The 50,754-nt window shown below is 52.3% G+C and overlaps 2 protein-coding genes across 3 annotated transcripts; both read right to left on the bottom strand.

Annotated features, from left to right (window-relative positions):
• Window positions 1-487: 487 nt before the first annotated feature.
• LOC104049081 (transmembrane protein 17B-like) lies at window positions 488-2,359 on the bottom strand. The gene is made up of 4 exons (XM_064466685.1): window positions 2,242-2,359; window positions 1,808-1,911; window positions 1,137-1,250; window positions 488-739 (listed from the first exon to the last, which is right to left on the bottom strand). The coding sequence occupies exons 1-4, from the start codon at window positions 2,357-2,359 to the stop codon at window positions 488-490; spliced, it is 588 nt and encodes a 195-aa protein (XP_064322755.1).
• Window positions 2,360-5,846: 3,487 nt separating this feature from the next.
• On the bottom strand, window positions 5,847-49,914 carry AIFM3 (apoptosis inducing factor mitochondria associated 3). 2 transcript variants are annotated; one of them, XM_064465953.1, is made up of 21 exons: window positions 49,820-49,914; window positions 46,351-46,503; window positions 38,602-38,815; window positions 33,367-33,476; window positions 31,297-31,406; window positions 29,864-29,908; window positions 28,219-28,315; window positions 25,982-26,094; window positions 22,306-22,392; window positions 21,658-21,749; window positions 19,222-19,352; window positions 18,001-18,116; window positions 17,596-17,667; window positions 17,226-17,289; window positions 16,217-16,293; window positions 15,362-15,479; window positions 14,258-14,356; window positions 13,785-13,860; window positions 11,863-11,922; window positions 9,088-9,192; window positions 5,847-7,393 (listed from the first exon to the last, which is right to left on the bottom strand). In XM_064465953.1, the coding sequence occupies exons 2-21, from the start codon at window positions 46,379-46,381 to the stop codon at window positions 7,354-7,356; spliced, it is 1,857 nt and encodes a 618-aa protein (XP_064322023.1). In that variant the 5' UTR covers window positions 46,382-46,503; window positions 49,820-49,914; the 3' UTR covers window positions 5,847-7,353. The 2 variants fall into 2 exon arrangements, with proteins under 2 accessions (XP_064322023.1, XP_064322024.1); XM_064465954.1 differs by lacking the exon at window positions 11,863-11,922 and having other exon boundaries at window positions 49,820-49,913.
• Between the last annotated feature and the right edge of the window lie 840 nt (window positions 49,915-50,754).

Here is a 50,754-nt window from a genome sequence, read left to right on the forward strand (position 1 = left end):
AGGTTTTGTGGTGCTACTCTTGTACCTCACAAGCACCCCAAGTGCTTCCCCATGAGCCACCCAGATGCCTGGAAGCACCCCAGGGCGTAACAAGACTGTCCGTCCCCCCCCGCCCCCACTACAGGTGTGGTCAGGGATGTTTTAAGAGCTGAGCTTAAGGGGCAGCCCTGGGCTGGTACTTGCACCTTGCAGGGGGTGCAGTGGCTCCTGGTTCCTGCCTGGGCTGGTGCTTAGCGAGGACAAGCACAGCCCTGGGCTGAGCGTGGAGGTGCTTGGCCCTGCGCTCCCACCTGCCCTGGGCTGTGCTGACCCAGTGCAGGCATGGGACGTGCCAGGTGGGTGCCTGTGGGGTGCTCCAGGAACCCTGTGAGCTGCCAAGCTGCCTGGCTCAAAAAGAGTGTGGAGGCACAGCAGGGGTCTGAGTGCTGTTTAATGCTTCCTGCTGGGACTGGGGGGGATGGAGGGGTCCTGGAGTGTCACCCCCTCCTCAGCTGCCTCGCTGATGTCCCCTGCCACCCTCCTTGAACTGCCACAGGTAGAACTGTGCCATGAGCTGCTTCGTCATCGTCTTCAGTGCAAGGAAGGCAGCTGCAATCTCGGCAACGAGGAAGGCCAAGAGAAGGCTGTGCACGGCCACCTCCAGCGGCAGGCGGATGATGTGGCTGTCCGTCAGCAGGAAAAGCAGGAGGGGGAGCTGGATCAGGAAGGAGAGGAGGAGGAAGCCGGCCAGCTCAGGCACCTGTGGGAGCAGAGGCCGTTGGGGTGGAGGACCCTCTGCCCTAGTTGCTCCCTGTGTTGGCTGCTGCTGGCCTTGGCACCTGGGTACCAGTGGTTCCCCTGCCATGCGGAGTTGGGCCTGGATGGGGTGGGATGCTGTCGAGCCCGGTGCTGGCGCGTCACACCCACAGCATAGGGAGGGATACAGCAGGAGACTTGAGTGGGTCCCCTTTGTCCCCTGCCTCCAGGTCCTGCCTGCACCCCCGATTCCCTGTCAAGGCAGCTCCAGGAGGAACAGGCAGTGGCCGGCACTCCGGTCCTGAGCGAGGGGACAGCCAGCATAGCCACAGCTCCCTCAGCAGGGCTCTCCCTCGCCAAGCACAGGGGACTTGGGGCCAGGGCAGAGGGACGGTGCCTACCTTCTCCTGCAGGTTCCCCATGTAGCCCAGGTAGAGACGGGAGCCCTCAGCCAGCGAGAGGATGAGGAAGGCAGTGACCAGCAGGAACTGGTAGTGCTGAGGCAGCAGGTGGTACTGTAGCGGGGGCACAGCCTTGTCCCAGCCAGTCCCATCCCTGACACCCTGTGTCCACCTCTCTATGCCCAGTTTCCCATCCTCTGCACTCCGTGCCCACAACCCCATCCCCTTTACCCTGTTCCCTGTGCCCCATGCCCACATCCCCATGCCCATCTCCCCATCCTCTACACCCCATGCCCATTTCCCTATGTCCGCCTCCCGTGCCCCATGCCCAGCTCCTGGTGCCCTCCTGCCCGTGTCCTCTTCCACATGCCCAGCTCCCCATGCTCTGCCAGCTCTCACCCGTGCTGGTGCCCAACCCTGCCCACTCTGCCCTCAGTTTAACCTTCCCTTCCTGGAAAGTTCAGTGGTTGTTCTCGTGATTTCCATTTCTGGGAGCAAGAGGCGAGCCATCTTGTCTTGTGTGGGACAGGGCATTTTGCTCATGTGTGTAGGGGCCCATTAATTTTGAAGATGCTTCCCTCTCCCCTGCTCAGTGTGGCCCCTGCATGCCCAGGGAGGTTGGGCACAAGCAGGCTCACACTCCCCCCACCATGTGCCCCATGGGACAGTACCTTCAGCTGCAGCATCATCCCCTCAGCCAGGCACCAGACTGGGAAGTAGTAGACGTTGAAGTAGAGCATCATCTGGAGGGGCAGGCTGGCCAGGACCTCGTGGGCTAGGCAGGGCAGGCAGGGGTGGGCAGGGCTGCCCAGCACTCCCAGGGTCTCGCTGCCCAGAGGGAGCCCTGCTCGCAGCTGGCAGAGGGCAGAGCGATGGCCCCTGCCACGCCTGGGGGAACGGCTGCATCGCAAGAACTGCTGTTTGCAGCAAATCCGCTTATTTTTGCTCCCTCTCATCAGTGGGTGGGTGCAGGGACCCTTTGAGTGCTCCTGGCTCAGAGGCACCCAGGTGCTTTAGTGACGTGCTGAGCGGGCTCACAGTGATGAAGCAACCCCCCCACCCCACCCCCGCCAACCCCCTCTGCAGCTGAGCCCTGCTGCCGTACCTGGGTGGTAGGTGTGGGCAGCGCCGCTGTCCTGTGTCTTGTTGTTGATGAAGAGGGAGCTGCTGAATGCCACCAAGCCCCAGCGAAGGTTGGGGCGCAGAGGGTTGTGCGCAGCCATGGCTGGCAGCCGAACCCCGCTTGCCCCAGCGCAGCTCAGCCGGGATTAGCCAGAAGACAATTAGCAGGATGACAGGTCGGGCTAATGCACGGGGCCACTCAGCCATTGGCTCACCGGGGACAGGGCTGCGGAGCTGGGAGGAGGATGTGGGGAAGGAAAACTCACCAAGCCCGCACTGGAGCCACAAGGATACAGAGTGTCTCCTCTGCACAGCAGCTTGAGGGGGTGAGCAGCAGGTTGGACCCATCACCGTGATGGGGATGCAGCAGCGTCCCCAGCCTGCGCACCCCGCGGGCATCGCTCTGCTCCGCTGCACGCTCTCCCACGGGGTTGTACCAATATAATTATTGCTCAAAACTCCCTGACAGATGAGAATGCTGAGGGAGGGGATGATGCTCTTGGTCAGAAAGGCTTCTTCAAAGCCTCCAGACTCATGAAGCATTTTACGCACCGCTGTGAGCTTCCCTGCTAATGGCCCACCCCCCGTGGGTCTCCACACTGGTCAGCATCCCAAGACCCATCCAGGCTTGGGGGTCCTGGGGAGGGCAGTTGGGGATGGTGTGTGAGAGACAGTGATTGAGCCGGGGGTGAAGGGCAGGGAAAGAGGCTGTGTGCTTTGAGGCCTTCGCGGTTAATCAGTCCTACCCAATAGGCATGGTCTCACCTCATGATCTTCAGCCTCCAACCCATCCCAGAAGGTACATCAGAGCAGCTGCTGCAAATATTGGAAGAGAGTATTGTAAATGTGGTCTTAAGGGCCAGGCACTGGCAAAGGACATAAGAAACCAAAGGAAAAAGAGGATTCTTCCTCTTGATAAAGCCAAAATGAAGATGCAGAGCGTATTGCCATGTGCTGCCAGAAAAAAAAACCAACCCACCAACAAAAAAACAACCCCCACCTGGGGCTGAAAGCGTGGAGAGACCAACACATGACTAGCTGAAGTCCATCAAAGGCTTCCACACACAAGGACACAGTCTCTCAAGGCAGGTCGATGCTGTGAGAACAGCCCAGGGTGAATGCCCTTTCCCCAGCTCTTCTGAGCAGCTGTGACACCGCAGTGTGGCCCCACAGCCCAGCCCAGGGCAGCCGCTCCCCTGTCCTTCCATTACTGGTTAAAAAAACAAATAAAAAACTATGCAAAGTGGATTTCACAGAAAATCTAACCAAATGTGGAAAAAAAATACACCCTGCTATAAACATTAGCCTGTTATTAGACAAGGACACTGATCTAAGGGAGGACAATGGATGAGCAGAAAGGCCCATGAGGTCCTTCTCGTCTATTTGGCCATGCCTGGACAGGACATCTGAAGGTGCCACTGGTGAGAAGAGAGTCTCCACTGCATCGAGGATGGTGTTTAGCCACAGCCTGCAACACCAAACTCCTCCCAGCCTCGGAAGTGACACTGGGAAGACTTGCCTGAAGATGGTTGGCCACCACTATTCAGTTTGGATCGGCTTTAGCCAAGACAAGGGCAGCCAGCCTGTGGGACAGGGGGACAAGCGTGCCACTGCAGGAAAGGAAGAAGACGAAGCTATTTGTGTTGCCATGACCTTCTTGGGGTCTGTAAGAAGGAGCAAAGTGAGGAGTAAATGCCAGTACACAAAGAGGCAGTGGTCACCCAAGGAGCGTGCAAGGTGCAAAAGCAAGGGCAGAGACAGCCGGACAAAGGGTGAGGCCATAGTGCCTGGGAAACCACCTTGTGAGGAACAGTGATGTTTAAATGAAGGCTTAGGGCATGAGGGACTTAAAAGTAAACCTGTCACTTGGTGCAATGCCGCGAGGAGTACAGATGGGTTCTTAGATGTGCAGGAAGGGAAGGTGTGCTGTGTCTACTGCATGGCTCCCTGGGTTCTGCCAGCACACGGGGCAAGATGTGGGCAGGGTGACAGGCAAAGCCCAGCATCTGAGAAGCAGAAGCTGGCAGAGAGCTTCGGGCCTGGGGGCATCATGTCTGCATTGGCAACACAGGTGAGAAATGTAGACGGTACCTGGGCCATCTGGTGAAGCTAAATGTGATAGGGCAACGCAGCTGGGGATCACTAACAAGCTGCATGTGCCCAAGCTGGGTTTAGCTAATGGTTCACGTTCCCATTGGGAACAGGTGGTTTCTTAAGAAGAGTTGGAAATTATCTGTTCTGGCATGGGAGGTTGCAAGATGTGCCTGGAGAGGTGGCAGAGGAGACAACCCAGCCTTGCCTAGCTCCAGGACATGCTTGCCACTGGTAAGCATTTGCTGAAGTGCTAGACAAGGGGTCCCAGGTCCAATACCATCCTGCACCAGTGCGGAGGAGCAATGCCCCCAGGTCAGTGTCAGGATGCCCAGCTATTCCGGCAGCTCTGTCCATGATGCAGCACATGTCCCATGAAAAGCTGAGGTGGTGACTGGGGCTTATTGTGTCAGGGGGTGATGTTCCCAGCCCCCGCTGAAACAGCCCTTCATAAAAAGGGGGAATGGAACTTGTTCCCCACACTGCACCCATAAGCTGGGGCAGTAGGTCCTTCTTCCGCGCCTGCATGGTCTTCAGCCCCGTGAATGTGGGGGTGATGCCCGCTGTGCACAGCTCATGCTCGACAGTGGATGAGGCCTCAGCAGAAGAGAAGGAGGCAAAGGCCATCTTCCTGAAAAACAAAGCGCCCTGCCGATCTGCCCAGGAGGACTCCAGAGGATGCCAAGCCTTCAGGTGAACGGGAAGACAGAGGCCTTGGAAAAGCTCAGCCAAGCTGTGCTGGGGGAGCACGTGGGGTGCAGGAGCTGCCAGTCTCATCCAGTGTGGAAGATGTGCTAGAGAGCCCGGGGGGAAACCACAGAGCTCGGGGTGGGGGAGGGGGTGCCACCATGCGGTGCCCCAGCATCCCCAGGCACCTCCAACCAGGTCCCCTGGGGAGCTGCCAAAGCAGAGTCAGGTCGCCCCACCAGTCAGCCATGGGATGCAAAGCCACATCTCCCGGGGAAGTGTGCGGAGCCGGGGCGGCAGGCTGGGCAGCTGCCTCCACCTGGGGCAGCGCACAGCCCCAGCCCCCCTGCAAAAGCCCTACCCGGGGCAGCAGGCGCGGAGCAGCCCTTGCCACCTCAGCCCTCAGAGAAAGCCCTTACACGTGCTGCCCTGGGGACGGGGACACTGACATGTGCCTTTTGGGACATAAGATGAAACTTGCAAATTCACATCCCTTTGTGGATCCAGCAGATACGGAACAGTTCAAGAAGAAGACCCGGTTCATTGCCGTGTGCTAGAGCATGCACGTCCCTGCCTACCATCCCCTCTGGTCACACCACCTGGCAAAAACCTTGCAGTGAAACCAGAAGAGACCAACCAGAGATGTGACAGACAACTGGTGATGTTTCTAACCGGCAAAGATCAGGAAGTCTGGAAATAAATATAGGTGAGCTGGACACAAGTGGGAAGCCTCCACAGAAGAGGTGTTTGCACCACCTGGCTGACCTGCAGAGGTGACCCAAGCCTTGTAAGGAATCAGAGATCATCCAGTTCCCAAGAATAGTACTGTTTTAATTAATAGGGGGTGAATCAAATTAAAAATACAAATCTTGTTGCTTTGGGCTCAGGGTAAAACACTGGCTGCTGGGGAAGACACCTCCCTCAGGACAGAGCACTGGAGGCTCTCCAAAGTGTGTTCTTTCCCTCAGGCTCTGCTGGGCTGATGGATGCAGGGCTGTGTGCTGGCCAGGTCCACTCCTGAACTGGAGATAAGGCTCTTCTTCCAGCAAGGAGCAGAAAACATGACAGCAGGGCACTGACATGGAAAGCTAAGAGGAGAAATGCAGCCTTGTCCCTAGGTGACAGGAGGAATGAGTGATGAAGGCCGGAGGACAGCCAGAAATATTCCTCCTGCTACTTTCCCTTGAGTAACATTGCAGCAGCAGCACTAATCCTAATCATTGAGGGGAGAGACACAGAATCACAGAATAACAGGGGCTGGAAGGGATCTCTGGAGCTCACCCCGTCCCACCCCCTACTTGAGCAGGCACCCCCAGAGCAGGGGCACAGGGCCGCGTCCAGGCGGGGGGTGAATGTCTCCAGGGAAGGGACCCCACAGCCTCTCTGGGCAGCCTGTGCCCCTGCTCTGGCACCCGCACAAGACATCACAAGGATGGCTGGAAGGATGGCCACCAAGCCCAGGGGCTGCAGTCTGGCTGTTGTACCTCTCCAGGGTGCTCCCACTCTGCACCCTGGGGGCTGACCGAGAGCTGCCAGTGCCCAAGCCCAAACCGAGCCCAGAGATGAGGAGCAGCACTCCAGCCCCTTGTCTGCTCTGGAACAGGATGATGCTGTGGGTGCTGGGATGGGAACCGAGGAGCTCCAGAGCCCTTGGCTTGGGCAGGGACCCGCTTCTGCTGGGTGGGGCTGGATGGGGCAACCAGCCTGGAGGAGGGAGAATGTGAAACACAAGCTTTACAGAGACCACCCAGTGTGACCCCATCTGCCTGGTCCCCCCAGGTGATCTCTGGGGTGGGTGGGCACAGGGAGAGCCATGGCAAGCACTGCAGCCATGTGGAGAGGGAACAGATGTCAGGATCCACAGGGATGCACATCGGAGCTCTGCCTGGAGCAAAGAGGATTTGGGAAGAGGTAACCTGCTTGAAAGCACAGGGAGCAATGAAAAGCACTCATGTTGTTTACGGGGGCAAGGGCCATGCGTGGGGCAGACCCTCCTGGGGACTCCCCAGCCCATTGGCAGCACCGGCAGCCAAGCAGTGCCTGTGCCTGCTGCCAGTGCCAAACCCTGCTCTTTCTGGGAGCTGCTTTTCCAGTGTCCCATGGGAATTGCAACCACAGACCCCCAGCCTAGTAGGCACCCTGGGCAGAGGAGCCATCGGCGGTCTGCTGGGAAGGTAAGTGTACAGTGACAGGCGCCGAGTTCATCCAAGTCTCACAGCGAAATGACTCAGCTGCTGTGTTCCCACTTGTCTGTGGAGCTGCCATCCCGCCTCCCCACAGCGAGCGCAGCACCTGGAAGGAGCAGCCACAACTGGCGTTAGGAGCCTTTTCCAGTTAGCCAGGACATATCTCCGGTTCTAAAAAAGAGAAAAAAACAGCAGTGCTGTGAGATGTTTCCCAGCGTGCCCAAGCAAATGCGCTCGGTGTGCCTGGGCGCTGCCCTTGGCACTAGTCCCATCATTGGTCCCATCCCAGCACCCATGCTGCTCTGCACAGACACGCAGCCAGCCTGGGCAGGACGGCAGCACCCCTTCATCCACCCTCACTCACACATCACCAAAACTGTCCAAAAACTCACGTGCAGATCCTCAATTCCATGTAAAACTGAGTTCAAACAGAATTTTTTTTAAATTATAACAAGCCATTCTGGCATTCAGCTGAAAATTCATGGAAATCCACTGAACAGCAGGGGCCTCCCCACCTGAGCAGGGTCCCAGCCAAAAGGCAGCTGCTCATTCCCAGCAGATACGTGCACCAGTACCCTGCAAAGGGGCCGTAGCAGCCGCGCCTGCCCGCCCCCAGTGTGGCTTCTGCCACCCCGAGCCCCAGCACCCCAGCAGAGCAACATTGGCCCCCCATGGCAGGGGGCTGCAAAACAAGCACACAGCCATAACCTCACACAGGAATTAGGGACATGGCCCAAGCAGGGCTGTCCCTCCTGCCAGCCCTTCACACCCAGCACACCCGGGACCCCAAACTGAACGTACTTGCCATGACGGACAAACAGCCTAAAAGGTGCGAAAGCAGCAGGAGACAGAGAGAGAAAAGACATTCGGGTTTAGGCGGTCCAGCTTCCTCCAGGCTCGCTGAGCCCCACCGCGGGGGCCAGCAGCTCCCCCCACCACCAGGCTGCCTATGAGATGCCATCTCCCTCCCAGCCACAAACTGGGCGGCCAGCGACCATTTCCCGATGTACTGGAGATGATGGCCACCGCCCTGCCCCAGTCACCGGTGGCTGGGTGGACCCTCAGCATGCTCCCCATCCCAGGGGTTCCTGGGGACTCCGAGCTGGCTCAGGCCTCTGTGGGGGCTCAGAGTGCTTCTTTCTCCTAGCTTTTGAAGAAGTCTGCTTTTATTCCAGATGTGGAAACACCCCAGGGACAGGGACCCACATTCCTCCCTCAGCTCCAATTCCCACTCTAAAGGATCCTTCCCAGCTGTTATCATCTCCCTGGCATTTGCCTTCCAGCACAGCCTGTTCTGCACCCACCCTCTGCATGCAGGGGTACACTCTGTCTTGTGCAGAGTCTTAAAAACAGCGATGGGAGAAAAATGCACTTGGTCTATGAGCTACGTCCCAATGAACCAGCAGCTGAGACACCAAGGGCTGGTGTCCTGGCACCACGAGCTCTCCAGGCTTTGCTCTTGCAGAGGGTTGTGCATGGGCAGCACACCCAGCCCCTCTCTGCAGGTCCCCTCCACTGACCAGGTGCCCAGAGGCACCCCAGCATCAGGTAGTGCTGCCTCAGTGATGTGCCGGTGCCTGGTGGCAGTGAGCACCACTGTCCCATCGAGTCTGGGCAAGGATTTGGATCCTGGTGTTTAAGACAAAACCCATCTGTAGGGAGGCAGCTGGGAGGCAGCATTGTGGGGACGGAGTAAGAGGGGCAGGAAGGGAGATGCAAGAAGGATACAGTGTGGGGAGCAGTGGGAAAGAGCTGCAAAGCACCCATCAGGGTCCTGCCTTGGGGTGCTCAGCCCTGCCCTGCACCCCACAGATGTTCTCAGCCTCTGTCCTGGCCCTGCCAGTTCCCATAGCATGTCTACTTACTCCACATCGCGCTTTCGGATGGTTCTGCCAGCAGCCAGGACCTCAGCCACCTTGGACACAATAGGGTCGTAGTTCATGCTGGCCACAGCCACCACCTCATCACTCCTAGGGCGAGGCAGAGCAGAGCAGTTAGAGCAGCCCTGGGTGGCCACGGCTCCATCACCCAAAAAGCAACATGCTGGAGAGAAGTGGAAAGCAAAGAGAAACACCCACTCCAGGGTCAAGACCCATCTCAAGGCATGAGCACCACGGGAACTGTGCAAGTGGTGTGGGACAAGGGACAGGAGAGGGCTAAGCTGGCATTGCAGGCTGGCCCCACTGTGGTCTCACTGATGCTCAAATGCTGGCAAGGTGAATATCACTAGGGTGCCCAGGGGACAGAGACAGCTCTGGGCACCTTGGCATCTGTGGGAAAACACAAGCAAAGGTGAACCTGATGGTGGATAAAAACTTGGACATCAGCCAGGATGCCCAGGGGTTGCTGACGTCGGGCAGGTGATCCCTGTGCTGCTGCCCTGTACCAAGGGAGTGGAGAAGCAGGGGGTCAGGATTTCCCTGTGGGACACTCAGTTGTGCTACCTCACATCCCCTTCCTGATCCCGACCTCCACGTGGGCAGCGTGTCCACCTCCAAGCCACTCTACAGGCATGCTCCTCCCGAAGCACTGGGACAGCTGGGGTGTACAACGGCAGGGTCCCACCAGCCCCAGTGATGAAACCCCTGTGTATATGGATGTCCAGCAGCACATCCCAGTCCAGCTGATCATCACCCACCAGGATGCCAATGCTGGTGGCACAAAACATCCTCAAGGGCTGAACGGGAAACAAATGAAGCAGAAGGGAAGAGGATGTGGAGCTTTGGCTAAAGGTCACAAGCCAAACAAGCTCTTTTGTTTGAAAAGCTCTTCTGCTTTGAGGTTTGCAGAGGTCAACCTGAGCATAGATCTTCAAAGACTGAATGCAGGAGATGACTCATAAATAGATAACCAAATCAGAGACAGCACATGGGTAAGATATTAAACACTGGTGATATTGTTGAATAAGTTGAAGAGTAGAAGCACCCAACAAATCAAGGCTAGCTCTTCAATCTGCTGCCAAAAAGCTCTGTGACCAACAGAGCAAAGAGCAGCCGGGGGCAGGGTGAACAGGAGGAGGAGAGCAGGAGCCATGTTTCAGAGGACGATTCATCTCTGTGGAGCCATGGGAGTTGAAGTCATCTCTCATAGCTGTCCCACAAAGCCACAGGGTAGCTCCAACACAGAAGACTATCTATTCCAAAAGGTCCTGATTCCTAAATAAGCTTACTACAAATAATGGAGAGCCAGTCGGAAACAGAGCAGCGGTCTGGCTTCCCTGTCCCATGGGTGAGCACAGGTGTGCAGAGCAGACCAGGAGCCCAGAATCTTCTCTGGAGCCACTGCAGCTTGTCCACAGCTTAGTTAGTCCACATCAGCCAGACCCAGAGACAGACTGACACTGGCCAGGCTCCAGCACAGGGTGCTGCTCCATGGGAATGGTTGAGGGAAGGAGAAGCTGCTCCATTGCCAGGAGCTCTGGAAGAAGACTTGGATGACATTGGAAATCCCAGCTCAAGCATCCCCAGCTCACTGCAGAGATGTGTACCTACAGCAGAGGGGGTTTCTGATAGCCTGCGGCTCTTTCATCCAGTGTTTTCCTCTGTGTTTGGTTTCCTCAGCACAGCCAGCTCCTAGCTGGGAAACACGAAGTGGCTGGGAGAGACCTATCCATCAAAACCAGGGGGAGATGTGCAGTTCCAAGGGAATGAATAACCAAGGTGTGCAGGGGGAAAGGAAAGGAAGACTTAATCCCACCAACCACCCACTGACTCGGCCTCGAGCCCAGCCAGTGCCCGACACAACCAGCCAGGAAGGCAGATGCAGCCCAAACATTTCTGTCAGCAAGACATGGAGTAGCTGGTCCTTTTGCGAAATAACTCATGGGCTGCTGATGAGATGCAGCATCCCACATCAGCAGCGGTTTTTAAACATTTTTGTCTGACAGATGGGGAAACCAGGTGGAATCCCCCTTTTTCAAAAGGTCTTTAAAGGCAATAAGAATGCCCCTCCTGAACCTGGGATTTGGAGCAATCAGAACTCTTGGTGTAGAGGCTATGGGAAGATGGAGCACTGTGGATTAGCACCGTGTCTACATGGTCTTCCCTTCCTCTGCAGGGTTCAGTGCAATGGAAGTGGGGAGTCATGAAGACGACAACCACAGCAATTCACTGGATCTCCAAAGATCTCCAAGGTCTTAGGGGGTGGGATGATATTGGTCTGTTCTGGCTGAGGTGCTGCAGTGAACACAGTGTCCCTGTCCTGTACACCTCCTGGCATAGGGCCTCACGCTGACCCCTCCACAGCTCACGCAGCTCCGAACAGGGGTAAGCAAACAGCTTGCTTCTTCAAACTCTGGGAAAAAGAGCCTTACTGTGAAAGTCGATGCTGAAGACAGGCTCCAGGAGTGGGAACCACCCATGTTCATGCAACAGCCAACACAGCATGCACCAGAAGTAGAAGAGTCCAAACCACTGGGTGTGCATGGCATAAGGAAGCAGGCGGGGATGATTGATTTGGGACAGTGTACTCAGTCCAAAACCATTAGCACCAACCAGAAGAACTATCACCGAACGAGAAAAAGAGGAAGAAATGCTCCTGGTGGCCTCTCACAGAAGCAGAGAAGGGGACTTGATTACAGCCAAGCAAAGCAGCAGGAGAGGTACTGGCTGGCCCCCTGCCAGCCAGCGCTCCCCCAGTACCTCCGGCTCTCAGCACGGGATGCTGTCTTGTTACCCAAAAGCCATCTCCGGGAGCCCTTCCTGGGTGGCAGAACAACACAGCGCTTAGCGGCAGACCCCTGCTGCCCACTGAGCCCAGCTTTCCTGCGTGCTGGCAGCCCTTGCCCCCAGCAGCCGCCAGTGGCACGCTGAGCGGCAACACGCCGAGCGCGGGGCGGCTGCACAGAGCAGGGATTACGCACCTTCCTTGGGGCTTTCCTTTTGAACAGGCTTTACAGATGTTTAATTAAAGCAATCTGACATTTCCTTTCTAATTAAGGTTGGGCTAAACAGCTAAATGCTTTGGTATGGAAAGGAGGAATAGAGGTTTCAAAGATTATATGCTGGAAAAAAAACCATGTGCCAGTGTGGCTTGTGGATGCCTGGCCCCATAATGCTGCATTTGCCGCATGCAGGGGGCTGCCAGTGCGGCCAGGGCACCTGAGACAGGGCAACGCGATGGCTGCAGTGTGACTTCACAGGGGATGCAGTGGCAAAAGTACACACACCTCTGCAAACCACTGCAGTAAAACTGCCAAAAAGGGGTTTTTCTATTCCCCTGGCTCACGCTCGCTGAGCAAACCGTGTATTTTGAAACGCTGCTCTGGCAGTTATGTGATGTAAATGCACTTCCAAACGTTGAGAGGATGAGGAGTGACAGCCCTGCGGCTGTAGAAGGGGAATGTCCCCTTGCAGCAGCTCTCCCCAGCACAGGTGGTGCCTTGGCACAAACCCACACTTTTAGGCAATTTTGGCCAAGGTGCCAGCGAGCTCAGAGGTGCATCCATGGGCAAAGGGCCCCACGGTGCCTGCGGAAGCTGGAGCCCCATTGCCTGCAGCAGGTTTGTATCTGAGGTGCACAGGCACCAGGAGGAGAGTGAGCGCCGGGGACCCAGCCGGCTTGTGCCATGGGGTGATAAAGAGAGCCCTGTGCCTCTCCAAGCCTGATGGGCACAGCCACTGCCAGGCTCCATCCTGCAGCGACTGCGGCAAGCGGCCGCTCTCGGAGAGGGCGGGGGACAGAGGGGCAGCGAGCCCTGGTGAGATGTTCTCTGCAGAGCGGGAGCGGACTCCTTCCCAGAGCTCCCTCCTGATCCCTGCCTGAACACTGCTGCCAAGTAATTTGATTGCTGAGCTGGGCAGACCTTAGTTTCCCTGGTTTCACTCACCCCATCCTTAATATTAGAAAGCCCTTGAGGAAATCCCCTCTGACTCCAGGCACGAGGAGGCTCTGCGGCCATTGATTTCAGACAGGGATGTGACAAAGGCAACAAAAGAATAAACAGCAGCAAATATTCATGGTGCACAGTCTTGCCAGTCTAAACAGCCAGCACGGCTCAAGAACAGCAGAGGAAACACATCCCAGCTGTCAACGCATCTCAGGAAATTATTCCCAGATAGGCTCCCAGCCTGGGGGAGAGCTGGATTTCACTACAGGTGTAATGAAATCTCCAAAACTCTTGCTAACCATCACAGGTTGTTAATAGACAGAAGAGGTTTTTGAGCCTAATTTGTCAAACCAGAAGCAGAAATCATGATGCCTGAGCTCCCAGCCCAGCCCTGGACACAAATCATTTAACACAGTGATGAGATGGGAAAGAAGTCTTTCATGGGAATTGCCAGCAACAAATTAATAGAAGCCATTATCTCATCTCGGATATGTGAACAGATAAAGTGTTTACATCTGGCAAAGACATTAGGTCCAAAGACCAGTTTGACTTGCTTTACACTTAGCACATTGTTCCTCTGGAGCCTTTTATTAATGTCCTACAACCTCAGTGTTCAGAGAGGAATAAAACTGACTGAAGAAGCTCTGGCAAAAATATTTTCCAGCCTAGCAGAACAAGCTTAGACGAATGCCTGCGTAGGTATGTGGAGAAGACTTACTTGGTATAAACACTTACTTGGTATAAAATGCTACAAACTTCAGTTCATCTAAATCTCCCTGAATGACAACATCATCGAATCCTTCCCCATGGCCTGGAAGGCAGAGAAGAAGTGGATTCAGCAACAATTCCCCTGGACCAAGCTCTAGCCCCTAAGACAGAGTGTTTCAATCCAGAGCTACAGGAGGAGCATCCTGCAGTCACCAGAAGATGAGGGTACCAAAAAGCACCCCTTCTTGTTCAGGGAGACTGTCTCTGTTCACGCTGGGCCATCCCTCGTGACCACAGCCATCCATCAGCCCCTGCACCCCATGGACGTGAGCAGGCAGGTTTTGGAGGAGATACCAAAACCCTCAAGAGCCAGGAAGGGAAGCAGACCCGAGGCAGAGGTTGGCGTGGAGGGCCCACAGCAAAGGGGGTGGCCGTGGCTTCTCCACCCCAGGGCACTTCTACCGACACAGACACTACAGCAGCCTTGTGGAACCCCTTACCTGCATATCGGATGCTCTTTCCAAACATAGCAGTCCACAAATACGGGACTGTGTTGATCTCCATGCCATGGGCCAGCATGTTCAGTGCGGCGATACGGCCTGGAAGAGAGAAGCAGCAGAATAAGTAAGAAAGCTCCACGCTGGGGCAAGTGTTGTGGTCTGCTCTCAGGTCACAGCACAGCATCGACATCTCTAGTCCCAGAGTACAGGGAAACTAAGACCTGCTTAGGCTAAAAAAAAAACAACCCACCATACAGCAACAAACACCAACAAGGAACCACACTGCATCGTCTGAGGCTGGGCTCAGACTCCTCCCCAGCGGTGCAGCTCCTACCTGCATCACCTTCTACCACCTACCAGCTCACTCACCGCCTGTTTCAACCCAACTTCTGCAACAGTGACTGGGCTGGGAGCTTGCTGATCTCCCACCGCAAACAGGGATGGGATGGATAAACCCCTTGAGGGCATGGAGACTGTTAGGGCACAGTCCCTGTCACAGAGGCACGTCTGGACCAGCATTAAAGGGGGCTGTGTCCAAAGGCTAATTTTGGAGGTGTAGTTCCAAAACCTTTCACACAGGGCACCCACCCAGAGGTGGGCCTCCCCATGGTGTTGTGCCCTTGGAAAGCTCAAGGGCAGCTCATCACGCCAGGGTTTCCAGGCTTGGTGTTATGATGTGGAGAAAGGTCTCAGCTCTGCAGCATGCTCCTGGGCCAGCCTGGCAGCATGGGCAGCCCAGCTGGGGATGTGAGCCTGAGCTTACATTAGGATGTGAGCTCCTAAGTGCCCCGGGCCAAGGAGGACATCAGGCTCCTGCAGTGGCTGCAGATGCCAGGAAGCACACAGTGCGTGGGAAAGCTTGTCCCTGGGCACCCCTGTGCTTGTAACGACATGCATTGCCTAACGATGCCTCAAGAAGGCTGACAAACGAAGACAGGATAAAATATACACGCTTCAAAATGTTTAATACAACTACCCAGTTTCCTTGTTGGCTGTTCTCTCATTTTCTCGCTAGAGGGCGCGGAAATTTTCCTGGGATCTGGAAAAGGCTCTTTTCCATAAGCAATTTGCAGTTGCAAAGCGAAGGGACTGAAAAGCACCTACCATGCATATGTGCCATCTGCCAGTGAGGGACGTTCACCTTCTTGTTATTCCTCAAGGCCAGCGGGAATGTGACAGCGTCACCAGCTGCAAAGACTCCAGGGATGTTGGTTTGCATCATCTGCAGGGGGGAAGCAGAAGCGTGCATCGGTGGGGTCTGCACCCTCCACAAAGAGAAACAGGGAACCGCTCTAGAGCTGCCACGGTCCCCAGGAATACATGGACAACCTCTGCTCAGCTGTGGGACCCCCAGGTGGGATTTGATTTAGTGTTCTTCACTTTCAAAGCAGACCATGCAGGCAGGGATCTACAACGTCCCTCTGCCAGTGGGTTACCCAGTAAAAAGAGACATGGACTGGTGTCCTGGAGCCCCTCGTAGAAGTCCGGGGTCTGTCAGTGTTTGCAGATAGAGCCTGGCGTATAGCACATATGAGCAATAAGCACAGGGGCAGGTGGCAATGAGCCCCAGCCCCACCAACACGCTCTTCGCTCATGGCACACACCACTCATCAGCACTAACACTGCTCCTATTGGAGTCACTGGTGGTGGGAAGGAAAGATGAGATCCTTTGGGATCCTTGAAAAGGTAGATCTTTCTCCATTTCTTTCCCCCCAAAACATCCACACCATTCCAGGACAGCTCAGAGCCGGACCCAAGCCACGGCATCCAGGGCTGGGACTTGCAAACCCCTCACGGGCAGGGGGATCCCAGGTGCTCCAGCGTGATGATCCCAGCATCTCAGCAGATGAAATGCCCCTGTGACAGCAGTTAGAGCCCCAGGGAAGCTCATCTCGGAGGAGGGCAGGCTCAGCTCCTCCTGCTCTCTGTCCTGGCAGGGGCTGCCCCCACCAGGCTCACCTTGTTGACCACGATGAAGCCTTTGGAATCGATGTTGATGCCACTCTGCTTGAGAAAGCCCGTCGCTGGGACCGCACCTACAGGAGAAGGCAAGGGCTGCCGGCATGGTAGCCAGGCATCCCGGGGGGCTGGCCCCAAGGCCAGCAGATCTGCCCCCTGCTCAGACAACCTGTCTGCCCCAAGGGAAAGGCAGCGGGCTGCTCCGGGCATGGGGAGCCGAGCCAGGGACCCTACAGAGCCCCCACTACATCACCCTCCACACCCCCGGGGTCCCTACCACCCTCCAAGCCATCAGTGCACTGCTGTAATCTGCCCATCACCTTTTTCTAATGCCTGAAGATAACTTTCAATCCACTTCTCTTTTATAGATATTTTGAAAAGAAGATGTTTAAAAGGGAGCCATCAGGTTTCCAGACAGGGCTGCTCTGCCTCCCCCCACCATCTGTACCTTTTCTTCAGATTTCACTCTCCTTTTTTAGTCTTTTTTTTCCTCTAGCCTTCAAAAATCAGAGCAATAAAACAGCAAAAGTAGAATTAAATTAATTCTGTGATTCTTCCAGTCTATGACATTTTGAAAGGGATTTTTTTCCCCCCCAAGTGTAAAGAAGAAAAATAGTCTCTTCCACAGCAGCAGCAATAAAAAATAAAAAATAAAAAAGAAATAAATAAAAAAAGGCACAAAAAAATTCAGTTTGGGGAGGCTTTAAAAAAACAACTTGAGAGGATGAAATTGGTTTGAATGGGATATTTTTCTGAAAGAAACCAAACCATTACTATTTTCTGAATAGATTTTCAGTGGCATTTTGGGGTGGGGGCTCTAAAAAGGCCTTTTCAGCTTTGCCACGCAGACTCACACGTGGCAGCCGAGCGGGGCTGGCACATCACCACCAGCACGCCCAGCTACCCAGTCGCGGGGACCCGCCACCGCCACACCCCCTCCAGCTCATCCTCCACGGAGCAAAGCACCGCCAGCCCGCCGGGCTTTGCACCTGCAGCAATGGCCCCTTACCAACACCGACAACACACACGTCGGCACGCAGGACCTTCCCGCTCTTCAGCACAACCTCCTTCAGCTGTGTGAGACAGAGGAACATCACCGTTATTTTAGGGACAAAGCGCCACCCTGTAGCAGCGACAAGCCAAGCTGGCAGCTTGCTTCATTTTTGACCCTAATTCCTTATAACGGCAGCAGGAGGAGGGTGGGAGCAATGAAACCACCCCACACACCGCGCTGGAGCACATCTGCTCCTGGGGACTAAGTCCAGGAATATGAATCTCAGGGGCTAGGAAAGAGTAGAGGGCAAAACCCCTGCGGTGAAGGGAACAACCCTGGGGGTTCCCACAGCAGTGACCCCGGGGACCCCCTGCCTGCGCCCTACCTTGCCCTCCTGCTCCCGCAGCTCCGACACCTCTGTCTGCATGTAGAACTTCACCCTGTTGCTCTCGAACATCTGGAGGGGGGACATGGGACAGAGCAGTAGACATCAGGACCCCTGGTGTCCCTGTGCCCCCTGCACAGCCCTGCCCACCCTCCAGGCTTGCCTCAACCCGTGCTGCAAAGGGGGTCAGCACCATCTGTGTCCCCAGCGTGTGTCCAGAAGAAGGTGCTCTACAGCACGTGAACCACGAGAGGGAAGACAAAGCCCATTCTTTCTTTCTAGTGCTTGCTAACATCACAACTTAATCAATAAACGTCAAATAACAAATTAATCAATGCAATAAGTGAAACAAGCAAAACCTGCTCTGTCACCAAAACCACCCCCTGGATGGGAAAGCAAGGTCACCTTCATGACAGCGCGGCCAACCCTCTCCCCAAAGAACTTCTTGAAGGGGACTTCCTCCAGCTCCACCAGGGACACCGAGTGGGCCCTCTCCGCGAGGTAGGCAGCCACCTCCATCCCTGGGGAAGAGAAGCAGGTCTGAGCAGCCGCAGGAATCCCGCCGGCGCTGCCCCGCGTCCCTGGTGCTGGCTGCAGCGCAGGAGGAGCAGCCTTGCCCGCTCCTGGCTGCGGCGGTTGGAGCTGCTCTACTAGGAGGTCTGGGGTGCCACCAGACCTGCCGGCCACAGGGGGCCACGCCATTTCAGATGAGGTTTATGATTTATGGCAATTTGTTCTTAGATGCAGGTTTTGAAGACTGAAGGGAGGAACTGGCTATGATGATGGACTTTAGATGAGGGAAGCCCTCCTCTTACAGCTGGGACTGTCTCAGCAGAGGTAATGAGCTGCGGGCTGAAAACTGCCCTTGTGACTAACTGTTTTCTCTGATCAGAACAGGACAATTTTGGTGCTGGCAATCGCACGGGAACCTTCACCAAGACATTTTCTATCTATGGGGTGTTTTTTTTTGGAAATGGATCTTTTCGATGGCCTGCAGTTTGCAATTGCCCCCCCCACCACCACATGCTTTTCTGTAGATGGGATTGATTGAACCATTAAACCAGGAATATTTTTTAAAAAGAAGAAAAACAAATACTGACAATTTTATAATAAATTCCCTGACTAATAACCATTTATGCTTAAGGCTTGCAGGACCCACAATAATTTTGTTAGAACCACATCAAGCAGAAAGAAGAACCATCACAGAAACAGTAAGATTTTTCCTGAGTATTTTAAAAAAATCACCACCCTGCTAAAAAGTAAAAGAGAAATAAAACCACAGGCTTTCACCTACCAACAAGACCCTCCCATGTGAAGCCACATCTAGACACACTGGATTTGAAACTACCCGAGCACCAGTACTGGACTTGCTGTATGCTTTTCAGACTGGGACAGGAATATCTGTGTCCATGCAAGCTGAATGGCCCAGCCTCCTCAGTAAAATCAATTTATTCAGCAAGGAGACGTCCTTACCACCCACCTGGACCTGGAGGTTGTACTACCCCGAGGTCCAGTCTGGGGGAGGGTTACCTCTAACTGGGCAGGTACACACTGGGCGAGGCACTGGGACCATCTGCAGGAAGACAGAGGACAGCTGAGATACAGACACCTGCAGTGAGCGCTCACCCAGGAAGGATGCTCCCACGATGACCACGTTCTTGCTTGTGGCCAGTTTCACGACACGGTTGGCATCTTCAGGCGTCCGGATGTTGAAAACATTTTCCACCTCCTTGCCTTTGCAGCTGAGAGCTTTGGGCCTGAAAAACATACATTGAGAGTGATACAGGTGCTTTTCTTGACCCCATGGTGGCAAATGGGACTGCAGACCCCCTTTCCAGGGCTCCAGCAGCATCTCAGCCTTTCCTTTCTTCACCTTTCTCTGGGCTGGAGACATAACATGGAAAAACCTAAATGCTGGTGGACAAGAGCCAGAGCACAAGGGCAAATGCCAGCACAGCAGGGACTGCTCAGCTGCTGCGCCCGTCCCCACCCATGGGCTGCTGTGCCCATGGGGCCAGGGTGAGCTCCCTTCTGGGGCAATGCAGCACAGCACAGGATGGGTACTGCTCTGGGAACTTGTGCTGAACTGCTGGCATGTTGTAAAATTTTCAGAAGCTTAATGGGACACAGAAAACACTCTGTCCTCCAGCAGACACTTCGGAGCCAGATATTGAAAGTTTCATAAGCTTCTGCCGATGCAGGGTCCACTATCTGTTCCCAGGGTCACGCTGCTGATGCTGTAGCAGTTTAATTGTGTCCTCCCCATGCACTTGCTGGAGCCCATATATTTTTAAATATCTGACCCTGCACATCTGACTCTGGAAACGGGACAGATGATTCTAAATAATTTATGTACCTTAAAAACATTTACCCGGTGTACCTGCAGCCTATGCATAAGAATTCTGAAACAATTGCCAATGGCTTAATCCTCTTTTGAACCTAATTAGGTGGCTGGTGCAGATGGCATTTTGGCTGTAGCGCTGCACACCCCAGCACCAGCCATTAGCATTCAGTGGGGCTGTTGCTGTTATTGGCGGCACACAGGGTTGCAACAGGAGTCTCTGCTCCGGCTGTTCTACAGCAACCCTTCCCTGGACAGTAAATTTTGCAGGGGCTGCATTTCCCCTACTTCGTTTTGTGCCTTGATGTTAGGAGCACACAAGGAAAGGGAGCCAGGATGCCTCATCTTCATCTTAAAGAGCCAATTTTGACAATCCCCTATTGAAAACAAACTGACCCGCTACTTCCAGGGTGCTAGGGATGACGCCTGTCTCCGGCGATGCTCTGCACCGCAGCGGCAGCTCTGCGGGGCGGGACAGGCACGCCGCCTTTCCCTACGGCCGGACCAGGCGTCAGCCCTGAAAGCTTCCCTCCGGGGGGGCAAGCCTCACAGAGGGGTCTGTTAGGCTGGGGCAACAGCAACACCTAATTAAGGCTGCAACAGAGAAGCGTTAAGCTTTCATTGTCAAGAAAGATCTTTAAGGTTGGCAGGAAATGAAAAATGGAAATTCAGACGGATGAATTATCTGATTATCAGGGTTGAGCGTTATTGAGGGGTGAAAAGAGGAGCAATGTGGCAAAAATGACCTCCAAAAAAAATTCAGGATACATCCATTTTGGAGGCTTTTGTTAAAGAAAATATGTTCAAGGTCCCAGGCATTAATTTTAATATTCTAAGATGAGGAACTTAGCGGGAATTTCCTGAGTCTCTCCCATACGCTCTCCAGCTGGCCCCCAGGGAACAGCACGGCGTTAGGGTGCTTCTGGCAAATCCTTCCACCTTTTCACATCTCAGTTTTCTACTAGTTTCTTTAACACCAAACACACACACACACACACCCCCAACTGCTTCAGCTGGTACTTTTTGTTAACACCCTTTTGACCTTGATGCAGCCATGAAAGACTCCAGGTAGCAAATCCCACAGCCGTCCTGCCAGCCCCTGTGTCTGGCGGTTACCCGATTTCTGGGTGGCTCCTGGGTGACACAAGGGCTTTTCAGCTTTGGCTGAGCAAACGTACCCAGCATAGCTTTATAGAGATATGGATATATATCATATAGATACATATGAGGCAAGGCCTGTTCACAGGACAAGGGGTGGTGGTTTTAAACTGAAGGAGGGGAGATTTAGACTGGATATAAGGAAAAAATTTTTTACAATGAGGGTGGTGAAGCCCTGGCACAGGTTGCCCAGAGAGGTAGTGGAGACCCCATCCCTGGAAACATCCAAGGTCAGGTTGGACATGGCTCTGAGCAACCTAATCTAGTTAAAGATGTCCCTGCTCACTGCAGGGGGGTTAGACTACGTGACCTCTAAAGGCCCCTTCCAGCCCAAACCGTTCTATAATTCTATATGATATATATCTATACGCAGCTACAGGTACAGATATAGATACAGACGTATCCGATAGGTGTTCCTTGGCTTTTCTGCAAACACTCCTGCAGACAATTTCAGTGTCCGAATCCAACCGCCATATCTGACTCCTTATCCTCAGGCACAAGCTCCTCACATTCTCAGATAAAACAGTTTCTCTTGATCTTTAAAGTGTTTGTTTGTAGCTTACGTGTTTCCAGTCGCTATCAACAGTTTGTTGTATTCCATCTTAAGTCCATCCTTGAAGATGGCTATCTTGCTCTTGATATCCACAGCTGCCACCTGTAATCATTCCTAAATAATGTTAAGGGATGAAATCCCAGACATTCACTGAGCTCCTAGCCCAACCAACTTATCTGTTACGTTTTAGTCCCCTGTGTTCTTGTCCACAGCTTAGCCAACCCACACCTTAAATATTCCTAGCTGCCTTTTCAAAAATCCTTGAAGATATCCCAGTATAAATAAAATAATGAGGATAAATGTTTAAGCCATCACTGTCTGCATTGCTTGCAGGCTGATTATCCTAATCAGAAGCCAACTGGTCACCCCAGATCCTTGTGAGGATGCTTGCAAATGGCAGGTAAGAAATGATGGTCACCATGGAGTTTGCACAGGGTGTCCTTCCTGCCACAGGAGGAACTGCATTAACTGTGGTTTTGAACAACTACAGGCAACCTGTGCTTTGGAACATAAAACAGGGAGGGCTGGGGGAGACCCATCATTTCTGCAACAGCATCCATTGAGCCGAGAACAGAAACAGCTGCTACATTTCCTAAACACAGCCTTTGCATACCAATTGTAGGCGATGACCTGCAGGTACACATAGGACTCTCCTTACCTGCATTTCGGTCAGGACTTCAATGTCATAGGTGCGGAAGAACTCTTTGGGGCGCAGGGCAATCTGTTCCAGGTGGGAATCCATTGACTGCAAAAAAAAGCCATTTCTTCTGTCAACCACTGTGGGTTGAACAGGCAAGTGGAGAAATGCCTGTTACCAACACAAGTCAGCAGTACTCTGAAGTCAGTCCTTACGACATGGGTTAAAAGGGTTGCTCTACAGGGGCTGGAATCAAAGCCTGTCCAGGTACAGTATCACAAGATGCTGGACTGGGCTCTGCTTCCTTCTCTGCCTGCTTGGCATGGGATGGCACTGATCAGCTAAGGCAGGACCACAGCAAGTGCTTCTGAGTGTCTGCAAAGCAGCTCTAACTGCACCTCGTTATAACATATACACGTTCATAGCAGCAAAAGAAAAGCCCCATTATTTGGAAAACAGCCAGTTGCCAGGGGAGAGGGAAGCTAAAAGAGCAATAAGAACAATCAGCGTTAAGACAGGAAGAGCAATGCTTTCAGAAGCGCCCAATTTACACAGCACAAGCTCCCTCAAAAGCTGAAGCAGCGGCACGTGGCCCATATCTGCTCATCTTTAGCTGCAAGAGAAAGGTTCTTGCTCTTCCCAGCATTCCCTCATCACTTGGATGAAACCTACATCATCTTTACACACAGGGTTGAGCTCACATTTGAGCCCAAGTTCATCTGTCCTAACTCTGTGGACACAAGCTCAGACATACGCTGAGGACAAGCTGAGCGCCAAGTGACACAGGCACGGGCTTCTCCGTGCTCCAGTGCCTCCTCCCCTGCCTGAAGCATAGCGGGGACAGGCACGACCGCACACGTGCCGTGGTCAGGGTCTGCAACGTATCACAGAGCATCATCCAGCAGCATCATCTACCCACGCCACACAGGCATGACCTGATATATCAGGCTTTTGTGGCAAGGTTTTCATAGCAGGGGAAGCTACAGGGGTGGCTTCTGTGAGAAGCTGCTAGAATCTTCCCCTATGTCCAACAGAGCCCATGCCAGCCGGCTCTGAGACGGACCCGCTGCTGGCCAAGGCTGAGCCCATCAGCAATGATGGTAGCACCTCTGGGATAATGTATTTAAGAGGGAAAAAAATCTGCAAAACTGCAGCCAAAGAAAGGAGTGAGAAGATGTGAAACAACCCTGCAGACACCAAGGTCCATGGAGAAGGAGGGGGAGGGGGTGCTCCAGGCACTGGAGCACAGATTCCCCTGCAGCCCGTGGGGAAGACCACGGTGAGGCAGGCTGTCCCCTGCAGCCCATGGAGGTTAACGGTGGAGCAGAGATCCATGTGCAGCCCGTGGAAGACCCCACGCTGGAGCAGGTGGATGCCCAAAGGAGGCTGTGACCCTGTGGGAAGCCCACGGTGGAGCAAGTTTGCTGGCAGGACTTGTGACCCCACAGGGGACCCATGTGGAGCAGTCTGTTCCTGAAGGGCTGCACCCCAGGGAAGGGACCCACACTGGAGCAGCTTGTGCAGAACTGCAGCCTGTGGGAAGGAACCACGCTGGAGCAGTTTGTGGAGGACTGTCTCCTGTAGGAGGGACCCCACACTGGAGCTGGGGAGGAGTGTGAGGAGTCCTCCCCCGAGGAGGAAGGAGTGGCAGAGGCACTGTGTAATGAACTGACCACAATCCCCATTCCCTGTCCCCCCGTGCCTCTGCGGGGGAGGAAGCAGGGAAATCGGGAGTGAAGTTGAGCCCAGGAAGAAGGGAGGAGCGGGGGGAAGGTGTTTTAATATTTAGTTTTATTTCTCATTACCCTACTTTGATTTGATTGGTAATAAATTAAATTTCCCCAAGTTGAGTTTGTTTTGCCTGTGATGGTAATTGGTGAATGATCTCTCCCTGTCCTTATCTCAACCCATGTATTTTCATTGTATTTTCTCTCCCCTGTCCAAGCTGAGGAGGGGGAGTGATCGAGCAGCTTTGGTGGGCACCTGGTGCACAGCCAAGATCAACCCACTACACATTTGGGCTTGACCCAAGAGGGACAGGGGATGCAGGAATCGAGGGCTTCACCATCTGCCCCCAGGGATGGATGTGGAAGGTCCTTCTCCCTGGAGGTGGCTCAGTCAGGGGCTGGGATAAGCCCTGCAGGACACTCCCTCACCATGACTTCAGATAACCCTGTGCTTGGAAGAGACCCGTATCTTAGGACTTGAGGCAGGTCCTGGGTCATACAGGTTTTACTGCAAATTCTTTAAACACCCAGTGTTTACAGAGAGGAACATCTGACCCCACGGCTTGGGAGCAGTGGCTCCCACACCGGTGTGCAGAGGAGCGCACAAGCATCATGAGTTTTGCTGCTCCCAGTGCTCCAGAGATGGTAACGGGGATGTTTCGGCATGCAGGGAGCAGGTCACGGTCCAAATGGGACAAATAGGAAGGAACAGTCCGGCAGTGCCTTGGGACAGACTGATAACAGGCATTCAGCAAGGCAGAGGAAGGGTAATGCTGCAGTTTCAGGAAGCAAGTGGTCTGCTGTTTACAGCTTTATGCACTCCTCCTCTAATGACCCTTTCCAGAGTTAGTCCCACTCACAACAGGATTAAAAAAAAAAACCACCCTTTTTTTCTAGTCTGTTTGTGAAACTTCTGCCCTCTCTTCCATGGCTTCCAAAAGCAACTACAGTCAAAGGTGTTTAGTGGAGAGTTTAACAAACCATGCATAACACATCTGGTATGTGAGATGTTCTTACTATTTAACAGAGAGTGGAAAAGGCAGTCTAATCTCACACAGTGGGGATAAGTGTTTCAGAGAGCTGCCTGGCTGGGATAGGGACTGCGAGCTTCTCCAAGCTCCCGAGCACAACCTCTGAGACTCCTGGATGCAGGTTTCAGCCAGCTGCTCCTCACCCCAAGCACAGAAATGGCCTGAATACTCTCAAAAAGACACATGCATATTTGCCCTCTTTGAAAATCATTTTGGCTTAGGGCTGGAAGCAGAGTTAGATGCTGTGATTGTAGAGTACCAGCCCTGATAACCATAGAGAAGCACCCCTGACATAAAGGGGAATACATATACCACCTGTTCTTACATTATCTGGAAGCTTCAAGATCAAATGCTGCTGTCCAATCCAACTTGCTGTCTGATATCAAGTAAGGCTCAGGAATCAGTAATAAAAAATGTGATTAGAAGATTATCCTGTGTCTACAAATTGGAACGCAAAATGAGATTTGTGCCAGAAAAAGTGATCTTTGCACTGCGATCAAGTTACCAACTTGTGGCGATGACTGAGAATCTTCATAATTATGGCATGGGCCATCACTGGGCAGTAAGAACCACACACTATTAAAAAACCTGGTGGACAATACAATTTTTTCACATGCCCTGTTTCATTGCCCTAAAGATTTTGATCTGGAAGCATAATAAGAAGATCCATCCACCTACAAGCTGACCAAGACAGCTATTGCTAGACCTGCGAAGAGACCCCTTGTTTCTGTGCTGGAGTACTCTTAATTCAGAGTTTGAACAACTACTCTTTTGTGTTTCACCTTTCAATCACCAACAGAAAATAAAAATCAAGGGAAAACAGAGACGGGACAAACAAGGAAGAAGGAACATTCTGCTGCAATGAATAACAGTGGGAAAAGGTCCTAGGGCAAATTTTAAAACTGGGGAGGAATGTGACACACCCAAAGTGATACAAACCTTACTGAGCTTCGGCCTGTCATAGGGCAAGTGTCTGTCCATCGTGCACATCACAATCCTGTCTGAGAAACCCTCCTGGCGCAAGGTCTCTGCACAGACCAGTCCAGCTGCCCCTAAGGGAGAAGGAAGACCGGTGCAAGCAATGCGTATGGGGCATTTGAAGGTCTGAATCCTTTGCTCCTAAACCCCACCAGGGCTGACTCCAAAACCACCACCTCCACTAGCCCCAACCTTACTGTACGGCTCTTCCCAAGTCAAGCAGCTTACATGGGAAGCCGGTCGGGGTGGATGCACCAGGCAGGAGGGACCCTCTGTCTGTGGAGCGTGACATTAATCCTCTGTAGGACTTGTGTGTCCCTAAATTCACACAAACCCACAAAGAGCGTACCTGAGGATTGCTGCCAACACCTCCCTCCCAAGCTCAGGGGCATGGGCAGCTGCTCAGACCCTTGCACTCCCCCAGTCAGGGAAGGGTCTTGCAGCTTCCCCTCTGTACACTCAGCTACTGGTGAATTTACAGCCAAACAGGGAGGGAAGGGAGTCCTCCCTTTTTCACAGCTGAAGTGTTGGTTGTGTGCTTCACTGTAGAGGATTTTGCATGCAATTTTTCTCAGGGTTTTTTGTTTGCTTGTTTTTAAACACAGAAAAAAGGCTAAATTAAACAAAAAGCTGCCTTGGTGTCTGCTGTTCCCCTGCAGCCAGGCAGCCTGACGGGCATGTCCCTTCTTCCCTGGCCAAACTGGTGAGACTTGAGAGCTCAAGTGAGAAGTCCCAAGTCTCTTCTCAACCAAGGAAGTCTCGCTCAATGATGAGTACTGTAAGGGCCACAGTTTCTGTAACACCAGTGAAAGAAGATGGGGCTGGACAGCATCGTGGTTTGATCTGTCAACAAAATGCTCCTGTTGATGGAAGTGGGGGACAGTGGACAAAGAGACAGGTGGATGGACATCCTGTGCACACTGCCTGGAGCATGCTGAGCCAGGACTGATGCTGCACTGATGCCAGGATGAGCCTCACATGAGCAAGGGGCCATGGTCATTTATCCTCAGCTCCGCTGGGCATGGCTGGACCTTGGTCCTCAACGCAGGACTGGATGGGTAGTCTCTTCCCAACAGTTCTTCCTCACAACCCCAGCTTTGAAATCTCCTTTCCCATCCACAAGAACAGACCTCAGTCTATTAAAGACTTGTAAATTCAGCTGATTAAGCCTGAGAAAGTTCCTTCAGCAATGGCCAACATTGCCTGTGGAGTGACCTTGCTGAGGATTTTGATGACAGTCCAGCCCTGCCACACACCAGGACAGCCCAACTGACCTTGGGGAGTAGCAGTGTCACACCCTGGCTTTCAGTCAACAGGCAACAGGGGCACAAGGACAGGAAAAATGTTACCCAGCAGCAAGGGAAGAGCCAGGCAGGCTGGTTTTCCCCTCTGCTCAGGCTGAGAGCTGCAACTTAGATGTCAGGAGATAGCAGTGTGCTTCCCACTTCCACGACTTGGGCCTGGTGACCTGGGGGCTGTTATCAAGTAAGAACAACCCGTGTACCAGGAGCAGCCATTCCCTCTCAGCCCCAGGTCCAACACCAGATGGAGGGTGGGAGGACACAAACTATTTCACCATGACATGGTCCAGCCTAGCATCCAACCCATTCCAGAAACAGGCAAGCTCAGGAGATGGAATTCACTCCATCAGGCTACCTACAAAAATTGCATTACACAAATGGAACTGGGACAAGAGATAAGAAAAGATAGCTTGGCAGTTTTGCTATTTTGTGCAGGGATTTGATATCTCCTGGGAAGATGGGAGAATTTATCTTCAGAGAAGGACCTTGAGGTGAGAGCTTTGGAGCTGCAGGCAGCTGCAATGGGATGAGACAAAGACATGCAGGCTCCAAGAGGAAAAGTGTATCCACATTACAGGAACATCTGAGAGGACTTTACACTTATCAGTTGTGGAAATCAGGGGTTAGTGATGTATCTGGGGAGGGTGTAGAGGGAAAAGGGTTCAGAGCACCCATTGCAAAGGATTGTGACAGGGAACTACAAAGCACCATAGAGCAGAGGCGCAGGGCACCTTTGGACCATTAGTGTGTAGGACAAAAGGCTCAGGAAAACCCTTGGTCCAACCCTTTGCACAGGGAGGGTCGCAGCAGGGGTGACAGAAGGTGCATGGCACCGCTCTCTGCACACCTGCCCAGGAGGGGACGCACACGGCGGTCCCACCACACGCCACCTGATACCTGCACCGATGATCAGCACGTTGGTACTGCTCAGGTTATAGTTGCTCAGGGAGATGCACTTTGCCATCATCTTTGTCCTCCTCTGTGTCTGAAGAGCCTATGCCAACAACAAGAAGAAAAGTAATATTTTATCAGCTTTAAGCTGGGTAGCCAGGCAGGAGTGGGGACAACTATGCTATTGTCATAAAACAGCTTGGATAGAAAGGGAACAACTGCACCCTTGTACCCAACAAGGACTCCAAACCCATGGTCATCCAAATACCTTTCCACCATCCAGTGCAGTACCCCCCTTAAAAGGTACAAAAGAAGAATAAATCCATCATCTTCTGCAAATTCATCCAGGTACACAGAACTGGGGGGAAAAAATAGAAAAAGCAGCCCAGTTGTGTGCAATTCTGCAACCACCAGGTGAGATGAAAATGCAGAAGTCTTATGAGGAACTTTATCCTGCACCTGAGCTGAGCTTGTATACCTCTGATATCCAAAGAAGCTGATGGACTTGTTCAACCTGCCAGAGCACACCTGAGGACCTATGCCACTGTAGCCCTGCTGCACAGACCCCCTGTTGCCAGCCATCAGAGGCCAAAATCCATTTCTGGTAGAGGGGAACAGGCTCAACCCTCCTCATCACATCCCACCCAAATCAGCTGGAGCAGAAGTGCTGCCATCCAGGTGACCTCACTGGATCTAACCCAAGTGCTGGCAGGGTCCACAGCCGGTTCCGAGCTTCTGGATTCACAAATGCGTGTGTGCAAATGTGCATCAGAAGGTGGCTTTTCATGGAAAGAAAGATGGTAATGGCCCAAACAGGCTTCGTTCTACATCCTTTCTGGGCGGATGAGAGCGCTCCCTGCCCATGCACCAGGCTCCTCTCCAGCAAAAGGAGCTGATGTCAGGGCTCAAGAGGGAGCACAGATGACCTCTGTCATCACCGTGCCACATTCAGACCCAAGAGACAAGGCCAAAAGGCTGGTGGAAGATGCCTGTATCCATGGGCCAACTAAATTAAAAGTTGATACGAGCTTAAGGAAATTACCTTACAAATAGGTTCCTAGAGTAAAGGAATACTATAGAGATTAATTATATATCTATTATTAATAGCAAAACTATTAAATTAATATATTATCATTATTAATTTTTAATTTATTGTTTTATTAATTTTAATTTTTAATTTAAGATCTAAATAAATTCACATTATAACGATATATTAATAACATTATATTAGATATTATACATAATTGGTTCCTAGAGTACAGGAATACTACAGAGATTAAAGATATATCTATTACAGAATACCTAAGACCTCAGGACAAACACCTATTAAGACCTCCTGAATCCATGGATACCCCAGCTCAGGTGTCTGGCAGCTGCGGGGAGGCTGGGGGAGCACAGGGAGGACAGGCTGTGGACACACCACCTCTGCCCTGCTCCACTCGTGCCTCTGTACAACCTTTGGTCTGTTGCTTGAGACAGGACCGGGCTAGGCAGACTGTCGGTTTCACCCGGTTGCGTGCTCACACACTCTGCTCAGGCACTGCCTCCCCTGCCAGGCAGCACAAACCAAAGCATTTCTCCACCCTCTGCCCTCCCCAGAATAAAAAGCAAAAGCACGGGCCTTGATTTTGGGATGCCAGGGGCCCCTCACCTGCTCGCTTGCTCGGATGTACACCTTCTCCTTCTCGATCTTCACCTGAGGGTGACAGAACAGCAGCGGTTTGCAGGACAGCGAGCGCCTCCGGCACGAAGAGGGTGATCGCTCCCTCTGTGCAACAACTAACCAGCAGAGCCGCGATCTCACCAGGTATCCTGCGAGAGCGGTTCAGGCCACGACAGGGCTCGCCCCAGCTCAAGGCTGTGGGACGCTTCTTGTCTCGTACCAACTATGCACCAGTGCTCAGCGTAAAACCTGATTTCTATCTCAGGCTTATGGCTGGTTTCTCAGTCCCACCCCACTTCTGCTCAAGAGACCTCCCAGACTGTGCACCTTCACCATCAGTTTCCCAGAAGGTGTCTAATGCCCGTGGGTGGATGCAAGGGGAGCTGCAGGGAGGAAGGAGAGCTGGGTGAGATGCTGCTCTCCCCTGGCCACCCCAGCACGTGCTTAGAAATTGTTTGCTCCACACCTCCAAAAAGCATGCTTATCCCAATGCAAACAGCCATTTTGCTGGTGACACCAAGCTGAGCGGTGCAAGTTGATACTCTAGAGGAAAGGGACGCCATCCAGAGGGACCTTGACAGGCTGGAGAAGTGGGCCCATGTGAACCTCATGAAGTTCAACAAGGCCACGGGCAGGGTCCTGCACATGGGTCAGGGCAACCCCCAGTATCGATACAGGCTGGGGGATGAAGGGACTGAGAGCAGCCCTGCGGAGGAGGACTTGGGGGTGCTGGTGAACGAAAAGCTGGACATGAGCCAACAACATGCGCTCGCAGCCCAGAAAACCAACCATACCCAGGGCTGCATCAGAAGAAGCATGGCCAGCAGGTTGAGGGAAAAGATTCTCCCTCTCTACTCTGCTGCTCTGATGAGACCCCACCGCATTCAGCTCTGGAGCCCTCAGCACAGGAAGGACATGGACCTGTTGGAGTGAGTCCAGAGGAGGCCACAAAAATGATCCGAGGGCTAGAGCACCTCTCCTACGAGGCCAGGCTGAGGGAGCTGGGGTTGTTCAGCCTGGAGAAGAGAAGGCTGCAGGGAAGCCTTATTGCGGCCTTTCAATACTTGAAGGAGCTTATAAGGAAGATGGAGACAGACTTTTTAGCAGGGCCTGTAGCAATAGGGCAAGGGGTAATGGTTTTAAACTAAAAGAGGGTAGACTTAGACTGGACATAAGGAAGAAATGTTTTATAATGAGGGTGGTGAGACACTGGAACAGGTTGCCCACAGAAGCTGTGGATGCCCCATCCCTGGAAACGTTCACGGTCAGGTTGGACGGGGCTTTGAGCAATGCAGTCTGGTGGAAGATATCCCTGCCCACAGTAGCGGGGTTGGACTAGGTCATCTTTAAAGGTCCTTTCCAACCCAAACCATGCTGTGATTCTGTGATTTCCTCTGCTGCTGCAGGAGCGAAGGTCTCACCTGGAACCTTGGTAAGCTGTCCAAGCCAGGAAAGTCCTCTATGTCGCCTGTGCTGATGTTGAAGCAAGCTCCATGCCAGGGACAGCGGACTCTTCCTTTGGACAAAACCCCTGCAGGCAACATGGCAGAGCAGAGTTGGTGCTGCCCTGCAGCTGCCTCCCGTCCCTGCCTGCAGCCCACTGAGATCAAGCTCCATAATCTGGCCATGGCAGGGATGGCAGAGGCAAGGTCTCCCTCTTGCTGTCCCAGTGATGGCGGACTCCTCGGCTTCTCTACAATGTGAACACCATTGCTGAGCTCCTGAAGGCTGAAGGTTGCTGCCCAGAGCCTCCTGCAGTGTCAGGAGCTGTGCTGCTCCACACAGAGCAGCTTCAGTGTTCACACTCTGTGAGCATGTCCCTGTGACACTCCTCCTCTACCCAGAGGTGTCACCTCTCCTACAGGACACGTGGCAGCTGTTGTGGACCTGCGTGGTCAACAACATCTGGGCTACTTGATGTGGAGTTCTCTTAACTTGCACCTGGGACTGGTCCAGCCTTTTGGGACAGAGGGTGAACAGTACCAACTGAGATCCTGTATGACAGATCCCATCTAAAATTCCCTTACTTCCAGTGCCTCTGAGCACAGCTGCAAAGCTGTCTGCTCTGCCTGGGGTATAATCTTGCTCTCCGGCAGCGCCTGGGGCTGCAGTCTCCAGGGCCTCGTAGTCACCTCCACAAGCCCCAGTAGCACCCAGAGCAAGCAGCACCTCAAGCACAGCATCGCTTATTTAGAGCAAGCGTGTTTCAGAGCAGACCCTGACACAGCAAAGAGTCTGCACACCACCAGGGCCATGCCCAAAGGCACGAGTTCGTTCCTCGAGAGTGTTTGCCCAGAGGCTGCTACCTTGGACTTTGTCTTTCCCTGCCTGAACAGCAGCACAGCACTGCCACGTCTCACCACCCACCACACGCGGGGACACAGGGACAGCCCCTGCACTTACTTCTGCAGCAAATCCTGTATTCCCCAACAAGATCCCAGTGTGAGCAACCAGTCTCAGGGATGTGCCCACAGGTCTCTGAAAGGCAGGCAGTCTCTCACCTCTGTTGGCTACTGGAGCAGTGTGGGGTCAACTTCTGCTTCTGCCCTGCTCAGCGGGCTGCTAGCCGCAGGCAAGGGGCTGAAAGCATGGCTGCCTGCACCCAGCACTGCTACTGGGCCAGCAATGCCCAGAGGGCACTCAGCAGGATGCTCTGCTGTCTTCCCCAGGATCCCACCTCCAGCAAAGTATCTCCCACCCCCAGTTTGGGTGATGCACTACTCCAGCACCCAGCTGGGCCAGCACTGCCTGCTACCATTACTCAGACTCTGGGTAAGAACCTGCCTGAAGCCCACGCTGAGAAAATGCAGGGATGCATATCTTTAAGTGCCAGGATGGGAAACCACTATACCTCATCCCACTTCATTCAATAACACCAGCAACATTTCTTCTTGCTACTGAAAGGATCCCATCAGCCCAAAGAGCTTCCTCCTTCCCCCACAAACAGGATTTTGATTTAGAGGGAGCTGTGGTTTTGTGGGTTTTTTAAAGACTGAGTGGCCTGAAAAATCATAAGGTGATTTTTTTTTTCCCCTTTAAGGATTTTTTTAAACTCCTCAGTGGCTGGGAGCCAATAAACAGAACACTATGAAAAGCCCCATAAAGCCTTTGCATTTTGCATGGGGACAGTGAGCTGCAGCTGTTTCACACCATTGAAGAGAGATTCATCTCCAGCTGAAGGATGAAGCAGGAGCCAAATCTAATGGTGCTGTGCTGGTTTGTTCTTTAAAGTCACCCAAAGAAGCCCCAGCCCTGTGACCAGCAGTGGCAAGTTGGGGTCACCAGCAAACCACACCTGCAGCAAAGTGCTCCCAGGAGGTTTGTGCACCCCCAGCCCATGCCTTCCCCCAGCGAGTAGATGCCAAGATGATGCTAGGCATGTGGCACAGCACTGCCCCATGCCTGGCAACAGGCCTTCATGAACACTGGGCTGTCTTTTGCCAACACTTCGATGCCCTTGGTTAGTCTCCTAGGATGGGATGCAGACTGACCTTTGACCAGCGGAGCCCCATAGTGGGGACACTTGTGTCCCACGGCGTGGAACTCACCACTCTCCTTGATGAGCAGAGCCTTCCCGCAGCCCAGGTCTACTTCCCGCATCCTGGGGAGGAGGAGCATGGAGAACATATGGCAGAGCATCTGCCTGACAGCGGATGCCACCCCCTTGCCCTGCACTCCAGCCCTGGTCCCACCATGCTCCCTCCCTCCTTCAACTTGCTCACCACCAGCTCCAGGTGACTTACAGGTGTGTGTCACTCCTGTCACTGAGCCGGCTTTGGAGGTGGCTCTACTGCTCCCAGCCTGGAGCACATTCAAGCTGGACCACTGAGTGGCAGATTCTTCATCCATCACTGTGCCAAGAGGTAGCCCAAAGCACCAGACCAGCTGCTCAGGAAGCAGCCGACGGTCTCCACCCAAGTCCAGGGCGTCAGAATAAGGCTTTTCAGCATGTAGTGGGAGCAAGAAACCAAACTGGTTTTACTGCGACATCACCGCCCCTCTTGGCCCCAGCAGCTCAGCAGGTCCCTGCCAGGCTTGTGTTCACTCAGTCAAAGCAAACACACATTTCTGAGACGAAAACCAGGAGGGGTGATTCTGACACTTTGCATACACCTGCCTTGGGGTCTGCCCCCCTGGACCTCAGGGGGTCATGCTCTGGTCCTGGCCACATCCCAGGGTCAACAACGTGGGACACCTTTTCCTGATAAAACTCTCAGGACAGCAGGCACCCACATGTGACCTCCCTGCTGTTTCCCTCAGCTGTTTTTGCAGAGTAAAGCTCACACAGCGACCTTCCCGCCTGCTCTGGGCTGCTGGCCCCAGCTCTGCATCACTGAGGGGCTTCGCCTCCCTGGCACTGCTGGCACTCAGCCCTGCATTCGTATTGGAGCCAGTTTAACCCTCAAGTCATTCCTCTGGCAATATTCAGGTGCTCTTTGAAAGGCCACAGCTGCTTGTTTTGTACCCGGGACAAAAGCGTCATTAGCACAGCAGGAATCCTTTACACAGAAAGCTTTGCAATTTTCAGGCTCTCTGGGTCACACCTCCCCAGCTGCAGTCACCTGGTCCTTGACCAGCCAAGGCAGGCTGAGGTTCCAGCCACCCCTGTCCCGGCCAAAACCATCTCTTTCCCGATCATGCACCTTATCTGCAAGGACAGAAAGAGCTACTAAGCATCCCCATCTACTGAATGGGTGATTAATGATGCCATTAGTGCTGGAAAGCAGCATTTTATAAAATCCTTTCTAGCTCCCTTGGCTTGATTGAGGAGCTGATCCGCAACCCTACCGCTCAGCAGGGCTGCGCCGAGCAATACACGCCTCTGCACTGGCCGCAGTGTGGGTGCAGCAGCCCCAAAGAGCAGGTGCCTTTGTGCACAGCAGCCAGCCGCCCCGGTCTCCCTGGGAATGGCAGGACTCTTCCCCAGTGCCCAACGGCACCCAGCCGGCTGTGGCCCTGCTCCGCTTGCTGCAGGCTGGTTGGGCACAGGTTTGGCAAGGCAGCTGAAACATGCTTTTATTTGCAAGTTTCCAAGCCCTGCAGACCATATACAGAACTGGGCTGCATTTAGGCAGTTGCATTACACTGGGCAGTTGCACTTTCCACTAAAATACGAGTCTTTCAGCCAGTCATCTTTTCCAGGAGGCTGCCCATCGCTTCTCTCTGCAGAGAGACTGGGATGCAGGAGGCTTCAAGCACTGAGACCCCCACTCCTCCACCTGCCCAGATCTTTGCCAAGGGGATTGCTGCAGCTTTCCAGCCACAAGGGCATTGCAGGCTGCCCAAGCATCATTGAGTGAGACTGATGTTGCTCTGCACTGAGCAGATGTTTACTCTCTGCTCTTTCACTATGTCACCACCAGATCTTCATCCCAACATGTCCTGACCTCACCTCCTTTTCTCACCACTCATGTGCTCCCTTTCCAACCAAGAGTCCTGATACACCCTGTGCAATCCATGGCCCTGTGTGAGGCACTGAACATCTTCCTAACGCCATTATCAGCAGCTGCTTCCCTACAGCAGAGCCTTCCAGCTAACCATGAAGGAAAGTGAAGAGATGAGGAGTGAGTCCTTGTTTTGCAGGGAGCTGGGCACGGAGCACAGAGCTGCTGCTCCCTGGAAACTTCCCCTTTTTCAGCCAGAAAGCCTGTCCCTGCACAACTTGATGTTTATCTGGAAATGCTGGTTGCTCCCGTTGCACGAAGTGGACCATCTCTACAGCAAGCCTGGCACGTTGCATTTGGTGTACAGAATACTCCACTGTGCACAGAGCAAACCCCATGTGCTCAAGGAAGCTACTGGCTATGTGTGATCCCTGAACGCTGTTCATGCACAATAGGTCCCGGTGTCTCGGAAGAATGGGACTCACATTGCATACTCTTTCCTCTTTGGGTAACATCCCAACTCTATCCTGTCTCTTGCACCCAGGCTACTGAGACACTTGCCCTGCTCTCTGATTCACAGCCATGGAGATGGGACCTGGGTTCAGTCTATCAGCACCCTGTAACACCTTCAATCCCACCTTGGGCAAGTCTTCGTGCAGGTGCCTGCTCCACCTGCATCAACTGGTCCACCAGAGTAACGGCAAATGCTCAATTTCCTTGCCACTTCAGGTGAAAACAGCAGCAGAGCTCATCATACTTGCCCTTGGGAGCCATTTTGTCCCAGTAAATTGGCAGCCCCACTCCCAAGCGATGCCGCTCTGCTCCCTCCCTGTGTAGGACACTTGGCACTTGGAGGTCCTTCCGTGAGCACAAGGGGAATAGAGCAGTACAAGTCCTGCTGCATTCCTCAGCTGTGCAGTACTTCAGATAAAACCTGCAGTTAAATGACAACTATAACTCTATGGAAGATGAGATAAGATAGGTGAAAGAGTTTACAACTTACCCAAAGAACTGTGTGATCTGAGAGTCAAAAACAAGACCTGGTGTCCTCAAGGCAGCACACAGCCACCTGCAAGGCTCCCAACCCACCGTCACTCCAGAGGGAACAAGAGGATGATTTACGCTACGCTGCTCTCCGCTGAGCTGTTTACTCAGTTGGGAATTTGTCCCATTGCCCAACTGCCTCCCCAGTTGGGAAGCGCTAGCTAAAACCCAGCTCTAGCCTGCAAAGGACCTTTACTTAGGGCTGTTTTCTATCTGTAGCTCATTGACCTCCCCCAGTTAGCCTGCTGGGAGGTTGGCTTGGTACAGCAGTGCCCAAGTTTATCCTCCAGTATCTTTTACTGGTTCTGCTGAGACTATCTTGGTACCAGAAAGGGTGGTCAAAAAGAGTACCTTGTGCTTACAGGCTCCACTACCACAACACAGAGGTGCCCAAACCTTTGTGCCCGCGCACACCCCTGCCCAGCATACTCCTTGAGAGAAGCATCTCAGAAAATCTCTCTGGGCATCAGAGCAAGAAGGGACTCCTTTAGTGTGGCCCATTGCTTACACAAGCCGTGGGACCTTCTCACAGCATCTCTCTTTTAAGCTAGACTCAGCCTGCTGGAAAAAAAAGCTATTTGCAACTTAAAGTGTCCAGCGATGGCAAGCCCGCTGCCGTACTTCGTAGTGTGCTTCAGTAGCCGAATGCATACGTGGTTGAAGTGTGAGCCCGGTTTCCAGACTGATGCCAGTTTCCATCCCTGGCTTTAGCTGAGGAATTCCCTGCTACAGCCACCTGCAGCCAGGTATGTTCTCATGGGCTGCAGCCAGCTCCCTCCTCACCTTCTCTGCGACCAGCAGAGCTCTTAGAATCTTTTCACCCACTATAGTGCATGGTTTCCACTCAATGCATCTATTGCAGCCCTAGTCTTCCAAAGTTGTTCTTGCACTGGGGCACCAAAGCAGAGCACACTCTTGTAGTAACACCCCAAACACGAAGTCAGCAGAAGCTGTCTCCATGAACGTGGTGTTCAGCCATTAGGCTACATCTTGACACTGGAACAGGACCCTCCCTGTGCAACCAGTATTTCCCACAGCAGTCCCACCTTTTGCTTCGCTCCAGGTTCAAGGCACCCCCGGTCACTGCCTGTGCTCTGCCCCAGGTCCCCTCTTCCCCAGCCTTGCTGCCGCTGCTCACCTGCACAGGAGGCAGTGGGTTGCCCATCACCTCCCAGAAGCGGCCCTGCAGCCACTGTGCTTGCCTTCCAGTCCAGTGCACCTCTGCTGCTCCCCACCCTCACCTCTCACTGGAGGAGGCCATTCCCCTCCAGGTCCTGATGGCCCTCCAGCACTTCTCTGAGCTACAGCAGAGTTTGCAGAGTCAGCCACACCTTATCACGTGAAGATTTAATCCAACAGAGCAACAGAGTCCAGTGCATCCCTTTGTAGAACGATCTAATATGTAAATTCCCATCACAATGAAAGAAACAGTTTTTTCCTGGATTAACTCACCTAATGAGAAGAAATTGAAGCCCATGAAGCCCCTTCAGTTTAGCACAAAGTAGCTTGTAGTACATGGATTATTCTAGGATATTATAACAAGCAATAGTTCAATTTAAAGCAAATAGCTGCCAGACTCCTGCTGTGTCCCACACACCTGACATTACTTCCTCACCGGAATAAAAGCTATTTCAAACTATGTTTTCTTTCACACACGGACAGAGCCCGCTGAGACATTGGCCATCAGAGTAACGAAACATGCTGCAGAAAAGGCACACCTACCCCAGAAAAACACTAGCCTGTAAAGCACAGTGACCGGGACAGGCACTTTTTAGACTTCAGGAAACTCTTAAATCAAGGCAGTGAAACTGCACCCAGCTGAAGTGTGTTGCCATTAGCAAAAACTTTGGAAAACTGCATCCTTGGTGAAAGAGCAAGTTGAAAGAGGTGAGCTCAGCTAGAAGAGCAAGGCACTGCAGAAGTGATGTAGCACGTGATCTGCCCCTTGTGCAGATCCACCCATGAGCTGCTCATGCTGCTTTGTAAAACTACTAAGGCTATAAATTTATAAAAATTTCAGGGTTGTCTAATTTAAGCCGAACAGAGCCTGTTGAAAGATTCTGCTGCAGAATATCACATCTTTCTAAGATAAGTCCCAGGGCGGACCGTGCAGGGAACAGCAGACCGTCTAGTAAAAATGAGTTGTCACTTGTCTGTGATGTCATTTAAGATGAAAAAAAAAAGATTATTTTACTAAGTTAAATTATCATCTCCAGAAACTCTAAAGAACAAGATAGGGGGTTCGGTTTGGGTTATAAGGTGTCTCAAATTTTAACTGCAAAAATTTTAGGCACTTACTGTCCATTCTCCAGGTCCTTCACGTGGCACACAGATGCTTCCACCACATCCTTTGGGTTGTGGTAGGGATTGCTGGCAATGGGGTGCTCCTCGAGATGATAATGCCGGGCAGTCCCGTTGACTTTGTAGACCAGGGGGCTGGCTTTCCCGTTGGGCGACATCTCCTCCTTGCTTCGTTCCTTCTCGGGTATCACAACTTCAATTTTCACTTCAACTGCAGGAAAAAACAGAAATCTTCATTAAAATGAAGCTGAAGTTTTTGCTGCTATTCTGCCTCTCCACCTCCTGGATTTCAAAAGAGGCTGACAGACGTCAGAACATTTTTTTTTTTTCGTCTGCTTGGGAAGATAAAACATTTAATGTCATACTTGGCTTGATTACCCAAGCCCATTATTCCACTGTTCTTTCTCCATCAGGCACCGTTGCATGCACAGAGTACAAACTCTTGCAAGCAGTCATTGGTGCTAAACAACCAGTCACAGTCCTGTTTAGTGGAAAACAACTCCAGGCAGCTAAATATGAGGCATGCCAAGGCCTCTAGGGCTCAGACAGACTTCAAAAAACCCTTTAATTGTTTGTAGATAACATTAACTGAAAGAGGAAGCCAACACTGCATGGTGTATAGAGCTGCTTCATTAGATGGAGACCAATTAATAAGGAACTGGAAATATCAAAAATTATTTCTTCATGAGAGGTTTTCAGTGTAGAGTGAATCTTCAGTATTAAGTGAGAAAAGCAAGGATTGTCCATTTTACTTAGGTGTACACCATTGAAAAGCTTTCACAATAAAAGCATCCCTGGCCTGGGGACCAGGGGGCCAAGGGACACGTGGCAGCTACTTGTGCTGGCGCAGTGCATTGCCCCAACCATCAGAGGGGACACCGGAGCCAGCGTGTCCCCTCAGCCCCACTGCCACCCTGGGTGATGTCACCGGGCAGTGACGAAGCCCGGCATCCCCTGGCGTGGCACAGCCCCTCCATGGTCCCTCCCGCCCTCCGGGAGCCTCAGCTGGGACATGCTGCCGGTCCCCCCTCCCCACAGAGGACAGAGGGGGAGCACAGGGGCTCTCCTTGGCCACCCAAGTGAAGACATGCAGATGTTCATCCAACCTCCCCAAAGGGCAGCGCTCACCCAGCCTCACCATGTACCCACCCAGCTGTACCCCCACCCACTGCCCGGTGCCCGGGGGGAGCAGGCTAGACACAGGAACGTCAGAGGAAAATGGTGATGAGCTCTCACATCATAAAGTGAAAACATCACTTCAGCTCCTACAGATTTCATAAAACTAAAGCCATTAATATTTATAATAACCCCCCAGAGAGTTCTATAGCGAGCCAGGGGGTAAGTGCCAGAGACTGAAGAAGTGTCTCAAGCAAATGAAAGATTGCTGAGCTTTCCCCATCCTATAAATGTCATGAACAGGAAAAGCTGTGCAGAAAATAAAATTAAAGCTCACTACCCAAACAGGTTAAAGAAAGGCAAAGAGAGGGGAACAACATGCCCCAGAAAAGCAGGACGAGCCCTGTAGCAAGAGATGGGCACTGGGGCCTCCCACCTTCATCTGTTGCCCCACGCCATTATTGTAAGTCCATTGAGAGGACAATGGAAGAAAAGGTCAGGGGGAAGGTTGTTCATTTAGGAAGGGAGACAAGTAAGTGGCCATGGCCATCCAGGCACTGGAAACAGGCAGTTGTTTCAAGAGTCCTGTGAGTTTCTGCTTTTTGTGCCAGTCAGCAGGACGGGATGGGGTGGCTTTTCCCCCAAGTGCCAAATCCTCACACTCACCAGGGGCAGGATTCACTGGGGGCTCAGATAGACAGACACAATAAAGCAATTTTCTGTGTACCCATGCTGAACCAACAGAAAAATGTGGATTTCTGTTACATTACTGCAGCTGCCAGCTGCAGAACTTACCGCAAACTAACAAGCCCAGCACCATGCACACACACAAAAAAAATGCTGCTATGAGGAAGTTTGTTCCTGGAGCTCTACAGAAGCAGCCCAGCTCCCTGCAGGTACCCAGCAAACAGAGCGCTTTCCATAAGTACTGTTTCCCTATGGCATTTGGAAAAGCCGACACGGATTTTCCAGGAGTTAGGAAATACAACAAACATCCATTTATGCCAGTCCCTGTGAAATACTTTTAGCCAAAGAAACAGGAGGATCATTTCATACGATCTCGCAGTCAATCAGACGTTTATATGGCATGAACGTGGCTGCGCATCCTTGCGGCCAGACCCCGGAGCCAGGCAGCATGCTGTTGCTGCTGCTGACCACGGTGCAGGATGAGACCAGGCTGCCACTGGTAAATCCAGCAGCTCCAAGCCCTAACAGTGATGCTGATGCTGGTGAATTCACCCTGCAGGGAAAAACCCCCACCTCTCACTTGGCCCATTGCCCCAGAGCTTTGTTTTCCAAACTACATTTGGGTCAGGTGAACACCTGCAGTGCTTGCTGATCCACAGGCCTATGAAACTGTGGGGATGAAGATGAAAATTTAGCTCTGAGCTCTTCAGTTCTTTCTCAGTCAGAAAAAACATATGCAAAAAGCAGCAGGTCTCTGGCACCGGTATGTGACAGCATTCCCAGCCATCCCTGCTCAGCACTCACCAACACTGCTGGACAAAGGTCCACAGGAAAATAAAAGGAGATATAAAATCTTCCCCCTTCCTATTTTAGGCCCCACACTTCACCAGTTGCCTCCGTGGGCAACTCCCAGTTGAGTCTCCCCAGCCCTTTATCCCCTCTTCTCCTCCTCCTTGTCCCCACTGGCCCCACATGGGGGTGTCCCTCTGGCCAGAGACCCACATTTCTGAGGGATGATCCCTCCAGGAATCCAGGGCTCAGCAGCACCTGAGCTGATCCAGCAATCTGCTTCAATTGCCATCAGGGAAAATAACATTTAAATGAAATATTTATAAACCCAAGTTTAATTCTGAAATCCGATTGGCATGGTGTGGCTTGGTCCAGCACGCTCTATCCCTTTGACAGTCATTTTCTGTAACTGCTGGAAGAGGTTCCTGACCTTAAAGCAAACTGGAAAGTTTTAGGCACGTACCTACAGACCTGGGCGGTGGCTGACCCCTCACGGACCAGCCAAGGCCACCACTGTCACACAGCAGCACTGCCCCGGCCACGGCTGGTGGGAACAAGGGTGACAGCTGTAGCTTCCAGGGCAGAGAAACTGCTGCTCTCCAAGCACGTATGTGCATGCATCTAGAGATATAGATATGCCTGCTTGCCCTGTGCCACCAGCATCACTTATATACATACATATATGTGTATGTATTTTTGCGTGTTTGTGTACATTTTTAATATACACGTATTTTTTATCTATATATATACACACACATATATGAAGGACCAGGAGGCCGGGGCTGGAAGTGTTTTATAAGAATATACAAAAAAAGCAGAGGAAATAATTGAGCATCAGGAGGTGCTAATACCGCATATCCACATACACCTCAGCACTGCCAGCTCTTCGTATTCAAAAATTCTGAGTCAGCTCCCCAAAATAATAGGATTGCTTAAAATATGGACTCTTGTCAAGACTATAAACGTTGACCTTTTTTTTTTTTCCTCTCCCATGTTTTCAGCCTTTAGGTCAGAGCACTGCCCGGGAGTTGGACTCGATGATCCTTACAGGTCCCTCCCAACTGGAGATATTCCATGATTCTGTGACCCCTGCGCACACACCCAGGAACCACACCCCAACCCTATTTATCATGGTTGGCTCAGGGTTTCTTTTCACGCTGTGGCTACGATGTTCTTGTGCTTTGCCTCATGTCATTAACATCTGGCAGTCAGTCATTAGTATCCCATTACACCTCCCATAAGTTTAGCCCTTCTCCATCACTATTCACAGCCTTGTGGGACAAGTCAAAGTCTCTGCCTGCTTTTAGGCAGGTACCTGAGACACGAGGCTGGAAACGTTGGCATTGACCCCTGAGCAGGATGCTGGCAGGTGGAGGGCAGCTGGGCTGCAGCGCAGGACCATGATCATTATATTAAAAAATTACGGCAATTAAATGTCCCAAGACTTCTTTACCACAGAATTAGGTTCCCAATACGGCTCATTGCCCTTCTAGAGGCTAAATCTAAACTATGGGTATCAGGCCATTTGAAGTTATCATACTTAAAACAGTAGAAACAAGGAAAATACTAAGTTAATACAGCAGTGCAGGGAAAGAGACAACTGGCATGAGCCAAGAGTAGGCTTGAAGCTGGGGGAGTTCAGGTAAGATGAAGATGCCTGGCCATCGGGGATGGAGGAGCTGGGCCAGCAGAGCGAGCTGTGTGTCTGCCTTCCCCAGCCACAAAACCCTGCGATGCCTCAGGGTCTCCTGCTGAGGGGCTGCAGGCACACGGCAAATGAGCACTGAGGGCGGGGAGCAGCCTTGTACTGGCTGTACGGTGCCAACAGCTCCTAGCGCAGTGGAAAGCAGAAAAGCTTCACGGGTAGTGATGGTGGAGGGACCAGCAGGGTACAGTGGGCACAGCCAGAAAGCAGGGCTTACCCCAGCAGGGTTTATTTTCCTGCAGCCAGCACCGAATAAATCCACCACCACGGAACATGTTTGGGGTCTCGCTCTGCCCTGCCAGAGCTGTGCTCTCCAGGCATCCCTGGAGAACTGCAGAACTTGATGACAACTGCTTTAGGTGGTGTCAAAGAGACTCCAAAACATTTCTATTAAAAAATACAGAGCTACCGACAAAACCATCACATCAAATGTGCCCGGCTCTACCCTCCTTTTCAGATACCCTGTTCAGCAAATGCCATGCTCCCAAAAACCATGAGGTAGGACTTGCCAGCCAAGCCTGGGAGCACCCTCAGAGCCAAGCTCAGAAGGACACACAGCCCACAGCACCCCCTCCAGCAGCGTGCAGCATCCCTGTAAAGGGGACATGTTCCCTGCTCAGAGCCAACTGCATCTTCTGCGTGAGGGCAAAGCTCACCCGCAGACAGGCTGTGCTCTGCTGGAGCTGCTGCCCTGCCTCACCATCAAGTGCTGAGCCCAGCAGAGAGTGCAAAGAAAAATAACCACAACTTTATAGGTTTTGCAAACTGCTCTCCCATGCCTGGTGCAGAGACAGTGCTGCTGCAGCTCACACGGAGCCGTTGCTGGCGCGTGATGGTTCCCGTCACCCTGACCTGGCTGCCTCTCCTGGAGCGGGTGCTGGGATCCCACGCAGACTGCCAGCTGGCAGCTCTTTGCATATGCACCACGCATCCGGAGAAAAAAAACTGAGAAAAAAATTATGCAGAGATTGAGAACTGGGCCTTCAGAAGAGGATCCGGCATCATGGGATTGCAGCACTAGAGATAACAGAAGATTACTTTGCTCCTTGAACATAAGCTGTTAATTAAACACTGAAATATCAGGATGGGGTTGGGTGCTGCAGCAGCAGCCAGACTTTGGGGCTGGCCTCCAGTACAGCCAGCATAGTTATTTACTGGTGCAGGACTCCACTCCCCAAAGCTCTTGTACCAGCGATCTGCTCATCAAAAGGTCTTCCTGGCACACAGCAACATGTGTGCAATGTCAAGGTTATCTTGAGAAATGCTGAGGGTACTCATGGGGACTGCGGGTCTCTTTTGGATATAACAGGGTGGAGCAGATAAGGACCTCGTATACATCTTTTAAAAGTCTCTAAATAAATTCTGTTGACTTCAGGCTGCATCTGAAATATTCCCTTCGTGTTGAAACATCACTGATGGAGAAAATAGCTCTGTTCTGTCCCTGCATCATTGGCTTCTCATTTGTACAGGGGATAGATAGATTTTTAGAAATAGGAAAGTCCACTACTTAGCTCTGATGGTGCACAGTTCCCACAGAAAACAGGAATGACAAATATCATAAAAAGGCTGTGAAACCTCTTTGCCAGAATAATCAGTATCTGCAAATGCATCTGTTTACCTTCCTGCATTTGCAGGTTTTATAACCTCCAAGATGAAGCACTGTGGTCAGTGGTGTTCTAACCAGGGACTGGGGAAAGGTTTGTCAAAAGCCTTTGAAGAGTGCTAATCAAAACCAGAGCTGCAGAGAGAGCGTTACATTACGGAATGGCATTTTCAGTCTTTTGGCCCTGCTATGCAAATACAGCTCTACATGAAAATCTGCAGTTCAGGAAATATGCCTGCAGAGTGCTGTTGTTCCTGCACCGGTCCAAGATTAAACACAATTTTGCTGATGGGATACAAAATAAAGTAGAACTGCCAGCAGAGTTTGTTACAAGTTTAGTCAACAACGGCATTTACTCCTGGATGCGTTTTCACTACTTAAACATTTCAAGGAAGGATATGAACAGCGTGGGTTTTCACAAAAGAAAACTTACAGTTCAGTGTCTAGCACTGTATTGCCTTAGCGCTGCAACGGCCCATAAAATAATCACAGTACAGGTCAAGGGCAGAACACCACCTTTATTTTCTCCCTGAGCCTTGCAAAGCAAAGGCAGAAGACCTCACTCAGTGGATGCTTCGTGGGTCCCAGACACGTCACCCCTTTGACCTTTTGAGCCCTTCAACCTGAAATCCCCACCGCCTGAGGCAATAAAGTCAAACTGCCAATAAAAGGTCCCGTAAAGACATTTTTCCACCCACAAATGCTATGTGTGGATGCTGACTGATCTGATAGATCAGCGAGACTATCTGATTCCCCTTGCACTTGGGCACGAGCAGGTAACAAGGACAGGGTGGTCCTTCAGCTCCCTCCCAGGTAGCCAAAACAAGCTGCAGGATGGGAGCCCTCCTCAAAGGCAGCTTTGGCAACACCAACTGCACTAGGCCCCATGCACCAGCATCGGTCCACCAGTGCTGGGGTGATGTGGGGTGCTGCCGGGTACAATGGGCAACCGCACCATGCCTACTCATGCCCGTGCTGCCAGCAGGGGTTCAGGACAAAGCTTAACATTGACACTTCAACCCCAGACCTCCCTCGACCAGGCAGTGTGCACCCACTGCGGCCCCTTCCTCTCCTACCTACGCCCAACCTTCGCCAAACCACAAAGAGCATGAAGCCCATCTAGCCCAGCCATGGCAGGAGCATGCAGGGCACAACGAACACCTTTGATGTCCAGGTGCCTACAGCTGCCTTCCCCACCAGAGGCAGCATGCATTGGCAATGCTCGCCAAGAAAATGAAATCCTGAGAGTGGAAGAGCCCCCGGACCTGGCGTGGGTGGTGGTACTCAGAAAGCACCAAGAAATCAAGCAAGTATGGGGTCCCGCTCCTTTCCCTTCCAGCAGGGACAAATTAAGGGCTGGCAAGTGAGTGGCAAAGCCACAGCAGGAAGGAAGGTAATGGAGCCACACATGTCCCCACAGGGACGGCTGTCACACAAACACACCCTGGGGCACAAGGGGGGCAGTTCTGCCCCCAGGTGCTGCAGGAAGGCAGATTCAAGGAGGGTGGTGGGAGTATGAGAAGACGGGATGGGGAAGAGCTGGCAGCGGGTGCTTGGATGGGGTTGCAGGGTGTGGGCTGAGCTCTCCTCCTGCCTGCCCATCCCACCCCACACCCCCCCACACCCCTCCCCGGCACCGCTGCAGCCCCCGCACAGCTCCCCGCCTGCGAGTGAGAGCTCTGAGGAATTTGGGCGGATTAATGGGCCGGTAATCCTCCCTGCAGGAGCCGAGAATTAACATTCCCCCCGGCCAGCATCCACCACCGCTGACCTACTTCTCCCCACAGGGGTGGTGGGATGAGGGCAGGGGGACGGTGGGATGGGGGCAATGGTGGAGGGCAGTCACCTGGTTTGGGCTTGGAGAAGCATCCTCCCATGGCGCCGGCCGGGACGGGCAGTGGGGATGGGGGCGGCGGGCAGGTCAGCCAGGGCGCAGGCACATCCTCGCATGATAAACCGCCTCCTCCTGCCGTGCCGGGCTCCAGGCGTTGTTCACAACCTGCAAGGGGTAGGAAAGCTCCATGAGAAGCAGTACTGGGCAGGGAACGCGGGCTGCGGGGAGGGGAAGGGAGGCCGGCGAGCAGCGCTGCTGCCTGCACCAGGAGCACAACGTGATGCTGGGGTCACCGTGCTGGGAGTCGCCAGTAGATTCAGTTATTAAGTTTATAAATTCAATCATCCTTTCAAAGTTTAAAGTTACAAAACCCCTCGTATCATTTATGTTCAGACTTTAATAACTTTCCAAAGCCCTGCCTTTGGGAATTAAATCTCTAAGCACATGGGTCACAGCCCAAATACAATGATTAAACCATAAATACATTTCAGTCAGGTTGGGTTTTTTTTCCTTTTATTATTAGGTGATGGAAAAGAGAAATCTACTTTATTGACTGGTCCCACAGGTTCCCCCTTTCCAGTAATGCTCATTCCTGCAGAAACCCCATTCACTTCGGAACAATTATTTACTTGAGAAAGGGTTTTCAAGATCAGGCCATTTTGCACCAAAACTCAATTTTTTTATACTATTAAGACAAGATTTTTATTTTTTTTTAATGTTTAAGTGGGATAGGGCAAACAGACCACTTCAAGTTGTGTTTACCTTATTAGCTTTGACTGATAATGCTCTCAGATTTGGTACAGACTAAGAATTAGGATAAACCTTTTTGGTTATATTGCTTGACTGAAAACAGCAAAGATTCATACAACACAACTGGCAATAAAATAGAACATTTAATTAATTTTACCCATTCATACCTGTACTTGAACTGATTTAGTACGGTTTTGCCAAATACTTTTCAGAAAGCCTCCCGATCTGGGCAGGAAGTTAAAACCATTTCCAAAGGATATTTTAACGCAGGCAAAGTAGACTTTTCTGCAGCTTAGAAAGTCCCTCAAGATCTTTCAACGAGAAGAAAATACAGAAGTGCCAGGAGACAGATGCCAAACACTGCAATTTCTCCCCTTTACTTAAGCACCAACTCAAAATATCCAGACGTGTCCCTCCGCTTCCAGCTATATCCCTCCAAAACATGCACACTCCTTCCTGCACACCTTCAAACCCCACTTCTGCCGCGCATGGCATGACCTCCACCAAGTCCCAGGTGCGTTGCAGGAGCACCTACAAAGCCTGAAGCATGTTGAGTAAGTAATACAGGCTGTAGAGGAATAAGAGACCAGTGCCCTGCCACGTGGTGCAAAGCAGACGGGTGCCCTTAGATAACGGGCACTGAGGGGCTCCAGTCTGGGACAAATGATTAACAGGACAAAACACACACAAGCTTGCCTGTAGACTACAAAGGGAGATCAAACGGTGTGTGGAGCCACTGAACAAGCTCGTTTGCAAAGGGGGAACATTAAATGGAGCAGGGAAAAGCCAAGAGCTCTTCTCACAAGGACATCCAAGGAAAGCAGCATGCCAATATTTATGCAAGAGCAAATGCAAAAGAATGCCACGTAAGAAGGTGCACAAATGCAGAGGAAGATTTGGGAGTGCTGGGGAAAAATGTAGCAAAGTCACATGCAGTAACTGGAGCGTGGCCCATTGCCAAAACTGGCAAAAAGAAAGGGAAAATGGCTCTGTACCAGAGAAGGAGTCTCAAGCCACTGATGTACCAGTGACACAGGACAATAATTGAGTATAAAACATATAATAAAATACCATGCCAAGGTTGGCACAAAAGGAGGCAGGAAGCAAGTGCCAAAGAGGAGCTGGTGACAGGGAATGAGCTGAGGGGGAACATCCAGGACACCCTCAGCATCAAGCCAGAAGGGACAGTAAAACCACCTAAGTGAGTTCATGCCAAAATGAGATGCCGCTGTGAACAGAACAGGCCAATGAGACAGCACGAGCCACGCAAAGGTGAGCAAAGAGAAAGATGAAACAACGATACTGCCACCTGCACAGAGGCTGGGCTTTCTGGAAGGCAACCAGCCTTCTGCAAGGTCCGTGATAGCCAATGCCCACAGCAGTCTCAAAGGCAAACCAAAACCCCTGCTAACCCAGAGCAGCTGCTTGCTGTGGGTTTCCTGCAGCAGAAAGTGGATGCTGTGCCAGCAGGATGGGGCTACACTCCAGGCAGGCAGTGCCCAGGCAGCATCAGAGCAAGCCCTTGGGATGCTGTGCACATGGGGGAGCACAGCGGGAACCCCCAACCACCCGGGCAGGTGGCAGGGGGGATGGCAGAAGGGTGGCTCCTGAATGTGCCTCACCAGAGGATGCCTTAATCTTCTCCAAATCCCCCAGAGGTGCTGATGCCAGTCCAATGGCCGTGAGGCCAGTTTCCAGCTGGTCTGGCTGGTTTTAGGAGGGACTTTTGGGGGGAATGTCAGAGCTCCAGTCCCTGAGTATCAGCCATTTGTCCAAGATGCCTTTGCTTTGTTTGGACCTTAAAGATGGCAATCTGAAGCCATCCCCTCAGGCCCACTGCACCTCCCCTAACTTCCCCACTGATGGTTGCCCTGGGCCCTTCAGAGGCACAGGCTGTGCTCCAGCTAACTGACCTACCCACAACCTCCTAGAGCACATCAGAGCAGAGCATGGCGCATGTTTCCAGGTGTCCCTCTGCCATCCCTAGAGTTAGCCAGGCAAAAGCAAAACGGTTCTTGGTAGGATTTCAGCTGATGCTACGGGAAGAGTCTGGCTGCCCACAGCCTCAGTCCCAGCAAGCACACAGAGATGTTTCAGAAAGTCACCTGAGTCCCAGATGGGTGCAGAAAGTCACCAACCCTGCCCTGCCAGACCGACTCACGAGACACGATGGGATTGTGTCATCGCTAGCAGCATCCAGAGGTACCAATCCGGAGCTGCATCCTGCAGGAGTTATGGCCAAAATCTCCTCTTTGTTAGGAAAGGGAAATAAGCTTATCTATAACATGATGTAACTGAAACCAGGATCATCTGTAAAACCTTGCTAGCTCTTGAAGGGTAATGCACTGACCTATACAAGGTCTGGCAGCTGATGTCCATGCCTCAGTAAACCAGTTCATAATCTGTTCCCTGAACAAAACAACGCTCTATGCTTCACAGCTGTACGGGAACACCTTCAGCATCCGCTCAAAGAAGGCAACAAGGAGTGGGTTATCAAAATATGAGGCAACTGATGTGGTGCTGAGGAACTTACTACCCCACCTCTAAAAACTCCAGTGCAAATGGGGAATCAGCCCTGCGACAGTCTATCTGCAAAACAGGACTCCAGCGTCACCCACAGAGAGCACTTCCTGAGAGCGCACCACCAGAGAAACCACCCTGCTCCCAAACTGAAGAAACATGGAAAATAATCCAACAGGAGAAATGTAGAAAACAATACGGTGCTCCTAACCCCAAGCACTTCCACTGCACAGCAGTAAAACTGCAATATTGCAACATCGAGTTTTCACGGCAGGTGAGGGATATAAAACCAGAAGAATGAGGATGCAGCTCAGCCCAGACATCCACCCCTCTGACAGGGGCCAAGAGCACTTACGTGCCATGAGCAGGCAGGAACAAGGCAGGCGACACTTCAGCCCATGTTGCCTGCTAGATTCAGGCAACACATGCACAGATCAGGATCCAGAGCTTGCATTTTTGAGAGGCAGCAGTACTGACAGTGCTATTATTAGCACTGTATTTACCTTTCTCCTTACTGCTGAGCCCCAGGCTCTTATTTATTTGAATGGTCTGCTGTGACTCCAAAATATTTTCCAAGAGGCAATGTAGTAAGTATGTAAGTATATAGTATGTTGTAGGTATAATTAGTATTTTTCCCCTGAGCATTAGTTTGTGTTTACTGAAACAGTGTCATTTTATCACCTGGCCACCAAGGTCCATCATATCCAGCTCCAATATTTCACAGTCAGCATCTGTTTTGCTGCTACGAATAATTCTGTATTGCCTGCCTAGAAGTCTGGCACATGTCTGAGCACTGACCCATGCCCAGTGACATGGGCATCTCCCAGACATACCAGTTTGCAATCCAAGGTAGCTCCAGCTGGGGATGTCAGCTGGAGACCTCTCCATGTGGAGCACTGAGCACACACACACTCATGACACCGTTCACAGGGGCCCCTCACCCATGATTCACCTGCTGTGGAAGGGGACCCTGGTGCACGTGGACATGAGCTGCCCCTGTGGCCTCTCCTGGCTCCTCCAGATGCCCTTGCTAAGCTTCTGGCTGCACCCTTACCTTTTTACAGAGACCATCCTGACCCAAGTTGCCCCTTGCCTGCTCGCCCTGGCCAAGTCAGCCCTGGGTGCCTCCAGAGGGACAAGGAGGGA

Source organism: Phalacrocorax carbo, chromosome 15 (assembly GCF_963921805.1).
Source record: "Phalacrocorax carbo chromosome 15, bPhaCar2.1, whole genome shotgun sequence".
NCBI classification, from domain to species: Eukaryota; Metazoa; Chordata; class Aves; order Suliformes; family Phalacrocoracidae; genus Phalacrocorax; species Phalacrocorax carbo.

Coding starts and splice junctions, on each gene's coding strand:
- AIFM3 (XM_064465953.1), bottom strand. CDS start 46,381: ATGGGAGGATGCTTCTCCAAGCCCAAACCAG. Junction 18,117..19,221: donor CGTGGGAGCATCCTTCCTGG/GTGAGCGCTCAC, acceptor TCTCTTCCCCAG/GGATGGAGGTGGCTGCCTAC. Junction 14,357..15,361: donor GCAGATGGCACATATGCATG/GTAGGTGCTTTT, acceptor TCTCTCTTCCAG/GCCGTATCGCCGCACTGAAC.
- LOC104049081 (XM_064466685.1), bottom strand. CDS start 2,359: ATGGCTGCGCACAACCCTCTGCGCCCCAACCTTCGCTGGGGCTTGGTG. Junction 1,912..2,241: donor TGCCCACACCTACCACCCAG/GTACGGCAGCAG, acceptor TGCCCTGCCTAG/CCCACGAGGTCCTGGCCAGC. Junction 740..1,136: donor TGGGGAACCTGCAGGAGAAG/GTAGGCACCGTC, acceptor CTGCTCCCACAG/GTGCCTGAGCTGGCCGGCTT.